Genomic DNA, 72,089 nt, shown 5'->3' with positions numbered 1-72,089 from the left:
AATAGGCATTCCTACAAAAAATCTTCAGAAGCTATGTACTAAAGCCATACCTTTACAAATATCAACACCAATCTTGAGCTCAACTAGGGTGACAAGGGTACTTCACTATGGAGACCCTAAGCTACATGAAGAGATAGTAATACCTTCTTATGACTCAAAGACTATCACCATTGAGTAGATTACAGAGATGCAAGATGCATTAAATAGGAGGAGAAGATAAGAAATACTTAGAAAAGAGTATAAACATAAGAAAGCACTACATGAGATTAAGGACATCTTTATGGATGCCTTTAGCTTGTAGTCACCAGATGAGTCAAAGCATATAATGGAACAATTATTAGATAGAGTTGACTAGGTGACAAGTGAAGACCAGGATACCAACGTCAAACTTATGGAGTGGTCTAAGAACAAGTTTCAAGGAAAGTTAAACAAGAAGATATCAAGTGATAGAGCACTTACACAAGTAGAGTTGGCAAAGAAAAGTGAAAAGGTAAAAATTGTACTTGAGAATATCTTCTCATTGTACAACAAGTTGTGTGATTTCACATTTTTCACATAGCAGCCCAGCCAATGGATATTGAGCTTGGAGAGAAATCTTAAGATTTCTAACTTGTAGCTACCCACTAATCTAGCTCAAAGTGAGAAGCATTTTTCTCAATCGCTTCACACTAAAAGAGAATTAGCTACACTAGCAAGAGTAGAGGCCAATATAAAGGCCAAATTGATGTAGATATAGTCCTCCATTACCCCACATCTAGAGGTCCTCCACAAAGAGTGAGCCTATGCAGATAATGTTCTAAAGAAATATCCTAATATTTCTACACTTGATGGGCTTGTACATCTTGCTGGAGAGACTACCATCTAGCATAAGTCACTAAAAATTGCTTTGGAGAATTGGTATGCAGCTCTCAAGATGATAATGGAGGTAAACAACACATTTTTGGCGAAATATGGTATTACTCCTTAGTACCCTTTGACATAAGTATCAAAAAGGAGGAGATAGATATAATGTTTAGGGGGAGAAAGAAAATAAAGAGGGAAATATAACTAATGGGGAGAATACTAAGTATTCTAGTTATTACATTCTTTCATTCATTCTTTTGGATAATTAAAGGGAAAAGATTGCAGATAGCCAAAAAGGGGGAGATAAGACATAATGTGTAAATAGTGTGAGGGAGAAATAATTTTTTGGGGGAGATATGAATAAAACCTACAAGTGTAGATAGAGCAAACAGAACAAATAGAAAAACATAGCAAACAGGCATAGGAAACAAAAACAAGGCAAAGACAAAGAGTATTAGATACATCAGCACAAGAATTTTGGTTACAAGAATGAAATGGCACAATCAGCTCAGGGGAAGTTATAAGTTTGGATAGGGTACTCATAAGGTTAGATAAATAATGTCTAGTTAAGTGGTTTTGACACTCATGTCAAAGGGGGAGATTGTTGGTCTCAGTTTGGTTTTGACATTTGAGTGTCAACACACTTGAAAATTTTCATATAGAAGCCAAGTACACTATGTATGTTGAGCTATAGTATGTGTCGAGCCAGAATTCCAACAAGTGTCGAGTGACTTCAAGTGCCAAGCATTATACAAGTGCCAAGTGATATATAGGTGCTGAGTCACAATTGATGCCAAGCAAGTCAGAATGCTTCATGTGTCGAGTGAGCCAAAACTATGCATGTGTTGAGCAAGATAGAATGTAATAGGTGCCGAGAAAATGAGGATCAAACATGTGTTGAGCACCAGTAATCTAGCATGTGTCTAGTAACACAGAATCAGCATATGAGTTTGTGCCTTCACAAACTCAGATGTAAACCATTTTTTGAGCCAACATAGAAGGATCTCGAAGGATAATAAGGATAAGAATGAATCTTTTATATTTCCTATGCAATCAACATGTAGCCAATAAGAAAATTGGAGATAACATGCAACCAATAGGCTAAATCTAAAGATTTGAGCGAGAAATTTGAGTTCATGATTTCATTACAAACCCTAAGTCTACAAAGCTGAATAGAAGCTAAGGAAGTTGCTAAGTAGATAGAAAAATTGTAGAATAGGGCAAACATTAGGGGAATCAAAGACTTAGTGAATTGAGTAGCAATTACATATCCACTTGATCAAAATTGAACAAGGGCTACAAACTGATATCAAATCAAGCAAGGATCACATCAAAATGAACAAATCAAGTGCTTGAAATCAGCAATTGAAGATTTTAAGCAATCAAGTCAAAGATTTCTAATACTCTCTAGCAATTGTATTAGATAGTGAAAATCCTATGATGATAGGTTATCTTAACTGCTATTTTGTGGATCCTTTGAAGAGGTGATTAAATCCTTTAATAGGGTGACACTTCATGTAAAGTGTTTATGAATCCTTTAACCAAGTTACTATTGACATAGTGTAAAGCCTTTAATAGGGCAAACCACAGAAGTGGTCAAACAATTATTGTTGCAGTGATTTTGTGGGTATCATCCCCACCCCAGTTTTACCTTCTTATTCCTAGAGGGTTTCTAGGTTACCAAATTCTGGTGTCATGTGTTCACTTGCATGTGTTTACTTTATGGTTATTTGATATGTTACATGCATGATGTTTATTTTTAGTTAAAAATTTTAATGGATAAAATGCATTACTTCTTATTCACACCCCCCCCCCCCCCCCGCCCCCCACCCTCAAAAGTATTCTTCCCATTTGATTATTCCAAAAATTTTCTCTCATCATCTAGTCTGATAATCTCTAAGATTTTTCCTTCACAAATTTGTATTTTTAGTGTATATAGAGATCTATTGGTTATTATTTGATGGGATTGAATTCCTTGATGTTAACTTTACATTTTACTAATAGTTTGATGTTATTACAGAATTTGAATGAGGCATCTATGCCAATTAAGTCTCAAGTTAAAGAGCCTAATTTACTAATAACCTCTATTTGCTTTAGTTCTAGAGGGATGGAATTAATAGAGATCCATGTTGGGATTAAAAAATTTAAATTTTCTTCCTTATAGTCAGTAGTCCAATCAAAAAATTTAACTGCATATCTTTTAATGAAACAATCAAAGACATAAAGGAAGTCTTTATTAACATACTTATTACAACATTGAATATAAATTAGTCTATCTAAATAATGAGAAATACTTACTTGGTAATTGCAAAAGTCCTTAATACAAAAAATGAGTTTATGCATTTCTGTTCTTGGCCCATTCCAAAAAGAAAAAATGCTAACTTCTTGACACTCTTGCCATTTATCTTCGCTATCCTGATTACTGATAATCATGACTTTTTCCTTCTAGATGGTATGTTTTGGGCTAAGAGGCAAGAGGGGTTGAGTGGCTTGAATAGAATAGGTTTTGGAATGCTGAGATCTACAATGAGGCAGAATATAGATATTGGGTGAAAGGGGATAAGCAAAGAGGTTTGAGTCTCCTAGAGCCAAATCTGTAGAGAGATCTGTTAGGAAACCTGTCTATTGGGCATATAAGGCTTGATGGTTAGGGTTCACATATTTAGTGAGGTTTAAAAAAGTGGATTTGATTATCCAAGCTAATAGTGGAATAAATTATGGGTTGGGGGAATAAGGAACTAAGGGGTTGGGGTTAACACCTTCCATAACATGTGATTTAAACTAATTGTTGACATTGTGTTTTGGCATTGATATTGTTTGCCACTTTTTATTTTCTATTTCATCCCCTTGATTCAATACTACTGTAGACCCAGGATTGAATAATTTATGTCACTTGATCAGGGGTTCCAAATCCTATGCCCCCTCTAAAACAAAGAATGCATTCGAAGTTTTAACAATGTAGTCAAAAAATTTAGCATCCTTTTTATGAGATATACACATAAATTTATCAAGTTTATCTATTGATGTAGTAGGGTTTTGTATTGGAGTGATACAATTTGTTGGTGTAAATACATATTTACTATTTGCACTTACTTAAGTTTACTTAGGTTAATGCATTATTTTATTATTTTATTTTGTGATACACTTAGGAGTTTGTTCACCTTTTTGAGTTGTCATGTTGACAAAATAGAAGTACACAACTCTATTTTAGCACATGGTGTCTACAACACTTATTTGTGTGTCACACCCTTGTAGGCTTATCCTCTCATCACTACACTTACTTCCGTGCTTAATGGAGGATAACCCATATTCGGTGGACATGTGCCTAGTTGTATGACATATCATGTAGCTAATTGTGAGACTTTCTAGATGTATCTTAGAGGCCTTTATATACAAGCACTCCTGGTGTACTTTCACATGGCATATTGAATGAATATATCATCATTCTGATCATACTCTCTCTTTCTGGTCTATAGTTGGCTTGTGTTTGAGTTCTTAGTTCCTAGGTGAATTTTTTTCTTAGGCAAATTCTTACATGGTATCAGAGCTTGGAGATTTTCTAATCACATAGTCATTCGAGACCACTATTGCTTCAATAGCTCAGCTTGAATCTGGAGTACTGTAAAAATTGGGGGTGTCTAGAGCCAGATCTGACGTCACCATTATGTCTAAAATGTTGAATTGGTGAAGATCAACTATAAACTCAGCTACCTTGGCCCAAAGTCAAATGTGAGGCAAAAAAAATTTGCAAATCGGCACCCAGAGGCCTTGATTTCTAGTTTGGGTATGGTCATTTTTTGCAGATTTAATTAATTTTTTGGATCTACAATTTTATTTCTCTGTAATTTATCATCAGAATTCTAGTAAAAAAAAATTTCCCTTCAGGCACCCAGCAAAGAATTTTTTTTAGCAAAACCAAATAGTGACACCCCGGCTCTACCATTTTTGGAGGTATATTTTATATTTTGTAGGAGAATATTTCATAGCTGTACTGGTCAATATTTGTGGTGGGCTTTATCACATTATTTCCAGCATCGCACTGTAAAATTCAGTGACTACTCAACTAACTAACAGACCAATTTTATTACCAATCGAGCAAGCACAACCAACCACCTTTTCAAATAGTGGCTCATTTCATAGTAGATTTTATGGGCTCCATCTTTTAAGTTATGACAAGGGTCATCCCACCATGCATGTGGGATAAACCCCACCAAATTAGCGATCGCTTTTGCCAAACTAGCGACAATATATTCTCGTGCCTCCCGCCCACTATCTTCATACTCTTGATGCATTGATTATCTCGACCCGTAGTGCATATTTTGACAACTGGCGACACATATTCTAGCGTCAACACTGATTCCTGGCCTGATGTTTTCGCAATCTCTGCTAACACGTGTTGACAACAGCAGTAATATGCAACAAAGTCTTATAATTCCAAATGGACAAACATTCCATGTAGGGGTACAGTCATATACCTATACACATGGACCTACCACTAACATGTCCTCCTACCCACACGGCTCTTACCCTCTGCCACACAAGAGTACAAGTGGATATGCGATTTTTTTTTTTTTAAGTTACTTTTCCAATGCAACATCAACATGCGTCTATTTGACATGTAGATCATTGCCATCATTAGTAGCCACCTCAGCTATTTCGTATAGCCAAGTAGTCCTAGTCGTAAGTGACACGTAAGCAACCGTACAACTATATAGTGATGTCAACAGTCCAGTCAGCCTAACATGTTAGCAAGGGGGCCAATTTTTGCTTGCATCAACATTTTATTATGTTAAAATTAACGACCATCTAACTATCAAAACTAGGCCATTTATAACTATTGCAATGGTTGTTTGATCATCAAACTAAATCTGGTAGTTTTCCTGCCAAACCCCTCTCTAGATTACTTTTTGATTTGGTAGCCTGACTTTGTGAGCCCATAACTTGGTCATTCAGACTCTGACTCAAGTGCAATTTTTTTAAAAATTCAATAGAATTTCCTAAATTTTCTAATGGTGGTGTTTTTTTTCTTTTTGGTGCAAGGATTTACAAAAATTGTATTTTTTGGTGACTATACCTATATAATCCTGCATTTTGAAACTTCAAACACTCTGTACAGGCACATCTAGTCACTTTTTCAGGTTCTATTTTTTTTTGAAAGTGCATATTTTTTGTCTACTTTCTAGATCTCTAGTTAGATTCTAGGGTTGTGTGGAAAAAATTCTCACTTTCAAAACTAGGGCTTTTTCTACATTGTAAAGCTTTGATTACTTTTCAAAATTGTTGTTTATCTGAGCTATAGTGCTTAGCGATAGATTTTGGCCTCATAAGGTAGTTGTACAAGCAAAATCAAAAAGTCCACTTTGTTCATTTTGACAAGTGGCCCATTGTACATACACTACTTATAAAGTGCCAAAAGCATCATTTTTGGGGGGGTCTTTTGATTGAGTGAAAAGGGGGGCTATGTACTGCATTTTTATGTCTCTCTATTGTGCTATTTTCATTTCTACATCATGGGTTTTAAATGTCCACCTCTAATTTCATGCAATTATTCTACATGGAAAGATATTGCATGGAGTAGATTAATAGAAAAAGGATATTGTCTTTATGTTTATGGTACAATTACCAAACCTGTTGATGTTAAAGAACTCATTAATTAGCAAGCTCAAGACCAACAGGCTTTAGGAGTTATCAGGAATTATGATCATAGAAACCAGCTTGGGATAAACTTGAATCATTGTATCGTAAGGTGGATGAAGAAAAGGGATTTTAGATTAAGGATGATCTACTTCTCTTGGATCCTAAGAACATTGACACAATTTAGGATTATATCAACAAAGCCAATGAGTATAGGGTACTTCTTAAAGATTGTGGAAATCCCATGAAAGATGAAAAGTTGATTCATCACATCCTAAAGAGGCTACCTTATGAGTATTGAGTTTTAATACTCACAAGTTGACCATGGGATCTACTTACTAGAAGCCTTCATTTGATGCATTTGCAGAAATGTTGATTGTTGAACAATCTCACTTGATGGATTTAGGACTTCTCAAGTCATCAAAGACCAAAGCCTTGGTGGCTAGTGATGAGCACTAATCAATTCAAGGAGGGAAAAGAAACAACAACAACAATCAATGGAATCAAAAATCACAATCTCAGACACAATAGTCCTCCTCATAGCAAGGCAGTTCTTCTTCCAACAAGAAGGAAGTAATGAAAAGAAGGACAAACTCTTTTGTGCATATTGTAGAAAGCCAAATCATGATGAGCATCATTATAAGACTAAAAGAATCGATGAGTTGGAAAATCTACTCAAGAAGAACAAGATTCAATTGCCTGGTACTTCCAAGGATTCTACTCCAACCTCTTCAAAGGGTAAAGGTCAAGCACTTATGGCAAACACAAGTTCTTATTTAGAATGGATACTTGACTCAGGTGCCTCCTATCATATGGGTTCTTCAAAAGGAGATTTTTCTTCATGTAAGTAGTCAAAGGTGCCACACATCTTCATGGGAGATGATACTAAAATGGAAGTTAAAGGGAAAGGAAATGTGGAAATGGAAAATGGAGAATTCAAAGATATTCTCTATGTTCCAAACCTTAGCTCCAATCTCCTCTTAGTTTACCAAATCACTCACCGTGGAGATGGTCATAAAGTTGAGTTCCTTCCAGATTTAGTGATGGTGCATAGTCTTAGAGATGATTCATTGGTTGCATTGGGGAAAGTCAATGAAGACAAGAGGCTTTATTCCTTCTCTGACTTTGTACCTAAGTCTCCTTCTCAACCCTTATTGACTCACTCTACTTGACAAACCACATTATGGCATGAGCAATTTGGTCACCTTGCCTTCTGCCATCTTCAACAACTTTTCTCAAAACACATGGTCAAAGGTCTACCTAACATCAAATTTTTTAAGGGAGACTGTTCATCATGTTTAGTGGATATGAATCTCAAGGAGAAGTATGATAAAGGGAAGTCTTTACGAGCTCCAATTGTTCTTTAGTTGGTTCACATGGTTTTATCAGGACCCTTGTTAGGAACCTGTGTGTTCCTTCTGTTTATTTTGTTAGAGTAGTGTTGTTGGACGCATATGCTTTGTAAGTCATCCCGTGAGTATATTTTATTATCCCACATGCATAGGTAGTATTACTTTTCTAGATCGTACTCAGTATATAAGAATAGGTTGAGGCCCTTGATGGGCACGGACGAATTTATTGTATTGAGCTTGCTCAAAGGAGGTTACCCCCTCGAAGTGGCCTGTGATCAGTAGATTCATTCTGAGTTCTGCTATCACTTTGTATTCTGTTATTTTGAGCATTCTCACGATATTGCTATAAGGAGGTTCATCACAACCCTTTATAGTGACTTCAGTCAACCAAGGCTGCTACATCCTCACATTTGTTGATGACTTTTCAAGACTCACTTGGGTCTACTTCCTTCATCATAAGAGTGAATTGTTTCATAAGCTTCAAGACTTCAAGACTCATGTTGAACACAAATCTAGGAAAGCCATCAAGGTACTAAGGGTGGACAATGAGAACAAATATGTAGACAGAAGACTTAGGGACTTTTGCAGACTTGAGGGAATTGATCTTCAAAATTCACTAGCATTCAGTCTGCAAAAGATAGATGTTTTAGCTATGAGGATTAGGACTCTTAAAACCATGGCAAGTTACATGATAAAGGCCAAGTATCTTGATCCTACACTTGAAGTTGAAGCCATTAGCCATGCTACTCACATACTTAATAGGTCTCCTCATAATGCCTTGAATGGGAAGACACCTTTTGAGGCATGGGGTGGCAGAAAACTAGTTGTGAGTCACTTTAGATTCTTTGGTTGTCCAGCATGGGCAAACGTATCTTCCAGGGGATGCAAGGCAATGGCACCTAGGCCTTGTACTTTCATCGATTATGAAGATAATGTGAAGGCATACAGACTTATGGATCTAGAGAATCATGAGATCTTTGTGGAGAAGGATGTTCACCTTGAGGAAATTTCACCAAGATTATCCTCTAATCCTCTCCACACTTCATAAATAGTGGAAACTAATAGTGACACCAGCGATAGTGCTTCAACAGATTCAAACATGTGGGGTTCTATTGACAATTGCAGTGAGAGGTCACATCATCAGTCCAATCCACATGCTTATATTGCCACAGTGAAAGGTCCAGCATAGCATGGTACATCTTGTCTTCTAGATCCAACTGTAGTTGACTTGGGAGATAGCCTTGAGGATTTGCATCTTTTCTTTGATAATGATGATCCTTCTATAGTTGTTGCAAGGGCTCACTCTGACCCTCCTGTCCATCCTCTGCATGATCAATCTTCACAAGTTGGCATGATTGTGGATACTTATGTATAGCAATTGTTGGAGGTCTCTTTGTCAGTTGAGGAGACAGATGGTTCATTGGAATAGGTTCAACAGACATCCTTGCTAGTTATGCATTCATTCTTTTCAGCACACTTGGAAGGGGCAACCATCAGTATCAGCATAGGTTTTTGGACCACCATACATCTTTAGGATTGTACCTTTTCCCTTATTTCGTCGTAGGGGGAGGAACATCATCTAGCACTCTTGAACTAGCTTCTTCCTTGGAGCGGATTTCACTTTTCAGCATTCTTTTTTTGGGGTGGGGGTGGGGGACTACCTTGTCTCTCTTCCTCGTCTTTCTTATGGGGGGACTTTTTCCTCTTATGAGGGTTAGTTCTTCTCATTCTTCACTAAATTATATATTAGATGTATGTCACGGGGGGGTGGGGGTCTTGATTACTCCATCCATCCATGCATCCCTATTTATCTCTCTTTTTGGGGGAGGGTTTTTCCCATGAGGTTTTTCCTCTTTCTCTACTTTATGAGAGATTGCATTTCATTATGTACATGGGTACCTAACATGGCCTAGTAGTCAGGAGCCATTATGCATTTTCATCCTAGTTTTTGTAAGCTTAAGGGCATTCCCCTAAGTTGCACTTGGGGGGGGCGGGGGGGGGGGGTGTTGGTGTAAATACATATTTACTATTTACACTTACTTAAATTTACTTAGGTTAATGTATTATTTTATTATTTTTCATTATTTTATTATTTTATTTTGTGAGACTCTTAGGAGTTTGTGCACCTTTTTGAGTTTTCATGTTGACAACATAGGAGTACACAACTCTATTTTAGCACATGGTGTCTACAACACTGATTTTCATGTCACACCCTTATAGGCTTATCCTCTCATCACCGCACTTACTTCCGTGTTTAATGGAGGATAACCCATATCTGGTGGACATGTGCCTAGTTGTATGACATATCATGTAGCTAATTACGAGGCATTCTAGATGTATATCAAAGGCCTTTATATATAGGCACTTCTAGTGTACTTCCACATAGCATATTGAATGAATATATCATCATTCTGATCATACTCTCTCTTTCTAGTCTATAGTTGTGCTTGTGTTTGAGTTCTCAGTTCTTGGGTGAATTTTTCCTTTAGGCAAGTTCTTACACAATTCATGGGAAGCCTATGTGATCAAGTGGCTACAAGATTTAGTATTTCATAAAGTTCATCATATTCACATTATCATCATTTAACTTAATTAGTTATTATTAATTTGATGTCATGCTATTGAATATTGTTATGTGATTATAATGATCAATGTGTTTACTAATTATTGATGAATGTTTATAAGTATTAATGAATTATATGTCATGTTAATAGATGTAATGTGAATATAATGATTGAAGTGTTGACAAACTATTGATGAATGTTTATACATATTAATTAATTTTACGTCATGTTAATGAATGTTGATTATTAATGAATTTTATGTAATGCTATTGAATATTGTTATGTGATTATAATGATTGATGTGTTCCCAAATTATTGATGAATTTTTATAGGTATTACTAAATTATATGTCATGTTAATGAATTTTATGTGAGTATAATGATTGATGTGTTCACAAATTACTGATGAATGTTTATATGTATTAAGTAATTGTATGTCATGTTAATGAATGTTATGTGATTATAATGATTCACTGATATACTTATAAAATTAATCAGAAATATTTACGTAGTTGTTAATGGGGAATTTAGAGTGATTATGGGGGGGAGAGGCCAAATGAGCTTGCCTTGTTAAGTAGAGAATATGAAAGGATTCTCAAAACCAACTGAAGCTCAAACAAAACCTATCGAGTTAGGAGAAAACAAGACTTTTAGATTGGAGGCAAGTGGCATCCTATAGTAGACTAGGTTGAAATTGAACTAGACACTTTTTCCTTGTGTTAACTTTTATCTTCATTGATTTTTCTATAAATCACCACATTGTGACTTAGGGATTCCACCACCAATCCATTGTGTCAGAAAAAAATAGGGATCACAATAGAAAGTGGGAGTTGCAATGTGGTCATAATGTTCTTGGTTCTTTCTATCACAATAGAGGCCAACTATTACAATAATATGTGTTGTGTAGATGCAAGGCTAGGCTCTTATTTGTCTCATAACTATAGATATGCTCTCACTAAATCTCTTCTTTTCTTTGAAGGCCAACATTTTGGAAAACTTCCAGCTAATTAGAGAATGAGATGGCGAGGAGATTCTAGCCTTTCTGATGGGTCTACTAAAATGGTACATTCAAATTCTTTGAAAGCTTAAGTATACAAAGTTTTGATAGTTTTTATTCAATAATAATGAAGTAGGTAAGCCTTTTAAGTGATAGTGGTCTAATAATATGCCCAATACCTTGTCTCTTTAGCTCGAGGTGCTCTATTCTATTAAAAATTATTGATATCTGATTGAAAACATCATTTGAGTAGAAAGATTATTGAAGAAGATTGTGTGTTTTAATCATTATTTTGACACTAACGTCAAACCTACTACATGTTGGTAAGACAATTTCTTATATGTTTCAAGTACTATCACTTAGTTGATTGATGACAAGGATCTGATCAATAAGATGTAACAAAAGTACCTAGAGGAAAGGTTGAGTTATGATTATGTATTGAAGTGCAAGAATCAGTTAAGATAGTGATAACATAATGTATTGATGATCTACTTGAGGTTACAAAATGACTAGCTACACTTAGAATGCTCAAAAGAATAAAGTTAAACAAAGTTCATTTGCCAAGCTTGACCAAGTGGATAGTAGGTGCCAAGAAAAGTTAGTGCAAGCCAAGAAAAAAGTCAGTTGGAGCTAAGTGAAAGCAAATTCTAGTAGATGTCAAGAAATTTAGTAGATGTTGAAAAATTTAGTAGATGCCAAGTAATTTTTAGTTGATGTCGAGTGCCATTAAAATACAATTGATGCCGAGTAATGTAATATGTGTCAAGCATCAAAAGATTGATAATGCCGAGTTGCTACATTATGAAAAGGTCAAAGATTTTCCAAATAAAAGCTAACAAGTTTGTTTTCTTGAATCTTATCTAAACCATTTTGGAGATGAATTCAAATGGATTCTAAGAGAAGTTTATAGAAAAGAGAAGATATGGGGTAGATACATTATATCCTACCTAATCCATCAAAAACCCTAATTTCGGTGATGAATAATGAGCAGAAAAAGTGTTCTAATTTCCTATATCTAGGAATGTATGGTCATGAAGCAAAGAGTTAGAGAGTTTTGATATGAAAATCTGATCAGGAGAAGGAAAGGTGTTTTTCTTCATCAAGTGACTCAAGTAAAGAAGTCTACAATGGCATACTAAGCAAGAAGGCTTAAAGAAAATGCTTTAAGGGTGAACAAGTTGTCAAAGCTGCAAAGATTGGAAGCTAGGTAGAATTGAGGACTGAATAGTGATCTATAATTTGCAAGTAAGGTTCTAAGTTTTATCAGATCAAAGCTCTATTGTTACTTTCTAACAATTATATTAGCCTAGGGTAAATCCTTTGGAGTAAGGTTGACTTAATAGCCATTCGAAAATCCTTTAATAGGGTGGCATTCCAAGTGAATGGCCTAAAGTCCTCTAACAAGGCTCACTTTTGATAGGATGACTAAAATCCCTTAACCAGGTCACATTTAATAGTGTGTATTGTAACTTTTAATAGGGTTTCCCTTTAATAGGGCATCACTTCAAAAGAGTGAAAAAAGAGTAGCATGTTACTAGTGATTTTTCCCAAATTGGGTTTCCACATTAAATCATTGTGTCAAATGTGTTGATGGATATGTTGTGTTTCATGCTTTACATTTTTGCAAGTTGATTTGATAGTAACACATTAGTTTTAGTTAATACACAATGAATCCATGCATGGTTAAGAATGTTTTATGGGTTCACTAAATTGTGAAAAGTTTTATTTGTACATCTAGACCTTGAATAACTGATTCCGCCCCCCCCCCCCAATTATTCTAAAATAATTCCAACAATTGGTATTGGAGCCATCTACTTAAGAGGATTAGTGTTAAGGTACTAGAAGTGCAAAGATCAAGATTTAAAAAAGAGAGGTACCCAAGTCAACAAAGATAACTTTCCTGCATGGCAAATTTTTATGAAGCTACACCTTGGAGGACTTCGAGGTTATATACAATCTTGCATTGTAGTAGATCATGTTGATCCAACAAGGGCCCTAAATACTAAAGATTTGAAGAAAAAGAAAGAACACAATCAGGCGATGTTGGAGATTGCCTCTGCCCTAAGTTATGCTAAATTTTATGATATCAAAGGTCTTAATAGTAAAAAGAAGACGTGGGATGCCTTGGACACCATTTATGGAGGAGACAAAAATGTTCAAAGAGCCAAGTCAGAGAGCCTCAAAGGTAAGTTTGATGACATGAGAATGGAAGAACATGAAAATATTGCTCAATATGTTGCTAGAATAAAAGAAGTTAGTGCAATAAAAGGTGCTACTGGTAAAATAGATGATGATACTATGCTAAATAAAGTCTTGAAAACATTGTTGCCTATGTATGCCATTAGAGTATCTAGAATCCAAGAGTTAAGATGTATACTAGGAAATGATCTAACCCTTGAAGGTCTAGTAGGAAGACTCACTTCTTTTGACCTATCTAATTTTGATAGCTACAAACCAGAGAGTATTGAATCATCTTTCAAAGTAAAATTGTTACTGAAGGATTTTGAGGAGGTAAATCAGAAGAAGAAGAAGAAGAAGAAAAGAAAGATAAAGTATTCATCTAGTGATAGTAACATAGATGAGGAAGACATTAAACAATTGGAAGCATTATTGGCTAGAAGATTTCATAGAGGAAAAGGCAAGTTCAAATGTAAGTTACCTATCATTTGTTTCATTTGTAATGAAGTTGGTCATATTGTTGCAAGATGTACATAGAAGAAGAACTATAGAGAATGAAACAAGCACAAAAATAGAAGAGAATATAATGGAAGAGACTATAGAGACAAAGGAAAGAAGTCATGCTACATTGTTGATGAACATGACTCTGATGAAAATGATAATGAAGTGGTATATGTTGCAATGAAGGACAAATCTAATGAGGATGAGGCAACTAAACTTATGACTTGCATGAACAACAATGATAAATGGATCATTGATAGTAGATGCTCATATCACATGAGTGGAGATAAAAGTAAGTTAATTACCTTAACCTGTTATGATGAAAATAGTGTAAGATTTAGTAATGATGCACCATGTTTGATAAAAAGAAAAGGGTCTATTAAACTTGCAAACAAGATTTCAAGTGACAATGCTTATTATGTTGAAGGATTGAATTATAACTTGTTAAGTGTGTCACAATTGAATAATTTGGGATGCAAAGTTGAGTTTGAAAATAAATCAACCAAGATATATGATACAAATGGAAACTTGATTGGAAAAGGTGATCAAACTAGGAGTAATATGTTCTATCTAGATATAGAAGATGCTACTTTTCTTATTAAAAAATTTGATAATGTATGGCTTTGGCACAAGAGATTATGTCATGTTAATTTTAATAAATTGATTGGTATAGTATATAATGTTGTTTGTTAATGATTACTCTAGGATGATGACAGTCATGTTTCTAAAACAAAAATTAGATGTTGTTCAAATGTTTAAATGGTACTTGGCAAGAGTGGAAAAAGAAATAGGCAAGAGTCTAAAATGCTTAAGATTAGATAGAGGAGGAGAATTCACTTCAAATGAGTTTAAGATGTTCTATAATGACAAAGGAATCAAGAGACAAACATCTATACTTAGGACCCCTCCACTAAATGGAATTGTTGAAAGAAGAAATGGGTATATAATGGACTATGCCAGAACACTCATGATGGAGAAGAATGTTGCTTCAAAATACTTGAGAGAAGATATAAGTATTGTTGTATACACCTTGAACCATGTGCAAGTCAAGAAAGGTACTCATTCAACACCTTTTGAACAATGGTATGGATATCCACCCAATGTGAAATACTTTAAGGCATTTGGAAGAAAATGCTATATTCTTAAAGATGTTAGGAGTGGAAAGTTTGATGCAAAGAGAAAAGAAGGTATATTCCTTGGTTACTCCACAATAAGTAAATCTGATGCAGGAGCATCCAGAGGGATAAGGGCAATCCTGTGTCACCCAAAAAAAAATGTACTTAGACTTAGTTTATGTTTCATGTCTTTACATTTTTGGATACCCATTTGGCTCAAATAAAGATTCCGACTCTCATAGTTCAACTATCAGTGCGTTTGAAAATCCCAAAAAAATAGGAGCATGTATTTGGGCCATCATTTTGGTAAACTAGAAGGTGTGAATTGGCCAAATGAATGTAATCATGATTTAGAGCATTCTGGAAAAAGAATCAAGTCAATAGGCCCCATGGTTTGGAGACCTCCTAAGAATGCTTCAAAGTTAGGTTTGGGGCATTAAATGACCTCAAAAAGGGTCAAAAAATGGGGGACAAGAAAAGCTTGTCCATAGGGCTATAGAGCGCTTCAAGAGCTTTCCAAAAATGTAAACAGTTCATCAATCGGAGCTACGGTTCAAAAGCTATGCCTCCTGGAAGTTTGGCTACCGTTTCTGGATTCTTCTAGATTTGCACCGACTTCTAACGTAGCTTCTAGAGCCTTCTATTTTGTCAGTGGCTGCCTACTAGCACTTTCTAGAATGTACCCCTAGTCCTTAACCCTTCGGGGTCTATTTAAGGAGATTTCTGGCATTGTAAAAGGTAGTTCGGAGTAGAGTTTGAGAGGAGGTGCTAAAAGGAGAAATATTCTCCAGATTTATGCTATTGTAAGCCCTTAGGGCATGTTCTGAAGCTTATTTTCTCTGTACTATTTGTACTAGCTTATTTTCTCAGTTAATATAATTTCACTTTTCTGTTGTGTCCATTCTTTTCTTGGGTTGTGTCCCCATCAAGTGGTATCAAAGCGGGTTTTCCTGAGTGTGTAGACAAAACGCCGACTGTGAGGCAGTTTGCACCAGGACTATGTGGTTGTGGGTTCGAGTTAGAAGATGCCTCCAAGAAGAGATCGTGGTGGAAGGGCTAGAGCTATTGATCCTGAGGAGGTTAGAGCCCTCCAGAGGCAGGTACAAGCATTGCAAGAGGAGCTTCGTAGAGGAGCAAATGTTGCCGCAGGTGACAATAGTGAGGATGACAATGAAGAGGAAGTAATGGGACCAGAAGAGGAAGTTGATGGGGAAGTTCTGAATCCTATAGAGGAAAGGCTTTTTAGGGCCATTACTAAGTTTGGGAAAAGACCTACAATTGAAGTGGGTATATTTTCAGGAAATCTGAAACCAGATGAGTTGATCGATTGGATCAATGAACTGGAAGAATACTTTGAGTATGAGCATATAAGGGACCCAGATAGGGTTAAGTTTGTAAAGGCCAAACTGAAAGGCCATGCCAAAATCTGGTGGCAAGAGGTTCAACTGGAAAGACTTAGAAGAGGAAAGGAGAAGATCACAAGATGGGATCGCATGGTGGACAAATTGAAGAAGCAGTTCATTCCTGTGGATTACGAGCTTGATCTGTTTAAGAAGATGCATGGGTTAAAGCAAGCAAGAAGATCAGTCCAAGAATATACAGAGAGTTTTACCAACTCTTGATTAGAGCGGGGCATGCAGAAGCAAATAAGGAGAAGGTTGCTCGTTATATCAGTGGGTTGCGACCTAGCATCCAGGAGGAATTAAGTCTGGTAAGAATGACCAGCATTGAAGAAGCATACTAGTTTTCCCTACGAGTTGAAGAGAAGATGAGTAAAAGGTTTGAAGGAAGACAAAGAGGGCGTGGTCAAGGAGGAAGGGGAAGAGGTAGATCATCTGGAGGCCGCAATGAAACCCAAAAAAAAAATGAAGATGTGGGTACTAGCAGAAACCAGAGGAATGAGGGTTTCAACCGCTCCCATGATCAAGACTTTGGAAATCAAAGAGAAAGAGGTAGAGGAAATGGACAAGGAAGAGGAGGCTTCCATGGTACCTCTTTCCATTGCAATGAAGAAGGTCATTGTGCCTTTGAATGCCCTCAACGACAAGGAAGGATAGATAGGAGAGCTGAGGGCCAAGCTAGGGTTGCTCATGTGGATGAGGATGCACAATCATCACATTCAGAGGATGCAGAAAGAGGAGAGACCTTGGTAAATTAAAGAGTCCTACTAAGTGGTGAGAATGAACTAGGAAAACGAAGGAGTTTGTTTCATACGAGATGCAAGTATGAGGATAAATGTTGTGATGTGATCATTGATGGTGGTAGCACTGATAACCTGGTATCAGAAGAGATGGTCTCTAAGCTAAAGCTCAAGAGGGAGAAACATCCCCAACCCTATCGGATTTCTTGGGTAAAAGATGATCATAAGGTCTTGGTAAGTGAATAATGTTTAGTAAAATTCAAAATTGGGAGTTACCATGATGAAGTTCTCTATGATGTTATTTCGATGGATGTTTGTCATCTATTGTTGGGTAGACCATGGCAGTTTGATAGACATGCAATACATGATGGACATGCAAACACATACTCTCTAACAAAGGATGGAGTTCGCCACAAATTGAAGCCCATGAAAAAGGAAGGTGAAAAGGTATGTAGCAGTGCTAGGATTTGTCTTGTTGATGGAAGGAAGTTTTTAGATGGCATGAAACATCAGCATATGTGCTATGCTTTCATTCCTAGGAAAGATAAAGAAGGTAGTAGTGAAATACCATTTGAAGTTTTAGATTTACTAGGGGAATTTGGAGATATTATGTTTGATAATGTTCCATGTGGATTGCCACCGGTAAGGCAAATCAGTCATCAGATAGATCTAATTCTAGGAGCTAGTTTGCCTAACAAGGCTGCTCACAGGATGACTCCTACTGAAACAGAGGAGCCAAATAGACAGGTTCAGGAGTTGTTGAGGAAGGGCTTGATTTGAGAGAGCCTGAGTCCATGTGCAGTACCTGCAGTACTTGCACCAAAGAAGGATGGAGAGTGGAGGATGTGTACAGATTCTCGAGCTATAAATAGTATAACCATCAAGTACTGATTTCCTTTACCAAGGATGGATGATCTTATGGACTGCTTGAGTGGAGCTTAGTACTTCACAAAGATAGATCTAAAGAGTGGCTATCATCAGATATGGATTCAAGAAGGAGATGAGTGGAAAATAGCCTTCAAGACCAAGGAGGGTCTTTATGAGTGGTTGTCATGCCCTTTGGATTGATGAACGCCCCAAGCACCTTCATGCGGCTCATGAATGAGGTACTTAAGAAGTTCTTGGGAAAATTTGTTATTGTCTATTTGGATGATATTTTAATTTTCAGCAAGACTTTGGAAGAACATTTACTGCATATTCGTAGTGTCCTTGAAAGGATAAGGGAAGATAAACTGTTAATTACTCTAAAGAAGTGTGTCTTTGCAAAAAGGGAGTTAGTCTATTTGGGATTTGTTATATCACTTGAAGGTCTCAAAATGGATCCAGAGAAGGTAAAAGCCATCTTGGAATGGCCTACTCCAAGGTCTGCTACTGAGGTAAGATCATTTCATGGTCTGGTTAGTTTTTACAAGAAGTTTATTAAGAATTTCAGTGGCATATGTGCACCCCTAACTGATACAATAAGAGGGGATAGAAAAGAGTTCAAATGGACTGCAGCAACTGCGAGAAGTTTTGAATTGCTGAAGAAGAAGGTGACTGAACAACCTGTGTTGGCACTTCCAAATTTTAGAAAAGTATTCCAGGTGGATTATGATGCTAGTGGTAGCACTATTGGGGTTGTATTAAGCCAAGAAGGTAAGCCTATTGCATATCTTAGTGAAAAATTGAATGATGCAAAGAAGAAGTATTATGTTTATGATCAAGAGTTCTATGCAATAGTTCAGGCCTTAAAGAAATGGAGGCATTATTTATTGCCAAAGGAATTTGTTTTGTATATTGATCATCAGGCATTACATAGCCAAGGTAAATTGAATCAGAGGCATATGAAGTGGGTAGAATTCTTGCAGAGTTATATATTTGTGTTGAAGCATAGAAGTGGAAAATCTAACAGGGTTACAAATGCACTAAGTAGGAGACAGTTGTTGCTTACAACAATGCAGGTTGAAGTAGTTGGGTTTGATGAACTCAAGAATTTGTACCCTGAGGATCCTAATTTTGTTGAAGCATGGAAAGCTTGTAAAGAACCTGTTGTTGTAGATAGAACCAAGTGGTTAGACTATTTGATTCAGGATGGCATGTTGTTCAAAGGTAGTCAATTGTGCATTCCAAGGATTTCCATGAGGAAAAATCTAATTAAGGAGAAACATAGTGGAGGGATGGCAGGACATTTTGGTCGAGATAAGACCATTTCCATTCTTAGAGAACATTATTTCTGGTCTCAAATTACACAAGATGTGAAGAAGTTTGTACAGAGTTGCCAGGTTTTTCAAGTTGCCAAGGGGTTTAGTCACAATACTGGCCTATATCAGCCATTGCCTATTCCATCAAGGCCATGGGAGGACATAAGTATGGATTTTGTTCTTGGATTACCAAGGACACAAAGGGGTAATGACTCAGTATTTGTGGTGGTTGATAGGTTCTCCAAAATGGCACATTTCATTCCATGCCACAAAACTCATGATGTTGTTCATATTGCAGACTTGTTTTTCAAAGAGGTGGTAAGACTACATGGTCTTCCAAGGAGTATAGTTTCTGATAGAGATACTAAATTTGTGGCGTATTTCTGGAGAAAATTGTGGAAAAAGTTGAGAACGGACTTGAAATTCAGTACCACGCATCACCCACAAACTGACGGCCAAACAGAAGTCTGGGCAATTTGCTAAGATGTTTAGTTGAGGATAAGCCCAAGGGATGGGATTTGATTCTACCACAAGCAGAGTTTACTTGCAATAACTCTATAAATAGGAGTACTGGAAAATCACCATTCCAAATTGTATATGGGAATAGCCCAAGGACTGCACCAGAGCTGAGGAAGATAGAACAAGGGGAGAGGACAAGTGCTGAAGCTGAGGAATTTGCTGAACATATCAAGCGTCTGCATGAGGAGGTTCAAGCACACATTACCAAGATGAATCAAGAGTATAAAGCTAGGGCTGATCAAAGGAGAAGACATAAGAAATTCCAAGTAGGGGATCTAGTCATGGTGCACTTACGAAAAGAAAGATTTCCAGCCGGTACTTACAACAAGCTGAAAATGAAGAAATTTGGCCCTACAAAATTATGAAGAAACATGACTCAGGACATGCATATGAAGTGGAGCTGCCAGATGGTATTCACATTTCTCCCATTTTCAACATTGCAGATTTAACAGAGTATCATGATGATGGTGCAAATGAGGAGTTGGTGTTAGAGCCATGTCCAATTCTTGCTTCTAAGAAGGAGGAGATAGAAGACATTCTAGATCATCGTGTAGGTAGGAGTACCAGAAACAAGCAGTATGAAGAGCATTTGGTCAAATCGAAAGGACGATCAATCGAGGACTCAACTTGGATTTCAGCAGCTGAGGTTTTCCATTTGGGATTTTCTCTACCATTCATAAAGTGACAGGGTCACTTTTCAATCTACCCTGGGTGTTTGATGCAGGAGCATCCAGAGGTATAAGGGCAATCCTGTGTCACCCAAAAAAAAATGTACTTAGACTTAGTTTCTGTTTCATGTATTTACATTTTTGGATACCTATTTGGCTCAAATAAAGGTTCCAACTCTCATAGTTCAACTATCAGTGCGTTTGAAAATCTTGAAAAAAATAGGAGCATATATTTGGGCCATCATTTTGGTAAACTAGAAGGTGTGAATTGGCCAGATGAATGTAATCATGATTTAGAGCATTCCGAAAAAAGAATCAGGTCAATAGGCCCCACGGTTTGAAAGTTATTGCATTTTTTGGGTTTTGGAGACCTCCTAAGAATGCTTCAAAGTCAGGTTTGGGCCATTAAATGACCTTGAAAAGGGTCAAAAAAATGGGGGATGAGTGAAGCTTGTAAATTGGGCTATAGAGCGCTTCGAGAGCTTTCCGAAAATGTAAACAGTTCGTCAATTGGAGCTACGATTCAAAAGTTATGCCTCTCGAAAGTTCGGCTACTGTTTCTGGATTCTTCTAGATTTGCACCGACTTCTAATGCAGCTTCTTGAACCTTCTATTTTGTCGGTGGATGCCTACTAGCACTTTCTATAATGTACCCCTAGTCCTTAACCCTCCGGAGTCTATTTAAGGAGATTTCTGGCATTGTAAAAGGCAGTTCGGAGTGGAGTTTGAGAGGAGGTGCTAAAAGGAGAAATATTCTCCAGATTTATGCTATTGTAAGCCCTTAGGGCATGTTCTGAAGTTTATTTTCTCTGTACTATTTGTACTAGCTTATTTTCTCAGTTAATATAATTTCCATTTTCTGTTGTGTCCATTCTATTCTTGGGTTGTGTCCCCATCATAATCTTACAAGTGTTTAAATACTAACACTAAAAAAATTTTGGAAAGTGCAAATGTGAATTTTGATGAGTTTACAGAAGTACATGAGGTTGAACCTACAAAAGAACCAGAAGAATACAAATCATTAATATACTATTATGAAGGAATGCCTACTAAAGAAGATGCTACAAATCATGTTGCAAACCAATAGCAAGTCTCAACAACTACTAGGTCACAACCTGTGAATGCCAAGTTTCATTTAGATGCACAGTTGCAGAATGAGGAAAATGTACAATCTAACTCTAAGATTAGCACACATGAAAAAGATGTTGAAACACCCGACGAAGATGTACACAGTGATACTAAAGCTAAAAAATAGAATGTAGCTGCAAGAACTGAGCCTAGACTGTCCAAATATGTCAAAAGACACCACCCTACATATCAAATCATTGGAAACAAAGATGCAAGGCCAATGATAAGAAATAGATTGAGAAGTGAATCATGTTTGTCAAACATGAAGGAACCTAAGATAGTGAAAGATGCATTGGAAGATGATGATTGGTACAAGGCTATGGAAGAAAAAATTTAGCAGATAGAAAAGAACAAGACTTGGAGTCTAGTTCCTAGACTAGAAGACAAGAATGTGATTGGCACAAAATGGGTATTCGGAAACAAGTTAGATGAGACTGGGAAAGTGGCAAGAAATAAAGCAAGACTAGTTTGCAAAGGGTATGCACAAGAAGAAGGAATTGACTATGGTGAAACATTTTCCCCTATTGCAAGAATGGAAGGAGTGAGAATGTTGCTTGCTTATGCTACATACAAAGGTTTCAAAGTTTTTCAAATGGATGTCAAGTCTACATTTCTGAATGGCATATAAGAAGAAGAAGTCTACGTAGAATAGCCTGAAGGTTTTGTTGATAAAAATAATAAGAACATGGTATGTAGACTGCACAAAGCCCTATATGGATTGAAACAAGCACCAGGAGCATGGTATGAGAGAGTTCATACTTATCTTGTTAAAACTAGATTTGAAAGGACAAATGATAATAGCAATTTGTACATGAAAATAGATAAAGAAAAGGGTATACTATTATCTAAAATATTTGTTTATCATATCATATTTGGAGGAAAAGATTCTTTGTGTAAAGATTTTGCAAATCAAATAAAGAAAGAATTTGAAATGTCAATGTTTGGTGAGATCAAATTCTTTGTGGGATTACAAGTATATTAGATGAAATATGGTGTACTTATCACTCAGTCAAAATATGTCAAAGAGATATTGTAGACATTTGGACTAGAGGATTCAAAACTAGTAAGTACACTTATGGTGACAACACTCAAGCTATTAAAGAATGATGATTCAACTAAGGTAAATCAAATAGATCCATGGTTGGAAAATTATAATATGTAGTACACAATAGACCTAATATTGCATTAGCTATGGAGATAGTTGCAAGATTCTCTACTAATGCCAAAGAGAATCACTTGAGATACTTGAAAGGAATAGAAGAGTTTGGTTTATACTATAAGAAGAATGAAAAGTTTGATTTGAAAGCCTACACTAATGTTCAATTGGGCTTGAAATATTGATGACAGAAAGAGCACCAGTCAAGGAGCATTCTTCTTAGGAAAAATACTTGTTACATGGAATAGCAAGAAGCGGAGTTGTACTTTCCAATCTACTACTGAAGAAAAGTATGTTGTTGCTGCTATTAATTGCACAAACAACTACTTAAGGGAATGAAGGAAGAAATAGCAGAACCAGTGACACTTTATTGTGATAATACAAGTGCTATCAATATATCAAAGAATCATGTAATGCATACAAAGACAAGCACATTACAATCAAGTATCATTATGTAAGGGAATTGGTTCAAGATAAAGAGGTGAAAATGGAATATATTAACACAAAGAAGAAAATTGTTAATATCTTCACAAAAGCCTTACCTAAGTATGCTTATGAGTATCTGAGAGGTAAACTAGGGGTGATACCCCTATCAAAGGCTATGTAAAAGATAGAGGGAGTGCCCTACATCAAACAAGCTGACATTCATTTTATACAAATTGATGCAGTGGATCTTACTTTAGGAATTACCTAAAGTAATCACAGAACTATAATTACAAATTAGTCACAAGCAAGGTGACAGAGGGAGGAAATTGAAGAACCTGCAAAAGTCTATATCTGCATATATTAAAGATGTCAAGTGTTGAGTATACATTTTTGGCATTGTTGTCAAAGAGGGAGAAAGTACATTAAACTGATCAAGTGCAAGAGGAACAATGGAGAGAGTACACCATCAAAAGATCAGGAGACTAAAAGAAAGAAAGAAAGAGGGAGATAGCATAAAGAAATTAGAGGAAGGATCAAAACAAAAAGAGGGATATATTCTGATATTTTGCTGATCCATGAAAGAAGAGAAACAAATAAACAAGGAACTTAGAGGAAGTTATATTTTGTAAACTAATCAGAAGAGGGAGCTGCTGATAGAGGGAGAAATTTCAAATACAAGTTCTCTTTTTGGTATTGTCTTGCTATTTTAAACTAGTTAGTTTGATGGAACAAGATGTTCATCATTTGTTTGACTAGTTGATCAATTTGGTTTGCCATCAATGCCAAAGAGGGAGATTGTTGATATCTAATTGAAAAGATCATTTGAATAGAAATATTGTTGAAGAAGACTACATGTTTCAACCATTATTTTGTCATTGACGTCAAACCTACTACATGTTGGTAAGACAATTGCTTATATGTGTCAAGTACTATCACTTATTTGATTGATGAGGAGGATTTGATCAACAAGATGTAACAAAAGTACCTAGAGGAAAGGTTGAGTTATGATTATGCATTGAAGTACAAGAATTAGTTAAGACAATGATAATTTAATATATTGATGATCTACTTGAGGTTACAAAATGACTGGCTACACTTAGAAAGTTTAGAAGAATAAAGTTAAACAAAGTTCATTTACCAAGCTTGACCAAATGGATAGTAGGTGTCAAGAAAAGCTAGTGCAAGCCAAGAAAAAAGTCAGTTGGAGTTGAGTGAAAGAAAATTCTAGTGGATGTTGAGAAAGTTAGTAGATGCCAAGTATTTTTTAGTTGATGCAGAGTGCCAATAAAATCCAATTGATGCCAACTGATTTTATAGTAGATGTCGAGTAACATAGTATGTGTTGAGCATCAGAAGATTGATAATGCCGAGTTTTTGCATTATGAAAAAGATCAAAGATTCGCCAGATAAAAGCTGACAAGTTTATTTTCTTGAAACTTGTGAATTAGGAGGAAGATAAGATTGATGAGCTAGTGGCACAAAATCTTATGTAAACCATTTTGCAAATGAATTCAAATGGATTCTAAGAGAAGTTTCTAGAAAAGACAAGATATTGGGTAGATACATTGTATCCTACCTAATCCATCAAAAACCCTAATTTTGGTGATGAATAATGAGCAAGAAAAGTGTTCCAATTTCCTATATCTAGGAATGTTTGGTCATGAAGCAAAGAGTTAGAGAGTTTTGATGCAAAAATTTGATAAGGAGAAGGAAAGGGGTTTTGCTTCATCAAGTGACCCAAGTAAAGAAGTCTACAATGGTGTATTAAGAAAGAAGGCTTAAAGAGGATGAATGCTTGAAGGGTGAACAAGCTATAAGAGCTACAAAGATTAGAAGCCAAGAAGAATTGAGAACTAAATAGTGATCTATAATCTGCAAGTAAGGTTGTAAGTTGTATCAGATCAAAGCTCTACTGTTACTTTCTAATAATTGTACCAGCCTAGGGTAAATCTTTTGGAGTAAGGTTGACTTAACAGTCATTGGAAAATCCTTTAATAGGGTGGCATTCCAAGTGAATGGCCTAAAATCCTCTAAAAAGGCTCACTTTTGATAGGGTGACTGAAATCACTTAACCAGGTCACATTTAACAGTGTGTATTGTAACCATTAATAGGGTTGGTCGTTAATAGGGCATCACTTCAAAAGAGTGAAAAAGGAGTAGCATGTTACTGGTGGTTTTTCCCAAATTGGGTTTCCACATTAAATCATTGTGTCAAATGTGTTGATGGATATTTTGTGTTTCATACTTTACATTTCTGCAAGTTGATTTGATAGTAACACATCAGTTTTAGTTAATACACAATGAATGCATGCATGGTTAAGAATGTTTTATGGGTTCATTACATTGTGAAAAGATTTATTTGTACATCTGGACCTTGAATAACTGATTCACACCCCCCCCCCCCCCCCCCCCCCGCAACACTTCTCAGTTATTCTAAAAGAATTCCCACAAAAATAATTTTTTAAATATATTTTTGTATTGTTTATTGTCATTATTGTTGTGACAAGTGGATTTGATAGGAGAATATTACAATGTAGGAGACAATGTGAAATTTGGGCTGCTAATGGTGTTTGCCACCATAATGTTGTCATGGAGTGTTTTGGAGTTTGGAGGATGAATGAGCAATTATCTCCCACATGTGAGGAATGTCATTCATTAGGCGACTTATTACTTGAGCCACTGCTCACCCAAAGACTATTTAAGTACAAGTATTCTTGTGTTAAGTTTTAAGTTTTGAATATTTGTTTTTCTTAGATTTCAGTGATAATGTTGTTACTTACTTATAATGGGTTTTAGTTTGGGGACCCTGTTGGTGTAAATATGTATTTACTATTTACACTTACTTGAGTTTACTTAGGTTACTGCATTATTTTATTATTTTATTTTGTGAGACACTTAGGAGTTTGCACACCTTTTTTATTTTTCATGTTGTCTATAACACTAGAGTTTGCATCATTCACTGAGTTGTCATGTAGACAACACAGTTATTCACACTCTTTTTTTAGCACATGTTGTTTACATTACTACTTTGCGTGCTACACCCTTGTAGGCTTATCCTCTCATCATCACACTTACTTTCGTGCTTAATGGAGGATAACCCATACTTGGTGGACATGTGCCTGGTTGTATGACTTATCATGGTGTTGATTTTGAGGCATTCTAGATGTATCTTAGAGGCCTTTATATACAAACACTCCTAGTGTACTCTTCTTAACACATATTCAATGAATATATCATCATTCTGATCATACTCTCTCTTTCTGGCCTATAGTTGTGCTTGTGTTTGAGTTCTTAATTCCTAGGTGAATTTTTTCCTAAGGCAAATTCTTACAAACCCAAAATTGGATCACAAATAATGGGAGAGACTGAAGGACATGGACACCCCTTGTAGTGTGTATAAAGTGGATGCTCAGAATTTGGGCTCTAATGTTTCTTTTGAAACTGTTCCGGCTCTTGCCATGGCCTCCATGGTTTTCAAGTTGACAAATGACCCTTATTCTCAACTCCTCCTCCAAACTTCGATTCAAGTAGAGAAGTTATAAGTCTTCATATTTTTAGCTTTCTCATTCTAATGATGTATCATTGAGTATGATAGAAAATGTTAAAAATCACACACAATCTTACCCATAAACATAAATTAAAAATCATAATTGTATACATTGTTATCTATAGATTGTATGCTTTCAACATATATTCATACAATGTATGTGTGTGATGATGAAGTCCAACTAGCTATTCTTTATAACCTTTTGTGTTGTTATTCAAGAGAATATTTTTTAAATCAATCACATGTTTCATGTCTTTTGATCAAGTTTTCAATCAATATTTTACATGTTGGCCACTTTCTAATGAATATATTGAGTGCAATAGGAAACACCCGTAATACTAGTATCATTTTTATTAAGAAGAATTTTTGTATGGTGATAGATATAATTATCAAAGTGACTTTTCTTTATACTCCAGGATTTTTTTTATATAGGTTTTCTTTATATTTTGTTACAACAACCATAATATAGAATACTTTTCCACGTAAAAATTTCCTATAATAAATTATATACAATTGATTTTTAAAGGAACCATCTCAATACTAATTTATTTTCTTAGTTCTTATTGGGACAATGTAATGGTCTATGTGGGTGGCCAAGTTTTAGAGTTTGCTGACAAATACAAAGGCACATATAGTGATTCATTATAGTCTAATTTTTTCCCATTTTATTGCTCTTATTATGGATATCATGTAATTATATCCTACCACAAATATTCTAAATTAACTAATAGAAAAAAAAAAATTGGAATATGCTTGATATATATAAATTAAATTTATGTAGGATGAATTGCTTCGAGAGCAACATTGTTTTAGAGAGCCACTGCAAATGAATCCTACCTAAACTACATTCAAGTAAATGGCCATAAGTTGGGTGCCAAGGAAAATGTGAATATTATTATTTGGGACAATAAACATACAAGAACTCAGGTCCTTCTAGAAAAGGTAATGAAACTCAACAAATCTTCCATATTTTTGTAAGCCTTTTCTTCTAAATGGTTCATTGTTGAATGGGTATCATCTATTTTGAAACAAGAACTTGATAAAGCAATCAAAGAACTTGATGGAAAACTATTGATGGTCTTGATGAAGGTCCTAAGTTCAATATACAAATTATTTTTAAAATTTCCATTCAAATAATTTTGTTCTTGTGCACCCTTCCATTGAATATCACTTTTATTGTTTGTATATGATAGTTTTGTTTCTATTTTAAAGCTCTTATGTTTGTAGCATTGATCTAATATCAAAATGTAGATTATAAATTCCATTAGAGTTCTCATTAGCTTTATTCACTGATATAGTTATGTGGTTGTTCAACCATTATTTGGGAGATACTTACTGCTTCGTTAATTTTCTCAATTAGGTAATGGTTGCAAATCTAGCAGAGAAGGATAAGAAATGAAATCACAAAATTAAAAGAAAACATAATAAGCCAGATTTGGAAATGAGAGAGAATGGAACCTAGATATGAAATTTGGAGTTGAAATTGTTTAATTTGACTAATGTGTTTGGTGTCCTAGTCTGAGGTGCCTATGAATGAAAAAAGGAGGAACAACTATAGTTAGGAGGTCTTGTAGGCCTGTCTCTTGAAAATATACCCAAAATACTTGGTCATGTATGTTAGGTTCCCTAGTCCACGTTTATTTTGCATTTTTAGAAGTCCTTGTTACATTTGATAGTTTGCTCTATGCAACTTTAACTCTTTCACTCTCAAATCTGAACTCACACACACGAAGAAAGAGGAAGAAGGGATGTGTTCAGTAGGGGTTGGCTTGCCTATTTCAAACTCTATGTTGGTATTTCAACATCTACAATATCTAATCATGATGTAAAATAGACCTTGTCACAAAGAGGGTTAGAGGCTAAACAATAGTGGAAATATTGAATATTACCTCAAGTATGAAACCCCAGGCATGAAGACTCACACAAGTCTTGATGTTATATGATTTTATGACACAAAAACACAATATAATTGATCATGAGTGTTGTAATAGAATTGTATGTTTGAATTGATTGCTTCTTGATTGTAGATTTTTGCTCAATTGATTTGAATATACATAATTGGATTTACTTGTAAGAACCAGTAGTAGATAGGACTTTAAAATGATATGGGGAGTTATATTTATATGTGACTTACACCTTTGGAACATTTTTTTTTTAGGGAAGTTTGATACTAGAGGAAAATTCTTGCAATTAGCAAAGCCAACATTCATATTTATATATTTAGGGCCAAACTAACCGAATAGGGACACCCAATGCCCTAGTTGTAGTAGATTGAACCATGAAAAGGTTATGAATAAGGGATGTAGACTATTTGATTTTCTTTTTAAACTATGATTGTCATCAATATTTCAACGAAGCTTGTCGTCAAGGGCTTGAGAAGACCTTTGAATCATCTTTCGGCATCATCAATATTTCAATGCGGCTTGCCATCGATGGTATGAAAAACCTATGGAATATTATCTCACACAAGTCAATATTTTGACGAGGACCATCGTTGACAATATGACAAACCCATTAAATCATCTATGGATGTCGTCAATATTTTGACATTTTGAACTAGTAGTCTAACGTTGCCATGTTGTATAGATGGGGATGATTTTTGATAGAATATCCCATTGATAAATCGATAGTCGTGGAGTGCGTCAAACTTTCAAAGAAATTCTAGCAATGTTATTTTTCAACATGGAAGCATTGAACTTTCAAACACAAAGTGTCAAAAAATGGGTATATGTATATGTGTATATGTGTATATACATACAAACATATATGTATATGTGTGTGTATGTATATGTATATGTATGTATATATACATAGATACAATACATACATACATATAGGCATACATGTAACATAAATTATAATATTAAAAATTATATTAGCTATATTTGTAAATATACAAAAATATATTTAGAGACCTTTTTAAACATATGATCTACATTGTAATAGTATTAAGTTATTCAAATAATCTTATTTTTTATTAATAAATTGGTACCAAAGGGATGTTGTGCAATATATATATTATTGAATACTAAAATGTTCTCCAATGAGAATACATCTTCTAGGTGATCTACAAACTTTGTTGAATAACATGTTTAGTTGAGGAAAAGTAATAGGGTTATGACATCCCATGCTCCATGAAAACAATGAATGCACAAGAGGAGGCTTAAAGGAAGACAAAATAATTGAAGATTAAATGATTTTTTGAAGCAAGTAATAAGGATTTAAGAAAAGAAGGTATATAATGGATAGTGTGAGTAATAGTTTGAGGGAAGAAGGGTATGTGTAGGATCATGGTGTGCCAAAAAGTGGCAATGTGAAAAAAGTGGAATTTGAAATGTCTAAAAACATTTCAAAATCCACTCTGACTTTTGTCTACCCATCCTAATACCAAGGCTAAAAAGTTTGGGCCAAGCCTTTTTGGGTATCTAATTGGTTATTGGGTATCTGATATCATATCAGGTATCTAATATGAAATTGGTTACTCGAAACCTATGTCATAGATTTTTTTTTAAAAAACTCAAGAGTGATTTTTGCATTGCATTTTTCGGTTTGTTTGTTTGTGCTCCATTTCGGGTATCGGATTTTAGAATGAGTATCGGATACAGGTAAACTATTTGTTTTGTATTTTTTTATGATTTCAATTAATATTAATAAAAATTAGTTATTTTAAATAGAATTTGTTAAAAATTAGGCTTTTTTTAATAAAAATTGTTGAAATTTAGGTTTTTTTAATAGAAATTAAATGTTTTGCAAATTAATAGGTATGGCTAATCGAAATGATGATACTAAGCCAGGAAACAATATTTCTCATAACCCTCTACCAAACAATCAAGTACCCCTTCAAAATCATCCAGCAAATGATTCCCTACCCCCTCATAACCCTCCTCAAATTGAAGATTTGGTATTTGAAAATCTTGCCCAAATGAGGGTTTTGCAAACCACATATAACAATATAACTACATTGGCTCCCATTTTATCCATGTTAAACACCATAGTGGATAATATTAAAACACTTACCAATGAACAAAATGCTACTCTTCATAGGCGTGAGCAAATGCATGCCATGCTCAATGATGGGTTGGACTATGATGAGGTTGCGGCCCTAAATATAACTAAAGATGATATAGTTAGCCTTTTTGTAGACCCAAAAATTGGTAAATGAGTACAACACACAAAGCCCAAATCATCAATTAAATAGTGTACAAATGAGGCTATGCATGTGAAATTTTGGGATTGTTGGTGGATGCTTTTTGACAACCCTCCACACAATAATTTAGAGGTGTCATTCTATTTCATTAAAAAATTGTATGCCAAATTTGTGTTGCACCTTAAGGAGGAGATTAGATAGTTGATAATGTCACGCTCTCAGCTATTTCATTTGATATTGAAGCATATATGGTTTCTAATCTTTCTTTTCTCTTCCAAGTATCACCTATCAATGGGGGGTAGAGTGTGAGGGGTGAGGCACAACCCATTGACAAGGGGGAGGTAATTAGATGCTTTTAAAGTGATTAAATATTGATGCATTATTGTAAAATATATGTGGTAATGAAATTTAATTATATTCTTTATTGTACAGGGTGTGGCTACTAGTGATGATTCCAAGCAAATTCAGCATCACAGACCCTCTAGTGTTTCCATTCATAGCAAGAGCCCCATTGTATGTATAAGTATCATTTATTTTTTATTTTCCTTACTTTTATAAAAAAAATTCAAAACTAATTTTTTTGATATTAAAAACTAGTCTTTTGTATCTCATAGGAAACATCTAGTGCACAAGAGGCTAGACATCAAACTTTTGTATCTTTGCTCACACAACCACTATATCTAGAGGAGGAGTCGATAGAGGTAAGTTGTAGTTTTAATTCTTGATTATATGTTATACATTTAGTATACTATGAATTATAATGTTATAGTTTAAGTTGTAGATTCATCTGATAAACATACTTGAACATATAAAGGCCACAATCAATGAGGTTCAAGCATTGCCAAGGACATATGAGAGGACTCTTGACTGACACAAGAGGTTGACAAGAGAGGCATTTATGATGAAAGTTTAATACTATAAATATTCATTAAAAAAATTATCATTATGCATTTGATTAAATCAATGTTAGATACATAGAATCATATAAATTTAGTAGTCCAACTTTAGGATTTCCTTTTTTGTTTATGTAGGAGGAATTTAATCCACCTAGTGTAGCAAAGAGGTTGCATTTTGATCATCCACCAACAGCATAGGATAGTATATTTTTCATAGGATGCGTCGTGTGACATTTTGAGATGGCATATGCCACATTTTATATAGAAATATTGATATTATACACATTTTGATGGCATGATCGACCACATTTTGTATATGGATCTATGTATTTTGATATATATTTGTGTAATTTGTCTATGGATACATGAACTTTGATTTCTATTTGTGTAATTTTTCTATGAATACATGTATTTAAATATATATTTTTATCATTTATGTGCACAATGATATACATATTAATTTAGTATAGTATTGTTCAATTTATCATGGATCATGTGTATTGTTCATGTTTATGGAATATCATTCATTTTGATTTTGTTTGTTATATTTGATTCAAATGCAATAATTTGTGAAGAACATTTTAACAAACTTTATTATTAAATTTTGATGCAATATTTAATTTGAAATGATATCATATATTTTTAATTTGAAATGATCTCTACAATCCTTTAAGATGTCACTATGGTTCACCAACCCAAACACACTTAGAGAACCTTGGAGACTCTTCGGTATGGGGTGGCCGCAAATGATGGAGGCTCTCCACAACTTGAACAAGGGTGTCACTAGGGTTCACCTGCCCCTCCAAAGCTAATGGAACTGATAATTCGATGCCAAGGTTAGTGGTTTCAAAGTTACATAGTGATGCACCTATAAATTGAGACACACTACGAGTTTTGGCATTGAGTGAGATCATGTGCCAAATCCAAATGGAATGTGATGTATTAGAAATGAGATAGGTTATTGTAACCTTCCACATGACCATCTTTTAAAATTTGACATTTCACTAATAGCCCTCATGAGCTCTAAGTTATGACCCCCAGAAGATCGACCTTGAAATGCACTTAGAGCACCTTGGAGACTCTTTAGTACAAGGTGGCCGCAAGCATTGGAGACTCTCCATAATCAAAAAAGGATATTAATAGGGTTCATGTTACCATATAAAGCTAATGACACTAACAATTCAATGCCAAGATCAACGGTTTCAAAGTTATGCAGTGATGCACCTATGAACTGAGGCACACTATGAATCTTGGCATTGAGCGAGATCATTGTGCCAAATCAAAATGGAATGTGATCTCTCAAAAATGAGATAGGATATTGTAGGCCATGGAATGACCTTCATATAGCATTCAATGTTGCACCAATAGCCCCACGAGCTCTAAGTTATGACCCTTGGAAGATCGACCTCGAAACACACTTTGAGCACCTTGGAGACTCTTCAGTATAGGGTAGCCACAAACATTGGAGGCTCTCTGTGGCTAGAAAAAAGGTGTTACTAGGGTTCATCCACCCATCCAAAGCTAATGGCACTAATGATTTGATGCCAAGATCAGCAATTTCAAAGTTACACAATGATGCACCTATGAACTAAGGCACACTACAAGTTTTGGCATTGAGCAAGATCATTGTGCTGAATCGAAATGGAATCTGATCTCTCAAAAATGAGATAGGATATTTTAGGCCTTAGCATGAGCTTCCTATAGCATTCAAAATTTCACTAATATCCCCAATGAGCTCCGAGTTAAGACCCTCAAAAGATTAACCTTGAAACGCACTTAGAGCACCTTGGAGACTCTTTGATACAAGGTGGCCGCAAACATTGCAAGCTCTTTGTGGCCAGAACAAGGGTGTTACTAGGGTTCACCTACCCATTTAGATCTAATGGCATTGACTATTTGATGCCAAGATCAATGGTTTCAAAGTTATGCAGTGATGCACCAATGAACTGAGGCACACTATGAGTTTTGGCATCGAGCAAGACTATTGTACCCAATCAAAATGGAATGTGATCTCTTAGAAAAGAGATAGGTTATTATAGGCCTTGGTGTGACCTCCCTACAGCATTTGACATTTCACTAATATCCCCCATGAGATTTGAGTTATAACCCTTAGAAAATTGACCTCAAAACGTACTTAGAGCACCTTGGAGACTCTTCAGTATGAGGTGGTTGTGAACAATGAAGACTCTTTGTGGTTAAAACAAGGGTGTTACTAGGGTTCACCCACCCATCTGGATCTAATGGCATTGATGATTTGATTCCAAGATCATTGGTTTCAAAGTTATGCAATGATGCACCTATGAACTAAGGCACACTATGAGTTTTGGCATCGAGCAAGATTGTTGTGCCAAATCCAAACAGAATGTGATCTCTCTTGAAATCTAAAATAAAACAAGCCAAACTAATTTCTTTTGCAACCAATTCACATCTAGAGCCCTCACCTCCACTCTTCAATGTGTATTTCACCATTTCATATACCAATTTTTTTTACTATTATCCTCCCAAGATCTTGTTCGCACCCCTCATGAAAACATGTGTCAAACTTGGATAAGCCACCGCATTCTAAACACTTCTCATTTAAGTAGGCATTTCTGTAAAAGAAAAAATCATCAACTCTATGACATAAAAACTGATCTAGCAAGTCTCTTGATGATTTTAGAAGTCCACTAGCACCATAATTCTCCAACATTTCTTTACTATGCAAATTAGAATTTATGGAACATAATAGTTCATGGTGCATAAAAAAATCCACGTGATATTTGCAACAACAAGTATTTCAAATTTTAAGTAGCACACAATAAAATGGCTTCAAAGATGCAAAATCCCTTTATAATATATTACAATCTTGGATGACTCTCTCTAAATTATTTGAACAACATAGTTTTACTTACCTCCAGATAATGTTTAGGATGACATGTGCGGTCTCTGATTCCAATGCACAACTTCAACACATGTTTAGCATTGAGTGATACTCTTGAGCTAGAGTGCCAAAACTATGTAATTTCTTTCTTCATGTCATTGGATAGCTTTTCATCGAAACGTAGAAGTCTCCCACCAAAAGCGCATGTTTCATTTTGAAGAGGATCATCAATTCTCTCTCATCTACTAAGTGTTCTTCTCAAAGTAGTACAATTTAGGTTCAATTCAATACAAGTTTGTCTCGTATATCTACCCCTTCTCAAATGATGACTTATCAAAGAGGTTGTAACAACCCTTCAAGCTGCTCTCTTATCCTTCTCCCTGCTATTGAGAGCACTAAAAAGTTCTTCACAATAATGGCATTTCTTTCCAATTTTTTATTGACATGATCTTCAAATTGGAAAGCATAGGTCTCATCTTTTGCATCTTTAATAAGTGCATAAAAAGTTGACATTTCTCTACCACTATCTTCTTAATGAAAAACATCTTATATAGTCTTGAAGCCCATTACCGAATGGTTCTTTGTGAATTTTTTTCCTTCCAAATTGGTAATAATCATTTCATCAATTTTAGTTATCCATTTTGGTGTTCTAGGACCTTTATGTCAATTATAATTAGGAGATATAAAACGTTCTTTTGCATTTTCATTTTCAACATGGTCAATCATGGCATTTACATTATGAACTGGTAAATTTTCATCCTCAATATTTTTAATCCCAACATTATCACTATCAATTGATACATTTTCATTCCCCAACTATACATATTCATTATTTGAATCTATGATTTCACCTTTGATCAATACATTGTCAACTTGATTCACATTTAACATACCTTGTCTCTTCCTTCGATGATTTACCTTGTCCCTTTCCCTATATGTTGCAATTTCTTCATTCGATACTGTCCTTTTCATTTAGCCTTTCAATGACTACTACTCCCCATTTAGATAAAAATATCGAACACCTAATCATACATAATAACAACTTTTTTGATCATATGGGCCCCAAACAATCAATTTTCTCCAAACCTATAAAAATGGCCCCAAAAAATGTGATTGTCAATTCTGTAGTGATAGAATATTTTGGAAAAAGTATGGCATATTTTGGGTACCCAATCTCATATTGAATCGGATACCCAAAATGGTCACCCAAATGTTGTAGGGAAGTCAAAATGTGGCAAGTGTGGGCAATGTGACAAAATTGTATATTATTATATATTAGTAATTTATTAAATATAATATAGTAATATATATGACTATTACTATTATTATGCTTATTATATAGTCATATATTATATTTATTATTATATTTAATACTCATATGCTATAATTATTATTATATTTAATATATAGTCATATATTATAGTTATTATATAAATATGGTAATGTATTGTTATTATTGTTGTTGTTATTTTTGTTATTATTATAAAGTTATGGGGTTGTAGGCTAGGGTAATCTATCTATAATTGAAAAAGTTACCATTAAAAATATAGAACAATGAATCATCTTGTTTATAATAAAAATATTATTTAATAAGCCCATAACGGTTATGTACGGTGAGACACCCACCAAAATTCTCAGATTTTCCAGTGCTTCTCTTATGCAACGAAATAAAGGAAAAGATGAATGACGGTAAAGTTTTCTAATGGGTTGAATGGATTGAAAAGGGTTGTAGGATAACCTATGACCCCTTTCAATGTATTTCATGACAACATATGTCTGGACCTATTTGGTTTGTTTGAATGGGTCTACAAGGGTCGTATGATAACCTATGATCATTTTCGATGCATTTCATGACTACATGTGTCCTAGGACACCTAGAGACCTATTTGACTTGCTTTAATGGATTGAAAGGGGTCATATGTTAACCTATGACCCCTTTCAATGCATTTCATGACAACATACCTATTTGGTTTGCTCAAATGGGTTGAAAGGGGTCGTAGGATAACCTATGACCTCTTTTGATGCATTTCATCACAACATATGTCCTTAAGAGTTGTAGGACCCCTAGGGACCTATTTGTTTTGCTCAAATGGGTTGAAATGGGTCATAGGATAACCTATGACCCCTTTCAATGCATTTCATGACAACATATGTCCCTATGGGTCCTAGGACCCCTAGGGACATATTTTATTTGCTCAAATGGGTCAAAAAGGGTTCTAGCATAACCTATGACCCCTTCTGCATTTCATGACAACATATTTCTGTAGGGGTCCCAAGAGCCCTAGGGACTTATTTTATTTGATTAAATGGGTTGAAAGTGGTCATATGATAACCTATGACCCCTTTCGATGCATTTCATGACAACATATGTCCATATAGGTCATAGGACCCCTAGTGACATATTTGGTTTGATCAAATGGGTCGAAAGGGATCATAGGATGACTTATGACCCCTTTCGATGTATTTGATGACAACATATGTCACTTGGGGTCCTAGAACCCCTATGGACCTATTTAATTTGTTTGAATGGGTGGATCCTATGACCCCTTTCGATGCATTTCATGACAACATAGGTCCCTAGGGGTCCTATGACCCCTGTGGACCTATTTGGTTTGATCAAATGGGTCAAAAGGGGTCATAGGATAACCCATGACCCCGTTTAACATATTTCATGATAAAATATGTCCCTATGGATCGTAGGACCCCTAGTGACATATTTGATTTGATCAAATGGGTTGAAAGGGATCATAGGATGACCTATGACCCCTTTCAACGTATTTCATAACAACATATATCAGTTGGGGTCCTAGAATCCCTATGGACCTATTTGAAATGTTTGAATGGGTGGAAAGGGGTCATAGGTTATCCTATGACCCCTTTCGATGCATTTCATGACAACATATATCCCTAGGGTTCCTAGGACCCCTATAGACCTATTTTATTTGTTTAAATGGGTCAAAAGGGGTCATAAGATAACCTATGACCCCTATCAATGCATTTCATGACAACATATATCCCTAGGGGTCCTAGGATCCCTAGGTGCCTATTTGGATTGATCGAATGGGTTGAAAGGGGTCATAGGATAACCTACAACCCCTCTTGATGCATTTCATGACGACATATGTCCTATTTGGTTTGATCGAATGGTTCAAAATGGGTCATAGGATAAACTATGACCCTTCTCAACGCATTTCATGAAAACATATGTTCCTAGGGGTCCTAAGACCCCTAGGGACCTATTTGATTTGATTGAATGATCGAAAGGGGTCATAGGATAACTTATGACCCCTTTCAATGCATTTCATGACAACATATGTCCCTTGGGGTCCTAGGACCCCTAGGGACCTATTTGGATTGTTTGAATGGGTTGAAAGGGGTCATAGAATAACCTATGACCCCTTTCAATGCATTTCATCACAATATATGTGTCTAAGGGTCCTAAGACCTCTAGGAACCTATTTGATTTGTTCAAATGGGTCGAAAGGGGTCACAGGATAACCTATGAACCCTTTCAACACATTTCATGATAACATATTATGGGTTGAAATGAGTCATAGGATAACCCATGATCCATTTTGATGCATTTCATGACAACATATGTCCCTAGCAGACCTAGGACCACTAGGGACCTATTTGATTTTCTCGACTACGTCAAAAGGGGTTGAAGGATAACCTATGACCACTTTTGAAGTATTTCATGACAACATATGTCAATATGGGTCTTAGGACCCCTAAGGACATATTTGATTTGATCGACTTGGTCTAAAGGGGTCATAGGATAACCTAAGAACCCTTTCGACACATCTTGTGACAACATATGTCCCTTGGGGTCCTAGGACCCCTAGGGACCTATTTGATTTGACCAAATGGGTCAAAAGGGATCATAAGATAACCTTTGACCCCTTCCGATGCATTTCATGACAACATATGGACCTATTTAATTTGATCAAATGGGTATCCTATGACCCCTTTCAACACATTTCATTATAACATATGTCCCTAGGGGTCCTAGAACCCTAAGGACCTATTTGGTTTGATCGAATGGGTGGAAAAGGGTCATAGGATAACATATGACCCCTTTTGATGCATTTCATGACAACATATGTCCCTATTTGGTTTGATCGAATGGGTCAAAAGGAGTTATAGGATAACCTATCACCCCTAATGATGTATTTCATAACAACTTATGTCCCTAGTGGTCCTAGGACCCCTATAGTTCTATTCGATTTGATCTAATGGAACAAAAGGGGTCATATGATAATACATGATCCCTTTCTATGCATTTCATGATAAAATATGTCCCTAAGGGTCCTAGGACCCCTAGGGACCTATTTGGTTTGATCAAATGGGTCAAAAGGGGTTGTAGAATAACGTATGACCCCTTTCAATGCATTTCATGACAACATATGTCCTTAGGGGTCCTAAAAATGCTATGGACTTTTTTTATTTGATCAAATGGATCAAAAGGGGTCAATGCATTTCATGACAACATATGTTCCTAGGGACCTATTTGGTTTGATCAAATGGGTCAATAACCTATGACCCCCTTTCAATGAATTTCATGATAACATATCCCTTAGGGTCCTATGACCCTAGGGACCGATTTGGTTTGATTGAATGGGATGAAAAGTGTCATAAGATAACCTATGACCACTCTCGATGCATTTCATGAAAACATATGTCCCAGGGTCCTAGAACCCCTAGGGACCTATTTAGTTTGATTGAATGGGTCAAAAGGGGTCATAAAATAACCTATAACCCCTCTCAATGCATTTCATGACAACATATGTTCTTAGAGATTTTAGGACCCCTAGAGACCTATTTGATTGGATTGAATGGTTTGAAAATGATCACTGGATAACCTATGACTCCTTTCAATATATTTCATGATAACATATGTCCCTTGGGGTCCTAGGACCCCTAACATCTATTTGGATTGTTTGAATGGGTCGAAAGGGGTCATAAGATAACCTATGAACCCTTTCATTGCATTTCATTACAACATATGTACCTTGGGGACCTAGGACCCTTAGGGACTTATTTGGTTTGTTTGAATGAGTTGTAAGGGGTCATAGAATAACCTACAATCCCTTTCGACTCATTTCATGATAACATATGTCTTTAGGGGTACTAGGACCCCTAGGGACCTATTTGGTTTGATTGAATGGGTCAAAAGGGGTCATATTATAACCTTTGACCCCTCTCAATGCATTTCATGACAACATATGTTCCTAAGGGTCTTAAGACCCCTAGGGACCTATTTGGTTTGATCGAATGGGTCAAAGGTTATCGACCCCTTTTGACAAATTTCATGACATGTCCCTTGTAGTCCTAGGACCACTATGGACCTATTTGGTTTGATCAAATGGGTCAAAAGGGGTTATAGGATAACCATCTCAATGCATTTCATGACAACATATGTCCCTATGGGTCCTAGGACCCCTAGGGAACTATTTGATTTGATCGAATGGGTCAAAATGGGTTATCGGATAACTTATAACCCATCTCGATGCATTTTATGACAACATATGTTCCTAGAACCTATTTGGTTTGATAGAATGGGTCAAAAGGGGTCATAGGATAACCTATGACTTTTTTAAGTCATTTCATGACAACATATGTCTATTGGGGTCCTAGGACCCCTAGGGACCTCTTTCAATTATTCAAATGGGTCAAAAGGGTTCATAGGATAACCTATGACCCCTTCGACACATTTCATGATAACATATGTCCCTAGGGGTCCTAGGATCCCTATGGACGTATTTGGTTTGATCGAATGGATCAAAAGGGGTCATAGGATAACCTATAACCCCTTTTGATGCATTTCATGATAACGTATGTCTCTAGGGGCCCTAGGTACCCATTTGATTTATTATATTTTATCAAATGGTTCAAAAGGGGTCATAAGATAACATATGACCCCTTTTGATGCATTTAATGACAACATATGTCCCTAGGGGTTGTAGGAACCCTAGGGATCTATTTGGTTTGATTGAATGGGTGCATTTCATGGCAACATATGTTATTGAATGGGTTGAAAGGTGTAATAGGATAACCTATCACCCCTAATGATGCATTTCATGACAACGTATATCCCTAGGGTTCCTAGGATCCCTAAGGACCTATTTGATTTGTCCTAATAGGTCAAAAGGGGTCATAGGATAACATATGACCCCTTTCGATGTATTTCATCACAACATGTGTCCCTAGGGGTCCTATTTTCTTTGATCAAATTGGTTGAAAGGGGTCATATGATAACCTATAACCCCTTTCAAGGCATTTCATGACAACATATATCTCTTGGGATTCTAGGACTCCTAGAGACCTTTTTGGTTTGTTTGAATGGGTTGAAAGGGGTCATAGGTTATCCTGTGACCCTTTTCAATGCAGTTCATGACAACATATGTCCTTAAGGCTACTAGGATCCCTAAGGACCTATTTGGTTTGATCAAATGGGTCACAAGGGGTCATAGGATAACCTATGACCCCTTTTAGTGCATTTCATGACAACATATGCTTATTCGATTTGATTGAATGGATCAAAAATGGTCATAGGATAACCTATGACCCTTTTCAATGCATTTCATAACAACATATGTCCTTAGGGGTTCTAGGACCACCAGGGGCCCATTTGGTTTGATCGAATGGGATGAAAGTGGTCATAGATTATCCTATGACCCCTTTCAATCCATTTCATGACAACATATGTCCCTAGGAGCCATAGGACCACTAGGGACCTATTTGATTTGATCGAATAGGTCAAAAAGGGTCATATGATAACCTATGACCCCTTTCAATGCATTTCATGACAACATATTTCCCTAGGGGCCCTAGGACCACTTGAGACCTATTTGGCTTGGTCAAATTGGTTGGAAGGAGTCATAGGATAGCCTCTAAAACCTTTCAACACATTTCATAACAAAATATGTCTCTAGGGGTCCTATGACCACTAGGGAACTATTTGGTTTAATCGAGTGGGTCGAAAGGGGTCAGCGGATAACCTAGTACCCCTTTCGACACATTTCATGATAACATTTTTCTGTAAGGGTCTTAGGACCCCTAGGGACCTATTTGGTTTAATCAAATGGATCAAAAAGGGTCATTGGATAACCTATTGTGTTGCATAAAAATGTAACTAAGGAAATAACACTAAGAAACTAATGCACATTCCTACATTATCATGCAAAACCTCAAAATATGAAAGAAGACATGTAAATGAACAAAAAAATAGCACTATGCAAACCTCATGAAACTATCAAGTGTAGATGATTTCATTGCTCATGGGATGTGGTTGCTCACAAATCCAGCAACATAACAATGAGGTAGAAGGTGCCTTTGAAAATGAGGAGAGGGCTCTCCTTTTATAGGAAAATGGATGCAATGGATGGCTAAGATTGAATGCAAGATGGATGGCTAGGATCTCTCAGGATCAATGAGGTGTCAATGAGGTGGAGGACAAGTAGACTCCGTGTGGATTAGGGTTTCGACCATTCAAAGGGGGCAAGATGCTCACACATGTGTGAGCAACCTTTGATGTGACATGTCAATGACCGGTGTAAGAGGTGTGTAAGATCATGTTTCCTCACACATGTGTGAGACACCTTTGAAAGTGATGGGTCAATGACATGTGTTAGAGGGTTGGAGGCTCAAGGTTGTAAGTGTGTAAGAATCACATGTCACATGTGACTAGGGTTTGCTAATCCTTTGATTAGGATTGTACAAATGATTAGTGATGTGATTAGAAGGGAAACTAGGATTAATTAGTGGAAAAGTAGATTGACCTAGGTTAGAAGGATGGGTTAGGTTAGGTGAGGGTTAAAGGTAGGAGCCATGTGCTCAAATAGGATTAAATTTAATATTTAATTTCAAGAGGGATTAGGAAAGGATTAATTAAATAAACAAAGTACTTAATTAAAGGGGATGGGTTAGGATTTAAATAAACCTTAGTTTGTTTAAATCAAGAAAATGTGAACATAATTAAATAAATGTAAAATTTATTTAATTAAAGGTAAGGGAATTAAATAAATAATAAATATTTATTTAATTGGTCAAGATACGTGATTTGGAAAATTTTCGGTGTCTACATTTTGCCCCTCTTTGATAAAGCATTAGTAATGTTATATCAAAGAAGAATAAAATATAGTGGCTAGAACGATAAGACTAGTAGTATGATGCCCCAGTCATGAAAGGATGAGGAAGGATGACGAGGGTGGAAGGGTATGCCCCCTTGAGAGGACATGCAGGTTAGGAGAACACGAATGTTCTCTCGAAATGGAATGGAGGAGAAAATGAAAAGAGTGATAAAGCTATGCTGCAATGGTGTGAACAACCTAAGTTTGATATTATATTTAACACGATGCACCAAGGTATGAGGAACCAAGATGACAATGTGTCAAGTACATGAAAATAGGGGTCTAATACAACTATATGCCTTATGAAACCATGATATAGAAGACCATGATTCCTGGTGCAAAGACCATGATAAATGCAAAAAGTACTAATGCAGACAAGTAACAATCAATCGTGCATGAAAAACCAAAAGCAAAAATTTTGCCCCTAGTCAAGCTGAAAATCCATTAATGGATTGATTGATGATGATTGATTAAGGATGGCAAAGCTAATGCTAAGCGTAATGCACATCCAAGGATTGGGAAGGATTCATCCCATGATAATGATGTTTGAATATGATTAATGGATTATCAGTTGATTAGGTCAAATGGATGAACTGATTAAGGATTGATATACAAGATTGCAAGATTAGATTGATTGAATTAGTATTGATTGCATAGTTGATATTTTTTTTTGATTTTTTGATTTTATGGCAGATAGAAGAATGATCGTGGATGAGATTGGAAGAATGATGTTGATAGGATGAAAAATGATGAGAGTAGAATTGATTTGATGTGAAAGAATTAGAAGAATAGAAATTTGATTGAATTGAGTGGAAGAACTAGATTGAATGTGATATAGAATGAATAGAATGGATAGAAATGAATTGATTAGACGAATGTGAGAGAATGGATAAAATGAATGGATTGAATGAATGTGAGATAGAATGAATAGAATGGAACCAATGACAATGGAGGGTCGAGGTATGGTAATTGGAGGAAAAGCAACGTGATGTTGGTGGATGCAAGGAATAGTGAAAGGATATGAGGGGCCAAATGATATGGTGTTGGAAAGTGTGAAACCAAGGACCGTGTTTCGAAGGAGTCCAAATGCCCCATTCCAAGGATAGGAAAATGGTGGGAAAGGATGTGCAAAAATGGAAAGATAGAATGAAGGCGAGCGTATGGAGGAAGAGAAGGCATGTGTTCTTCCAAAGCATGTATAAACATTTATTGATGTTGTGCCTCTAGTAGTGATCAAGAGCCTGGGTATGAAAGCAAAATGAAGAGGGGATATGTGAGGGAGGGTATGAAAAAGGGATAATGGTATAAAAGATATGGATGGAATGTGGGATATGAAATGGAGGAAATGTAGGGGATAATCAAGATCAAGGATATATGAACGACGGATGGAAGTATGTAGGAGTATGGATGGAAATGGATGAACGTGACAAGGACTATGGGATGCAAGAGAGGGATAGCATGTCAAGATCAAATGCATGAAAGGATGATGGAAGCATGTAGGAAAATGTGTGGATAATGCACAAGGGATATGGAAAGCGCATATGGATGGATGAAGGGAAAGTGAAAGTCAAGATCAAAGATAGAAAAGGATAATGAATGGTGGATGGAAGCATGGAAGGTATGTATGTAAGAGTTGTATGGCTAGAGCTTGCCCCTAGTGTAGATTGCAAGCGGAAGAGGAAACGTGAATGGATGGATAAGTGGAAGTGGAAGGCTATGGATACATGATAGGAAAACGAAGGGAGGACTCAAGAATCTATTTACATGGATGGTATCCCTTGATATTGTTCTTTTTTAATTTTCAAGGAATTTTTACTATTTGCTCATAGATGTTGGTAGGATGGTGAATGGAGGAAAATGACTTATGAATGGGTGAGAGGAAGATATGGTTGATGGATGCGAGGTTGAAAGACTTGTGAAGGAAGTGGAAAGATCTTCATTGGAAAACACCTTGAAGGGTGATAGAAAGGAGGAAATTGTGGGGGATAGGCAGGAGAAAGTTTGAATTTTGGGATAAAGGGACCCAAAATGGATGAAGGAGATGACGGATTTGGAAAGGTGGATTTGGGTACATAAGGACCCAAAATGGAGATGGAAGATGGAAGCATGGATGGATTATGAATGCGTGAAGCCTTTGGATTAGCAGAATTGGATGTCAATGGGAATCTTTCTTTGAGATTCATTGCTACATTAAGTAGCTTTGGTATCCACAAAATTTTTGCATTTTTTATTTTCAGTCATTGTGGCCGTTTGATTGTGCTTTGGATCAAATTTTTCTTGTCTTGAACATGTCTTTTAGAGGGGACATGTTGATCCTTGGGCTTTTGTGGATTTTTAGCTTTATTTTCTTTTTCTTTAGCATCCAGCGTGCTTCCATTGGCTATGGTATGGGTCCATGAAGGTAAGTTGGATGGAGAGTGTATGGATGGTGAACATTGGAAGGAAGTCAAGGATGTGTGCCTTTGTTGATCCTTAGTAGGGCCATGAGGGGATGAAGGGGAAAACATGGATATGGTGGATGGATGTATGTAAGGACCTAAAATGGAAGGAAGGGAGGAAGGATTTGATGATGGAACATAAGGACCTAGAATGGATGGAAGATAAGGACCTAGAATGGACTTGGAAGATGAATGATGGGAAGCTATAGGTTGGGAAGGAGGAATTTTGGATTGTGTACCAACATCTTGAGATATTATTCCTTCAATGGGATACTTATTATTTTTAATATAATATGTGAGACCATGTGGATGGGGTACATGAGTGGTAGGATCATGTGGAGGATTTGGATCACAAGAGGGATCATGAGGGATAAAAGGATCTTGTGATGGAATGGGATCATGAAAGGAAAATGAAGGGGTACTTTGATCTTGACGTAGAAGGGGATCATGAAGCAGAATGCATGGATCATGAGATGGAATAGGATCACATAATGGAGGGGAGGGAATGAGATTATGAGGTGGAACATTTTGATCTTGACGTGGAGGAGTATTAATGGATGGAGTGGAAGGAACTTCTGCATGAAGGGGAAGATCTAAGGAGGCTAACTCTTGAGATGGAATGGAATTTATCGTACATGGGATGCCTTGATCTTGATTAGGAAGGGAATCATGAGATGGACGAGGAGGGATAAATGAATCTTGAGGGATAGGGGAAGGATGGGATGGAGAAATGCTCGGATCTAGAGGAGAAGAGGCATCTACAATGTCATGCTTTGGATGAAGAACTTTGGGTGATTGGCTCTCTTTATCTTGTTCTTTACACTTAGCCAAGAGTGTTGTGAAAAACCCCTTATGAGGTGGGGATGATGTGGATTTTGGAGGACTATGATTGTGTGAAGGTTGAACTATGGATAGGGGATTGCATGGAGGGTTGGGGTTGGATTGGACATGAGGACTAGGATCTTCGAAACATGGAGGAAGAGGACACATGGCATGGAAGGTGGCCTCTTTCTGTTGACTTGCTAAAAGATAATTCTTTAGTTGTTCCATTTCCTTAGCAAGGTCATTTGTGTTTGAGGAAGTGTGTGGGCTAGAAATGGAATTGTATGGAGTGGAAGGGTAATGAAGTGGATTTCCCTTGTCAAAGGTAGAGGAATAATGAACATGAGATGGATTAGATTTGGATATGAAGTGTTGGGGATGGATTTGAGATGTAGGTTGAACGGGAGGTATAACTCCATATTGTCTTTGAAGATTGTCAACCATTTGATTAAGCAAATTCAAATCGATGGATGTTAGAGGAAGAGTGATGAAAGATTTGATGATGAAGGAAATATGAACTTGGGACTAGGAGCGAATGTTGGACTTTGACTTGATTTGATTTGAATTGAATTGCACTTGATATTGATTTGATTGAATTTGATTGGATTTGATTTGATATGATTGGATGAGGGTTTGATTTGATTTGATAAAAACCCTATCAGATTGTGAACAAGTGAATGTGAGATTTGAATTGAAGTCCAATGTTTATGAAAATGTTCCTATGACCAAAGTAGAATATTTGATGAAAAGTTGAATTAGAAGAAGACGAATGAAATTAGGAAGATGGATTATGGAGGAATATGTAGATGAATCGAATTAGAAATTGATTAGAAATGACTAAATTTGACAAGGGATTGGATTAGAAGGATGATGATGTGGAGGATTGAATTAAGAATGCATGATGGGATTGACAGAGGAAATTGAATCTAGATGATGATGAATCATGACTAGGATGAAGAATATGAATTAGATTGAATGACAAGGAAATGATGTGGACAAATGGAGATGATTAAGACGTCAAGCAATGATGTGAATGATGAAGACAAGATGTATGAAGGTGATGAATGTGATGGAAAGAAGAAGTGATGTGGAAGTGATGTGGACAACTTGACTAAGAGGACCTAAACCAAGACTTGTTTTTGTTGTTTTTGTGAGATTTTTGATTTTTTTGGATTTTTGAAGTTTTATGATTTTTATGGGTTTTTATGTGTTATGATGTTTTTGGGTTTTTAGGTTTTAAGATGCAAAAGAAAACAAGAAAATATGTACAAGGCAAGTTTAGATGGTGTTTGTCCCCTTCGAATGGGGAGGTTTTTTGAACATTCAAGCACGTAGAACACACCAACAAACTTATAAGGTTGCAACTAGGATATACAAGGTTCAACTAGAGGGCGTCCTCGATATACGCAAGGTATGTGAGGCCCAAATCTGTAGATGAAAGAAAATACTGCCACACAGCTGGGGGGAGACAGTAACCCAAATCTCCTCCTTCACTTCCCAAAAGTATAAAGTTCTTTGGGGCTTAGCCAAGAGTGACAATATTTTGCTTCCAAGAGAGGTGTCTTTCGATTCACCTCCCGATTTTTATACTCCACCAGAACATGGGAGTTGAGGTCGTCCCAAGGGGTGATGAAATCCCCAAGCAGGCCTCCTAAAAAAAAAAAAACAAGACCACTTATTTCTTGTGCACCCAAGATCACCCAAAGGTGCGAGGGGAGAGAATACGTAAATGGCCTTGGGGTTCAAAAAGACACGCGTTCTTTCCCAATGAAATTTTAGGTTTTGTAATCTACTTGAAGACACACATGTTTAAAGCATACAATGTTCTTTCCAATTTGAAATAGTGCCAACATAAATGAAAATGCGAATTCGTCAACAAGAAAGTAAATCGAGCGTGTATATAAGCAAAATTACTGAAAATGAAATCAATTTCCCTTAAGGCATTCAAGATTGTGTGAGTTCATTTTAAGCACCAAGCCCAAATGTGATCTAGCCTAGGCATACATGTCCATTTCCTTAAGGCATTCAAGATTGCATTCGATTGTTTTAGCGTTTAACCATGCATTCAAAGATGAGTGTTTAGGCATACAAGTTCATTTCCAAAAATATTGACACAAAAATCTGCAAGCAATATGGTTAATGAGAAAATATCCCTGTAAAAACACAAGTTAGGGCAGCGAAAATGTAGGACAAACGTTAAACAACCCTGCAATGAAAAGGTTAGCACAAATTTTGGACTTTGACAGAAAAAATAGAGATCTAAACTGCATCAAAATATCATAAAACTAGAACCATGACAACAGGCTCAGAATCAGCTTTCCGGCAATATTTTGTTTTTTGAAAACAGAGTTCGTATGCTCAAGTTATGAGCAAAAAAGTGAAGGCTGCTCTTTATGGTCTAAAAGGGCATGTGGACTGCTGATCCAGTGCTGATGTCAGCGACCTGCGATGTTAAATTTGACGGTTAGGTGCACATCAAGCCATTTTTTTTTTGTTTTTTGATGTTTTTGAAAATAAAAATAAATAAAATAAAATAAATCCTAATAGTTGTTTTAAAAAGATAAAGGTTATTTTATTACCAATAATTAAAATTTTAAAAAAAAGTAATATTTACATTGTTAATCTAAATATTAAAAATAAATTTTATTTAAAAAAAAAAAAAAAAGGTAAAAAAATAAAAATGAAGGGTTTCTTTTGTTTTAAAATGGGTTGCAGGTGAGGGTTGGGCGTTGGCTGAGCGGAGGGGTCGGTAGTGGAGCGGAGGCGGTGTTGGAGCAGGTGGGAAGGAGCAAAGAGAGGAAGGGGAGCCGGGCGGTGGGTTTTGTAGGGAGTTGGTCGTGGAGCGGAGGCACTCGACTACGGGTTGCAGGGTCGACAGGGAGCGCGCGGGGAGGTTGACACAGAGTGCACACGAAAGAGGGGAGAGCCGTCGTGGGAGGTGGAAGGAGGCGGCGAGGGCAAAGCAGTCGCCACAGGTGGCGGAGAAATATAAGCGGAGGAGCGGCAATGAGGTTGTCGGCTGCAACGAGGGTTTCGGCGGACTGCGGCGAGGCAGAGAGGGCAGAGTGGTCGCGGCAGAGCAAGTAGAGGAGGTGGCGGTTGTGGGTGCCGCAGGAAGAGGCAGCGGAAACAGCGACCGTGGGGGGGAGAAGGGTTGGGCGGAGTTGGGATCTCAGCCGCGGCGAAGGAGCTAGTTAGCCATGCGAAAAATAGCGGTGGCGGCGCATCTTGGCGAAGCGGCGGGGGTCAAGCGCGAGGTCACAGGCGGCTGCGAAAGGTGGCACCACGAAGGAGATGGTGTTGGGATGAGTGGGAGCGGTCTGTAGAGTGGGGAGAATGGCGGCCGAGGTTCAGCCGAGGGTGGGCCACGGTCACAAGGGCAGCACTCGCGGGCGCCGCTGATAGTGGCGCCTGCGGGTGCTTGTGGCCAAGGAAAAAAGAAAGTAGTGTTAGATTTTATTATTTTTTAATTTTTTTTTTTTGTTTTTGTTTTATATTTTTATTTTTATTTTTTATTTTTTTGTTTTTTTTGGCTTTAAATTTGATTTTTGATTTTTAATTAAGCTAACCCCCTATTTTTTTTATTTTGATTTTTTGATTTTTGAAACATAAAACAAATAAAGTAACCCCCGCCCTTTTTTTTTTTGTTTTTTAATAATTTATAAGTAAAGCAAAAAATGTTTTTAAACATAAAAAGAATCACACAAAAATAAAGGAAACCCCCCCATTATTATTTTTTAGCCTATTTATTTACCAACAAAGGAGTAATTTATTTTTTCTTTTTAAAATTTTCCTAATAATGATTAGGATATTCAATGCATATGTACCTTAGAACTTGGAAATAAAGCCATAAAAAATGAAACATAGAGTGTTATATGTCAAAAAACTTTCCTTAGGTCCTCCAAATGCAACGATGGGCTTGATGGTTCGATTAGAGGCTCTTTATGAAACTTGATCTCCAATTGCAAGCCTTTAACCTACAAGCTTGAAAACTCACAAAACACTCAAAAACACATTAGATCGTTAGTTTGAACCCGTGAAGTGGGTCCCACTGGACGTGCCAAAAATGTGTTGCATAAAAATGTAACTAAGGAAATAACACTAAGCAACTAATGCACATTCCTACATTATCATGCAAAACCTCAAAATATGAAAGAAGACATGTAAATGAACAACAAAATAGCACTATGCAAACCTCATGAAACCATCAAGTGTAGATGATTTCATTGCTCATGGGATGTGGTTGCTCACAAATCCAGCAGCATAACAATGAGGTAGAAAGTTCCTTTGAAAATGACGAGAGGGCTCTCCTTTTATAGGAAAATGGATGCAATGGATGGCTAAGATTGAATGCAAGATGGATGGCTAGGATCTCTCAGGATCAATGAGGTGTCAATGAGGTGGAGGACAAGTAGACTCCATGTGGATTAGAGTTTTGACCATTCAAAGGGGGCAAGATGCTCACACATGTGTGAGCAACCTTTGATGTGACATGTCAATGACAGGTGTAAGAGGTTTGTAAGATCATGTTTCCTCACACATGTGTGAGACACCTTTGAAAGTGATGGGTCAATGACATGTGTAAGAGGGTTGGAGGCTCAAGTTTTCTCACACATGTGTGAGACACCTTGGTTCACATGTGAAGGGGGACAAGGTTGTAAGTGTGTAAGAGTCACATGTCACATGTGACTAGGGTTTGCTAATCCTTTGATTAGGATTTTGCAAATGATTAGTGATGTGATTAGAAGGGAAATTAGGATCAATTAGTGGAAAAGTAGATTGACCTAGGTTAGAAGGATAGGTTAGGTTAGGGAAGTGAGGTTAGGTGAGGGTTAAAGGTAGGAGCCATGTGCTCAAATAGGATTAAATTTAATATTTAATTCCAAGAGGGATTAGGCAAGGATTAATAAAATAAACAAAGTACTTAATTAAAGGGGATGGGTTAGAATTTAAACAAACCTGAGTTTGTTTAAATCAAGAAAATGTGAACATAATTAAATAAATGTAAAATTTATTTAATTAAAGGTAAGGGAATTAAATAAATAATAAATATTTATTTAATTGGTCAAGATACGTGATTTGGACAATTTTAGGTGTCTACACCTATTACCCCTCTCGATGCATTTCATGTCAACATATGTCCCTTGGGGTCCTATGACCCTTGGGGACCTATTTGGTTTGTTTGAATGGGTTAAAAGGGGTTGCAGGATAACCTATGACCCCTTTAATCACATTTCATAACAACATCTGACCTAATTGATTTGATCTAATTGGTTGGAAGGGGTCATAGGTTATCCTATGACCCCTTTTGACATAAATGGGTCGAAAGTGATGTAGGATAACCTATAACCCCTTTCAACACATTTCATATCAACATATGTCCCTTAGGGTCCTATGATCCATAGGGACCTATTTGGTTTGTTCGAATGGGTCGAAAGGGGACATAGCATAACTTATTACCCCTTTTGACGCATTTGATGGATTTATTTAGTATTTTTGAATGGGTCGAAAGAGGTCATAGGATAACTTATGACCCCTTTCGATGCATTTCATGATAACATATGTCCCTATGGGTCCTAGAAACCCTAGGGACTTATTTGATTTGATCAAATGGGTCGAAAGGGGTCATAGGATAACCTATTACCCCTCTCAATGCATTTCACGATAAGATATGTTCCTATGGGTCTTATGACCCTTAGGGACCTATTTGGTTTGATCGAATGGATCAGAAGATGTCATCAAATAACCTATAACCCATTTCGATACATTTCATGAAAACGTGTCCCTTAGGGTCAAAGGACTCCTATGGACCTATTTGGTTTGATTGAATGGGTTTAAAGGGGTCACAGGATAACCTATGACCTCTTTCAACACATTTCATGACAACATATTTCCTTAAGGTTCCCTAAAGACCTATTTGGTTTAATCGAATAGGTCAAAAGGGTCATAGGATAACCTATCATCCTTTTCAACGCATTTAATGACAACATATGTCCCTAGGGGTCATAGGACCCCTAAGGACCTATTTTATTTGATCTAATGGGTCATAAGGGGTCATAGGATAACCTATGATACCTTTCGATGCATTTCAAAACAACTTATATCCATAGGGGTCCTAAGACCTCTAGGGAACTATTTGGTTTGATCGAATGGGTCGAAAGGGGTCATAGAATAACCTATGACCCATTTTGATACATTTCATGACAACATGTGTCCCTTGGGGTCCTCAAATACCTAGGGACCTATTTGGTTTGATCGAATTGTTGGAAAAGGGTCATAGGATAACTCATGACCCCTTTCAATGCATTTCATGACAGCATATGTTATCGAAAGGGTCGAAAGGGGTCATAGGATAACTTATCACCCCTACTGACACATTTCATGACAACATATGTCCCTAGGGGTCCTAGGACCTCTAAGGACCTATTTGATTTCATTGAATGGGTCAAAATGGGTTGTAAGATAACTTATGACTCCTTTCAGAGCATTTAATGAAAATATATGTCCCTAGAACCCCTAAGGACCTATTTGGTTTGATTGAATGGGTCAAAAGAGGTCATAAGATAACCAATGACCCCTTTCAACACATTTCATGACAACATATGTCCCTTGGGTTCCTAGGACCCCCTATTTGGTTTATTTGAATGGGTCGAAAAGGGTCATAGGTTATTCTATGACTACTTTCGATGCATTTCATGACAACATATGTCCCTAGGGGTCCTAGGATCCATAGGGACCCATTTGGTTTGATTGAATTGGTTGAAAGGAGTCATAAGATAACTTATGACTCCTTTCGACGCATTTCATGACAACATATGCCTACTTGGTTTGTTTAAATGGGTTGAAAGGGGTCGTAGGATAACCTATGAACCTTTTGATTCATTTCATAATAACATATGTTTGTAAAGGTCGTAGGACCAATATGGACTTATTAGGTTTGATTGAATGGGTTGGGGGTCATAGGTTAGTCTATGACCCTTTTCGATGTATTTCATGACAACATATGTCCCTAGGGGTCCTAGGACCCCTAGGGAACTATTCGATTTGATTGAATGGGTCAAAAGGGGTCATACAATAACCTATGACCCCTTTTGATGCATTTCATGACAACATACGTCCCTAGGGGTCCTAAAATCACTAGAAATTTATTTGAATTTTTTGAATGAGTCAAAAGGGGTCATAGGTTACCCCTTTCGACTCATTTTATGAAAATATATGTGCTTAGGGGTCCTAAAAACCCTAGGGACTTATTTGATTTTATCAAACATGTTGAATAGGGTCATAGGATAACCTATGACCTCTCTCAATGCATTTCATTTCAACATATGTTCTTAGGGGTCTTAAGACCCCTAGGGACCTATTTGGTTTGATTGAATGTGTCGAAAGGGGTCATAGGATAACCTAAGACCCGTACTAATGCATTTCATGACAACATGTCCCTTGGGGTCCTAGGACCACTAGTGACCTATTTGGATTGATTGAATGAATTGAAAGTAGACATAGGATAACCTATGACCCATTTCGATGCATTTCATGACAACATATGTCCCTAGGGGTTCTATGATCCCTAGGAACCTATTTGGTTTGATTGAATGGGTTGAAAGGGGTCATAGCATAACCTATCACCCCTTTCAACATATTTCATGATAACAGATGTTCCTATGGGTCGTAAGACCCCTTGGGATCTATTTGGTTTGATCAAATGGATGGAAAGGGGTCATAGATTAACCTATGATCCCTTATGATGCATTTCATGACAACATATATCCCTGTGGGTCCTAGAATCCCTAGGGACCTATTTGGTTTGATCAAATGGGTCGAAAGGGGTCATAGGATAACCTATGACCTCTTTCAATGCATTTCATGGCAACATATGACCCTAGGGGTCTTAGGACCCCTAGGGACCTATCATATTTGATCTAATGGGTCAAAAGGGGTCATAGGATAACATATGACCCCTTTTGATGCATTTCATGACAACATATCTCTCTAGGGGTCCTAAGACCCATAAGAACCTATTTGGTATGATCAAATGGGTTGAAAGGAGTCATAAGATAACCTATGAACCCTTTCAATGTATTTCATGACAACATGTGTGCCTAGGACCCCTAGGGAACTATTTAATTTGATCAAATGGGTTGAATGGAGTCATAGGATAACTTATCACCTATTTCGACAAATTTCATGACAACATATGTCTCTAGGGGTCTTGAGACCCCTAGGGACCTATTTGATTTTATCTAATGGGGTCAAAGGTGTCATAGGATAACCTATGACCCCTTTCTATGCATTTCATGATAACATATGTCTCTAGGGGTCCTAGGACCACTAGGGACCTATTGGTTTGATAGAATGGGTTGAAAGGGGTTATAGGATAACTTATGACCACTTTCAATGCATTTTCATGACAACATATGTCCCTTCGGGTCCTATGACCCTTACGAACCTATTTGGTTTGTTCAAATTGGTTGAAAGGGGTCATAAGATAACCTATTATCCCTTTCGATGCATTTGATGACAACATATGTCTCTAGGGGTCCTAAGACCCCTAGGGACCTATTTGATTTGTTTGAATGGTTCAAAAGGGGTCATAAGATAACCTATGACCCCTCTCGACACATTTCATGACAACATATGTTCCTAGAGGTCTTCAGTCCCATAGGGACCTATTTGGTTTGATCGAATGGGTCAAAAGGGGTCGTAAGTCCTTTTAATGCATTTCATGACATGTCCCTTATGGTTCTAGAACCCCTATGGAACTATTTAGCTTGATCAAATGGGTCAACAATGGTGATATAATAACATATGACCCCTCTCAACACATTTGATGAAAACATATGTCCCTAGGGTGCCAACCTATTTTGTTTGATTGAATGGGTCAAAATGGATCATAAGATAACCTATGACTCTCTCGATGCATTTAATTACAACATACGTTCCTAAGGGTCCCCTAGGGACCTATTTAGTTTGTTCAAATGGCTTGAAAGGGGTCATAAAATAACCTATGACCCCTTTCAATGAATTTAATGACAACATATGTCCCTTCGATTCCTAGCACTCCTAGGGACCTAATTGGATTGTTCAAATGGGTTGAAAGGATTCATAGGATAATTTATGACCCCTTTCGATGCATTTCATGACAATATATGTCCCTAGGGGTTCTAAAACCCCTAGGAACCTATTTGATTTGTTTGAATGTGTCGATAGGGTTCATAGGATAACCTATGACCCATTTCGACACATTTCATGATAAAATATGATAGATCGAAAGGGGTCTTAGGATAACCTATGAACTATTTTGACATATTTCATGACAACATATGTCCCTAGTAGTCCTAGGACCACTAGGGAAATATTTTATTTGCTTGAATGGGTTGAGAGGGGTCGTAGGATAACCTAGGACCCCTTTTAACACATTTCATGACAACATATGTCCCTAGGGGACCCCTAGGAACCTATTTTATTTGATCGAATGGGTTGAAAGGGGTCATACAATAACCTATGACCCCTTTTGATGCATTTCATGACAATATGTCCCTAGGGGTCCTATTAACCCTAGGGGCCTATTTGGTTTCATTGAATGGGTCAAAAGGGGTCATAGGATAACCTATGACCTCTTTTGATGTATTTCATGATAACATATGTCCTTAGGACCTATTTGATTTGATCCAATGGGTCGAAAGGGGTCATAGGATAACCTTTGACACATTTTATGACAACATATGTCCCTAAGGGTCCTAGGATCCCTAGGGACCTATTTGGTTTCATAGAATGGGTGGAAAGGGATCATAAGGTAACCTATGACCCCTTTTGACACATTTCATGACAACACATGTCCCCAGGGGTCCAAGGATGCCTCAAGACCTATTTGGTTTAATCGAATGGGTCAAAAGGGGTCATAGGATAATCTATCACCACTAACAATGCAATTCATGACAACATATGTCCTTAGGGTTCCTGGGACCCCTAGGGACCTATTTGATTTGATCTAATGGGTTGAAAGGGGTCATAGGATAGCATATGACCCCTTTTGATGCATTTCATGACAACATATGGCTTTAGGGGTCTTAGGATCCCTAGGAACCTATTTGGTTTGATTGAATGGGATGAAAGGGGTCATAGTATAACCTATGACCCCTTTCAACTCATTTCATGATAGTATATGTCCCTTGGGGTCCTAGGACTACTATGGACCTATTTGATTTGTTAAAATGGGTCGAAGTGGTCATTGGATAACCTATGACTCCTTTCAATGCATTTCATGACAACACATGTCCCTAGTTGTCCTATGACCCCTAAAGACCTATTTGGTTTGATGGAATGGGTTGAAAGTGGATAGATTATAACTTATGATCCCTTTTGATGTATTTTGTGACAACATATGTTCATAGGGGTCTTAGGACCCCTAGGGACCTATTTGGTTTGATCAAATGAGTTGAAAGGGGTTCGACTCATTTCATGACAACATATATTCCTTGGGGTCCTAGGGATGTATTTAGTTTGATCAAATGCACCAAAAGGGGTCATAGGATAACCTATGACCCTTGTCAATGCATTTTTTGACAACATATGTCCCTTGGGGTCCTAGGTCTTCTAGGGACTTATTTGGATTGTTTGAATGAGTTGAAAATGGTTATAGAATAACCTATGATCCCTTTCAATGCATTTCATGACAATATATGTCCTTAGGGGTCCTAGGACCCCTAGGAACCTATTTGATTTGTTTGAATGGGTCGAAAGGAGTCATAGGTTTTGACGCATTTCATGACAACTTATGATGGATTGAAAGGGATCATAAGATAACCTATGACCTCTTTTGAAGCATTTCATGACAACATATGTCCCTAAGGGTCCTAGGAGCCCTAAGAACCTATTGATTTGCTCGAATGGGTTGAAAGGTGTATTAGGATAAGCTATGACCCCTTTAGATGTATTTGATGACAACATATGTCCCTAGGGGTCCTAGGACCCCTAGGTACCTATTTGGTTTGATCGAATGGGTCAAAGGGGGTCGTAGGATAACCTATGACACCTTTTAATGCATTTCATGACAACACATGTCCCTATGGGTCCTAGGACCCTTAGGGACCTATTTGGTTTGATCGAATGGGTTAAAAGGGGTCATATTATAACCTATGACCCCTTTCAATGCATTTCATAACAACATATGTCTGTTGGGGTCCTAGTACCCCTAGGGACCTATTTAGATTGTTCAAATGGGTCAAAAGGGGTTATCCTATGACCCCTTTCAACATATTTCATGATAATAAATGTCCCTAGGGGTCTTAGAATCCTTAAGAACCTATTTGATTTGTTCAAAAGGGTCAAAAGTGGTCATAAGATAACCTATGACCCCCTTTGAAATATTTCATGACAATATATGATGGTTCAAAAGGGGTCATAGGGTAAAATATGACCCATTTTGATGCATTTCATGACAACATATGTCTATAGCGGTTCTAGACCACCATAGACCTATTTGATTTACTCAGATGAGTCGAAAGGGGTTGTAGGATAACCTATAATCCTATTTAATGCATTTCATAACAACATATGTCCTTAGGGATCCTAGGACCCCTAGGGACCTATTTGATTTGATTGAATAGGTTGAAAGAGGTCATAGGATAACCTATGATCCCTTTCAACACATTTCATGATAATATATGTCCCTAGGTGTCCTTTGGTTTGATTGAATGGGTCGAAAGGGATCATAGTATAACCTATGACCCCTTATGATGCATTTCATGATAACATGTACCTAAGGGTCCTATTTGATTTGATGAAATGGGTTGAAACATATGGCCCCTTTCAATGCATTTCATAATGACATAGGTCCCTAAGGGTTCTAGAACCCTTAGGGACCTATTTGGTTTGATAAAATGAGTGTAAATTTTGACACATTTCATGACAACATATGTCCTAAGGGGACCTAGGACCCTTAGGGACCTATTTGGTTTAATCAAATGGGTCAAAAGGAGTCATATGATAACCTATCACCTCTAATGATGCATTTCATGACAACATATGTCCTTGGGGGTCCTAGGACTCCTAGGGACCTACTTGATTTGATCTAATGGGTCGAAATGGGTCATGAGATAACATATTGACCCTTTCGCTGGATTTCATGACAACATATGTCCCTGGGGTCCTAGGACCCCTGGGAACCTATTTGGTTTGATTGAATAGGTTGAAAGGGGTCATAGGATAACCTATGAACCCTTTTGACTCATTTCATGACAAAATATGTCCCTTGGGGTCCTAGGACCCCTAGGGACCTATTAGGTTTGTTAGAATGGGTCAAAACTTATGACCCCTTTCGATGCATTTCATGACAACATATGTCCCTACGGGTCCTAAGACTCCTAGGGACCTATTTGATTTGATCGAATGGGTCAAAATCGGTCAAATTATAACCTATGACCCTTCTTGATGCATTTCATGACAACATATGTTCAGAGTGGTCTTAGGACCCCTAGGGACTTTTTTTTTTGATCAAATGGTTTGAAAGGGGTCATAGGTTATGTATGATAAGCTATGACCCCTTTCAATGCATTTCGTGACAACATATGTACCTTGGGGCCCTAGGACACATAGGGATTTGGTTTGATCGAATGGGTTGAAAGGGGTCATAGGATAACTTATGACCCCTTTTGATGCATTTCTCAACAACATATGTCCCTTGGGGTCCTAGGTCCCCTAGGGACCTATTTGGATTGTTCGAATGGGTCAAAAAGGGTTATAGGCTAACCTATGACCCCTTTCGACGCATTTCATGACAATATATGTCTCTAGGGGTCCTAGTACCCCTAAGAACCTATTTGATTTAATCGAACGAGTCAAACGAGGTCATAGGATAACCTATGACCCTTCTCGACGTATTTCATGATAACATATGTTCCTAGGGACCTATTTGGTTTAATCGAATGGGTTGAAAGGGGTCAAAAGATAACCTATGACCCCTTTCAATGCATTTCATGACAACATATGTACCTTGGGGTCCTAGGACCCCTAGGGACCTATTTGGTTTGTTCGAATGGGTCAAAAAGGGTCATAGGATAACATATGACCCCTTTTGACGTATTTCATGACCTAGGACCCCTAGGGACTTATTTAATTTGATTGAATGGGTTGAAATGGGTCATAGGATAACCTATGACCCTTTTCGACGCATTTCATGACAACTTATGTCCCTAGGGGTCTTATAACCCCTAGGGATCTATTTGATTTGTCTATGACCCCTTTCAACACATTCGACTACATTATGTTTAATAATAATAATAACAATAATACATTACTATATTATATAATAGTAATAATATATGAATATATATTTTAATATAATAATAATATATTACTAGATTATATAATAATAACAATACTAATTTGTATTTAATTATAATCATATATATTACTAATAATAATAATAATAATAACAATGATTATTGATTGCCCACATTTCCCAAATTTTGATTTCCCTAAAATTAATTTTGTAAAATTTTCAATTAGTTAAGATGGCCAAACATGGGAGTTATTATTTTATTCTAGAAAAGTTATAGTAGAAATTTATTTGGTTGACCATGATTGTGCTCTAATTATGATTAAACATTTAGGGCTCATAGTTTAATGATAAGATATTATAATTTTGGTTGTTTGAACATTTTAATGTTATCATCCTATTAATTTGAAAAAGTTTGTGACTATTTTAATTTCATAATAACTTAAACTTATAAGCTTAGGGCTTTACTAATTTTCTATATATTTAATGTAATAAATGAAAAATAAATATTACAAAATAAAATAATAAATAAGAATAAAAATTCATAAAGACTTTAGTTTTTTCAAATACAAGAATTTATTGGAGATTGGAGACTTGATGAGAACCTCCTCTTAAAAAGTGGAGAACATATTCTATTGGATGAATAAAAATAAAAGATAATTTTTCAAACAAGAGTGCAAAATAATTTATAAAGAAAAAAAAATTATGCTAAAATTTCTCCATTTTGAAAGTACAAGGATTTATAAAGGGAACCTTCTCATAAAAAGTTAAGAACCTACTTTATTAAATTATTTAAAAATAAAAGATAACTTTTTAAACAAGAATGTTAAAAAATGGTTGAAAGAAAATATTATTACTACAAGTCTCCTCAATTGAAAGGAACATTCTTTCAAAAGAGAAAAAGCCTATTTAATGGGATGCATAAAAATAAAAGATTAACTTTTTGCAATTGCTTTTAGAAATTTCATCTACTTTGGAGTTGTTAAAATTATTTAATTTACTTTTTTTTAGATTGAGCTTGTCCTTTTCCTTTCTTCTTTTCTTCTATGAGGAAACTATATCACTCTTCTTATAGATTTGGAGAAATATTTGTGATTTCTTTATATCTAATTATTATACAGATTTGGTAACATAATATTGTTAGAGGATTGGTAGTCTTTAACATTCAATTGAAAAAACAAAATCATGTGTGCCCTTTAATTTAGAGATAATATGGAATTCTGAATTTGACTTTGACAATAGATTCAATGATAAAGCAGAGGATGGGATATGGACTATCAATATTAGAGGGAAAACACGAGTGAGATTTCACTAATTAAAAATACACTAAAATTTCATAGTGGGTCAATATCCTCTCATTTCCTCCAAAAGATTATGGGAACATTTGCGTACAAGTGTTTTATCAGTTGAAAATATGTTTTAGATGTTAAAATAACTACTTTTTGACCCTAATACACATAATTCCACATCATTTATCTTTACTATTTAGAAGCAAAAACAATAGCTATAAACAATAGCACTACATACGAAGACAAACCTAAAATAAAGTCAATAGCTTAGGATGGACTAGATATAAAGTCTATTAGATGTACAATGAATAACTAACCAAGCTTGTTAATCTTTTGACATTTGCTTCGTTGGAAAGAACCCAAAAAGAATTTCTCTTTCATAGATTTATTAAATGTACAAAAAAATTCACGTAACTTCCTGTCGACATATTTAAGAATACCCAAAAGAGCTATTGGTTTTAGTTTGAGGCAGAAAGTTGGAGCATGGTGGCGGTGAAACATTTGCAGAAAACCCCTCAACATATTCACAATGCCAATTTCTTCCTTGTGGTATTCCTTCCAAATGAATGTTTGAGAGGACAATATCTACAAAAGGAGCCTTCTTCAGGCCTTTGAAGCTCGGTGCTTTATGTATGTTTTTACCCACAACATCTTTTATCTTGATTCCCTTGATGAGTGGAAGAGCATTGATGTCCCACTTATCATCAGGATGATCATTGGAATCAGATGTAAATTTGATGGGCACTTTGACATTTTCCATTTGGAAGTTGGAGATGGTGATATTGGTAATATAGCCACCTCTTCCAGTATCAGTCTTTACCCTGATTCCTGCAGATGCATTGTAAAGAATAAAGTCCTTCACTACCACATCAGATATCCCCCCTGACATTTCACTACCAATTCTGATGCCTGAACACGTTGGTGTTGTTCCTATCACCCTCTGAATAACTATGTTTGAGCTGGGTTGACCCACATTTATCCCATACTCATCCCAACCGCTCTTTACAGCTACAAGATCGTCACCACTGCGAATATAGCAATCTTCTATACATACATTTGAGCTGGAGTCTGCCAATTACAAGCTTCCCATTATGTTAGAAACTGGGACACCATAGAAAGGACATAAAAATATTGACCTGCAATATTATTTAATTACAGCGCTATAAAGAAAACAGCTCTTAACTACTTGAATCTTTTGCCTGTAACTCTCAATATGTACTGCCTATATTTAAAGACATCTTGTAGAAAGCATGACAATTGAGCATAGTTACACCGTCCTGCAGGACAGGGGGACGGCAGAACAGGGGGACAAGTTTCTTAGAAGGGAGGACAGAGGGGTCTTAACTTGGGAACAGTGGCGGGGGACAGGGAGGTTTGTATACACTATACATTTGGTACTTAAAATCAAAGAAACGTGAATCGGAATCGGATCGGAATCGGCAAGGTCGAATCGAATCGTGAATCGGCAATGAATCGGCAATGAATCGGCGATGAATCGGCAAATTTGAAAAAACCCGTTAAATTTAAAGATTTTAACAATTTAAAACTTATTTTATGCACCCTTTATTGAATATAACTTAAGCACACTATAACATCATCAAATAGAAGTTAAAACTTAACATACATAAACATGAAACATAAAATCCATCACATACGTAACTATGTTATCTAAGATTCTAAAATGTAAATTGTAGGCTAGCTGAAGTAAATAGAAATCAAATGATCATAATGATTTAAATCATAGAATGTATGTAAGATGATCCATAAGACATCAAATCATAAATTTATGTAAGAATCTAAGATGAAGATCCATGAAAGTTTGAAACTTTGAAACATATGTCTATCAATGATTCAGTATCAATATCTGTAAACAAAATATAAAAGCAAGGCTCCAGCTCAAGCCTCAAGCTCATAGTCATCATCATCCTCAACATCATCCTCAAGCTCGGCTACAGCCTCAGCCTCAGCCTCTGAGTATCCAGTCTGCCTAGTAGCAAGGAGTCTAATGTAGGTCCTAGAGGACTGTCGAGCCATATCTCCCGCATATAAGATGGGCTCACGAATGTCGCTAGGGCCTGTGTCTGTGCATGCACGTGTGCGTCTACCAATGCCTGAAGAACGTGCTCTAGCTGCCTCAGCCTCTATATCCACCTGGTCAATCCACGCACGGTCTTCCTCAGTGAAGACTGGATCTACAACCTCTGTGAGCCACTCTGATTCTGGATCAATCTCCTCCAGAATGATCGGAGAGGAGTCAGTGCCCAAAATCTGTCTGATCCTAAGACGGAGGTTGTAATGAACGAAGACAAGATCATTCAACCTCTGCACTGTCAACCTGTTTCTCCTCTTCGAGTGGATGTGCTCGAACATGGACCAACTGCGCTCACATCCAGAAGCGCTGCTTGGCTGACTCAGAATACGAATGACAATTTTTTGAAGTTTTGGGGTTGTGGCCCCAAACATTTGCCACCATCTATCTGAAATAAGGGAAAATAAAAATAATTAGTCTCATTTACAAATTACAAATTACAAGTTAACTCTAAAATTACATAATCAACTTTAAGTTTAGAATCTAGATTCATGAACATTGAATATATTATTTAGTTTTTACCTGGCTGTATTGTTTCCCGAGCATCTATGGCTACCCTGCTAGAGAAAAGTGGCCCTTCTTTATTATTGAACTTATCAAGCTCAATAATTGCAGCACTGCTATCCTCATCAGTACTCAACCTCTGGATCACTGTATATAATCCGGTGAGAACCTCCTCATCCGCCTTGAAGTCAGGACGGAAACGAAATGCCGAATTCAAAAAGTAAGCTGCTGCATGGATGGGTCTGTGGAGCTGATTCTGCCATCTTCTATCAATGATGTCCCAAATAGGGGCATACTTCTCCTGCACTCCTGCATACTGAGCTTTAATGGCCTCCTTGGCCCTATCCATGCCCTCATATATGTAGCCCATAGAGGGCTTCTCCCCATCAGCAGTTCGTAGGAGAGATACAAGAGGCTCAGTGGCCTACATATAAAGTAAAACAAAAATTTGAGTCAAAACTTAAACATAGAATAATTCAATAATATAAGGTAAAACTAAATCATTAAACAATTAGCATAGTAAACTGTAAAATATTAAATGTTAAATTGCAATAAAATTACCTTAAGTATTTCTCTAGCAGGTTTCCAAAAACCATCATCATCAAATATGCAATCCACCACATCTATCCCTGCAGTGGTCGTAGCATAGGAAGATGAAATCCACTCCCGCCCAACAAACATGCTCCTCAAATCATCCCTTGATGTCAACAAGGACTGCAAGGTGATGAAATTCGAGGCAAACCTCGTGATCCCTGGACGAGCTAACTCTTTGTCTCCTGTGTACTTCCTCATTGTGCTAAGGACAAATGAATGATTATAAATAAACTTACATATGTTTTTTGCCCTTTCCACACATGACTTGACCCACTCAAGTTTGTCAATTTCCTCCAACATGAGGTCAAGGCAGTGTGTTGCACAAGGGGACCAAAATATGGTGGGGTGCCTCTCCATCAAAAGTTTGCCTACAACAATTTTAAGATAATTAGAAATTCAAATTTCAAACATGTTAGAACTTAGAACTTAGGAAACTTAGAAATTCTAAGTTAGAATTAGAAAAAGTTCAAAATTCAAATAAATTTATTTTCAAAACTTAAAAAGTTAAAAGTTTACCTGCAGCAACATAACTTGCTGCATTATCCGTCACCACTTGCACCACATGTTGTTCCCCCACCTCTGCTATAACTTCCTCAATAACCTCACATAAGTATGTGGCGTTTTTTACATGAGCAGAAGCATCAATGGATTTGAGGAACATGGTATATCCTACAAGTAACAAAACAACGAATTATAATTACTATTAGTCTATTAGCAATCAACAAATCAAAATTTGAAATAGTCAATCACGATTCAAAATTATGTATGTAGGAAAGTAGAATGATCAATCACCTCCACAGGATACAAGAAAATTGAGGAGTGTTCTTCCCCTCCTATCTGTCCAACCATCAGTCATGATGGTGCAACCCTTTTCGATCCACTCCTTTCGGTTGTCCTCAAGCTCATGCCTCATATCCTCAACCATTTCCTCCAGGAGGTATCCACTCAACTCAGCCTCAGTTGGGGCTTTAAACCCCGGACCACAAATGGCAACTACATCTATCATGTTCTGCCAATAAGGAGTCCTGTCACAAATAGATAATGATATTGATTAGAAATTTAGATGTCAAAAACTAAATCATAAAACAAGTAGATATAATTAAAGTTTTACTTTTACTTTTAACTTTAACTTTGAAGATAACAAAGAAAAAAGAATCAATTACCTGGCTGCAATAAATGGAATGTTGCAAAAGTACCAGAATTTGCAAATCTCTTTTCTGGCAGCATCATGAATCTCCTTGTTCAAACCCATGCCCTCAAGCGTGGGTTGGGAGCCAGGAGTAGTGCGGGGCACAAAGTAACTATCCATTCTGCTTTTCCGCACTCTAGGCCGCAATAGGTTGGTGTTGGACTCTGTCTCAGTATGAGACCGACTACCACTAACACTCACATGAGCACTAGCACTAGGATGAAAAGGAGGCCTAGAAGAACCCTCCCCAACACAACCTACGGATGCGGAAGCTGATGCAGATGCACTTGCAGATGTAGATGCGGTTGCGGATGTGGGAGCACGGGAGCCAATACCTCTTAACCCTTCAAGTTGCATTTTCTTAGTCAACTTGTCTTGTTCAATTTTTTCTAATGCCACTAAACAAGAGCGTTTTGCCTCAGCGGTTTGTTGAGTGCAAACTGTGACATCATGGCCAGGTATGCCAGCAATGTGGTATTTCAATCTATAGATACCTCCCGAATTTATTTTTTCTTTGCAAAATATACATTTTGTTTGATATTTGGTTCTCCCATGAAACTCTTCATTATATTTCCAGCATTCATCTTTTTTACCCATTGTGGAAATTGGAAAATGAAAGCAAAGGGCTGCTGCAATAAAAAAATTCATGTAAAAAATCAAAGTTTGCAACTAATAAACAAAAACTACAAAACAACAAACCCTAGTTTGCAATTTAGTAAAACTAAAAATAAAAAACATTCAAGATTTGCAAATGAACACTAAAAAAATTTAACAAAAAATGCATACTACACTAACATGCAAAAAAAAAACCAACACTTACCTCTTGCAAATGAGTTGAGGAGTGTTGATATTGACTCCTTAATGCTCCCAATGCAATTTATGGCCTCCCCAAATGGACTTCTGATCTCTTTGGTGCTCTTCCTTCTTGTCGGTTGGAAACCTATGGATTCTCTTTTCTCTTCTTCTCTCTCACTCTTCCTCTCTTCTACTCATACTAAGCAAATAGAAGGCTCTTTAGGATTATAACAAAGAGGAAAGTCAAATTAGAAAGCAAATAAAATATGTGTTTTTTTTTAAAAATTGAACTTTCTATCCTTGCTGCCGCGGCCGATTTCTGGCGATACCCGATGGCGATTCTGGCGATTTTTTCCATGAATCGCCGATTTTGGCGATTCAGGCGATTCATGCGAAAAAATCGCCACCAGCGATTTCCGATTCCAAAAAAATCGGGAGCCATGAATCTTATCGCGATTTCGGCGATTTCGGCGATTTCATGGCGATTTTTGGAACTATGCTTAAAATGCTAATTATGAAAAGATGTACTGCAATATAAGACATAAAGATGTAAAAGAGTAAATACTTGAACATTGCTTTGAATTGAAACATCGAACATTGAACATAAATAGCCGAATCAGCAAATAGTCAACACCGGGACATCCCCATCCTTGATAGAGGTGGCAGAATTTGGTGGTGCCCTTGTAAAGAGGGGATGGACTCACCAAGTCCTCCGTGCGTCCCCGTCTCCACGTGGGTTCAAAAGCAGGGGATGCATCTCCATCTCCATGTTACTATACAATTGAGGCATTAGAAAGGCATTGGTCTCCCTTAGGAAGTAGCATCTGAGTGTTTCATAAGAAGAGATCGTTGAAAATTATAGGACCATACCAATTGAAAATCTTAGTTAATCTACTGTCCCATCACTGGTTTGTTAGTTACTAGCTCTCAATGTCCCAAGTTATGCTGTTTTAAATTGAACATTCACTATCATTGAACAACAGTGAGTCGTTGAAGTGCGGTATGTTCCAGGGGACTTCACCCTCCTTCCTCAATCCCCAATTTCCCCTCACCCTTACCCTGTGATATATTCCAAATCAAATATTATTTCCTTTCCAGGATTTTGAGTATTTCTAAGTTCTTGGCATTCCTTTTTCAGGTTCCCTTGCCTCCCTGTTCACAAATGAGTTCTTGATAAGGCATAAAGTTCTTTAAGCTGAAAAGATAGGTTCGGATCTTTGATTAAGGTAAACACCTTTGACAGAGCGCTATGAATTGGAAATTAGTTTTGAAAGACCCTTCGAACTTTTTACATCAACATTGATAAGAAACACAAGACAACCACCACCAAGAAAGAACCTTTGCAGGTAAGATAATAGATGTATTAGCATTTAGCATGGTTTCTATTTACAATCATGTGGATTATGCCATTTGGCAGTATACTTGGAGCCTTTATTATTCCTTAGGATATGATGTTTATATTCTTTTATTTGTTGCATCTTCATCTTGGTATATTCTTTCCATTTTTAACTCAACTGACATGTTGAATGAGACAAGTTCTTGCTCGTATTTAATTTTATTGTTGATAATTCTACAGAGCACGAGAGCATATTACAGATTCATCTAGTTTCCTAATGGCTATAATGTTATGTTTCATTATGTGACCATTGTGCATATGAAAAGGACAGCTGTTTGCATGTATTATGCATATTTGATATTTGTGCGTATAAACGAAAGACAGTAAAACTCTAATATGGTGTTTACTTTTTATGTGTTATTTTACTCTATATTGACAGGCTCTAGAATGAGTCACTATTATACACACTAATTCCGTAAATTTACAATGTTTTCCAATAAGGCTGGCTGCGAAAAATCAGGGATTCGACGTGATCAGTTAAAAGGCTAGATCAAAAGCACTCCAACATCTGATGCAGGAAATTCCTAAGCAAATTTGCAATCAATATCAATCAAAAAGATTTACATTTTAATATTTCATGTTTGTTATAATTTTGACATTTGTTAAATTTTTGATAGTTAATAAGTCAGATATTTTCTTAAAATATTTTAGCATGACTTTAAATTGAAATTCTTGAGGTTGCATTGTATGACAAACAATCTCCTAAAAATAGTAGACATTTATAAGAGCATTTATTGGTTTTTAAGTTTGGGAGTGAAGAGGGAGTGGTCTATAATGGACACCTATTTTTTACATGCTGTAAGAAGTGTTGTAAGGATTCCTAATATACATTCTAAAGTTAAATTCAAATAAATTGAGTGAGAATTTAATTTGGGTATACCATTTCTAGGTCTCCAAATGAAATGAAATGCAAGAGTTGATATATACTAGTAAAATTTTAATTTCAGCATTGAAATTTTCAGATACCATTGAGTTTTTCAGATGTAATATTAGAGGGAGAAGAGAAAAAATGAAATTTTTAGGACATTGCTGCTCTAATCTGCCATTGTTTGCAGGTCTATATCAGATTATAATGTGGAGATGAGAAGTCAATGGATGCGGCTCATTGTTTTGTGAACTTGTTTCCTATTTTCAATAACAATCCCTCTAGTTTGTTGTATCAATTGATGTTCATATAATCTTTGTTTGCTGATTTTAATTAGATTTGCAATAATATTTGAAGTATCTTTCCGACGTTGTTGAGGGGTAGGACGGGTAGGACTCCCCTCTTGCATCAACATCTAAACTGATTTCATATAAAATAAGCATTCTAGTTATGAAATTGGGCTAATTGCGAAATTGGGCTTGCCAAAAGGAGATTATCACCAAATTACAGTCTGAGAAATTTATTTCTATGTAAAACAGAGGAAACCATTTTGAAAAATCAGTACACCAGTGACAACCACTAATTTAAGAAAAAATTTCAACCAATGTTCAACTATCATTTAAGAAGATTAAACCAACTTAGGAGTGAGTTCATTGAAGTATATTGGCAGAAACTAAAAGACATTACAAGGAAACAGCATTACCTGGATCAATACCATCTGTATTAGGGGCATCAAGAGGAGCAAGTATTGTAACTTGTTTTATAACCACATTCCTGTGAAACATATACCCAGAAGGCTTATATAAGGAGGGCATCCATCTCAATGTATGAATACCCAACAAAGCTCACAGAAACAACAAACTTTCTGACCACACATAAAGATACTAACCTGCAATAAATGGGATGTATATTCCAAAATGGCGAGTTAAGGAATGTGACATTTGAAATTATTATATTTGTTGAGTTAAGAAATTCAACAAGGTGACCCCTTGTATGCTGTAGGGACTTGTTGCGCCACATATCCCACCACATCTGTCCTTGTCCATCAATAGTTCCATTCTCACCTGTATAAGAAAACCAGAAAGTACAATTGAGACCTAAAAAGTCATAAACTAAGATTTAAGATAACCTAAGATTTAAGATGAAGTCTTGAAAAGCCATAATATCTAACCTGTAATCACAACATTCTCCAGATTCTCTCCATGGATTAGGCTAATATGTCTTCCTCCAGGCCGTTCCCGACCATGACCATATGAAGGGAGTGCATTTATTAAAGGCCACTCACCCGGGTCCTACAGCACAAGGGCAAAAATGACCTTCAGTTCCATTGAGGAAATTAGTGATGATTAATTGTTGTTTCCATGCCAAAACAAAAAAGGCAAGCAACAGGGTTTATGAAGTTTTAACTGATTGGAAGAGATTACTTGATTTGATAACTATGCATGGGAAAGATGAATATTTTTATGTTTTACATGGGGTGTCCCTGCGACCTAGCCCAGCAATGACCAGTATCAGATGTGAGCTAGGGCGAGACTAGTCCTCCATGGGTGAGATCAGCCACCTGCAAGATGTCTCATCTCTTAATTCCAAGAGAGATTTAAACCCAAGATCATGGGGAACTACTCACAACTTCAAGGCAACTGCCTGTGCAGGCTTAATTTAAGCTAAGGATGTATACCCTAGCTGGAATCAAACACCCCACTCCACATCCTACAGGTAAATCAAGATACAAGACCTCTAAAGGCCTCTCAATTGTTGATGCGGTAGAGTATAAGCATGTGAGGTTTGAACCTTGATTGTTGGAGAAAAAAACAACTGACAAAGCGGTTGGTGTTGTCTCCAATTTGGGATTGGGTTGAAGTTCCCATTAGTCTAATTTCTTCTAATGACTAAGCTTCATATTCCATAAAATTAAAGAAGAGTTTACTCATATATAATTGACTGGAAATTCATTTATTGTGAAAAGGCTAAGTTTCCACAGTGGAGGTCTGTGAATTTAACTATCTTTGTGAATCAGCATTTTCAATCATATTCCATATTCTATGATGCATGATAAGAATATAAATTAGAAAATAAAATCATTATGATGATTTTTGATTATGGAATAATGATAAATCCAGAAGCCCTCGGGTTAATTTTTTTTTTCTTCTAACATTTTGAGCTTGTGGGACTCAGAGTTAAAAAGATGACACAATACCCTAACGAAAACTAGGCAGATTACTAAATCATAAATAATGAACTCTCACCTGAGATCCTAAGATGATCGCATCCTTTTCCAGGTACAGAGTGAACCTGCTTGTGAGATTAAAACTGCCAGTCACCCATCTCCCTGATGGAACCGTAAGCTGTGTTCCTATGTCGCCACCGTTTCCTGCAGAAAAATTCTCCAAATAATCGACAGCCTTCTGAAAGGCCTTCGTGTTCAAAGTTTTCCCATCGCCCACACCTCCAAAGTCTTTAATGGACACAACTTTCTTCCTTCTTGTATTCGTTCTCACAAACTGTGAACAGCTCTGAATTTCTTGTGGTCTAAAAATCATGTCATCCCGCATCTGTATCTCGTCAGGCTTCGCCCACAAGGTTAGAATATTGCCAGCCTTGATCTGAACAAGAATAACAACAAGCAAAGTGACTACAAGGAAGAGAAAAGCCCAAGATCTCTTTGTAGCCCATTTAAATTGTTTCATAGCATTCTGTGTATGATCACACACAGAATCTTGTGAAACCATCTTTACCCAGGAGGAATTTCTATTTCTGCCCCAACTAATCCCTCATGCCAAAAAATCCCACATAACATCTACATAAGTCGGAAGAATTTATGGGCAGTTTCAGAGCCTTACGATCTTCAGGGTCATGAAATGTTATGACCAGGATTGTTTTAAATGGGGATTAAGATAACATCTTTTTTTGTAATTTGACATACAACAGAGTGGAGAATTCGACGGAATCGGGTCAAACAAACTTTCTTTTTTATAAGTAGTTAAATCCTGGGTGACTTCATTGGTTACGGTGACGAATCATCATTGTTCAGATGTAAGTCGAATGATGAATGTTGAAACGGTAAAAACGGTTATATTCCTCCGTTGTGAACGCATGACCAATGAGCGTAAAGCAAGGCGAGGTTTACGGGGATGAGAGGCAAAATGTACTGTTCACATTCTTGTTTTCAAATGCTTCGAAAATTCGAATGAACCAACCATGAAAATGCGTTATTTATCGTTTTCTGTATTTTTCAAGCGATTTTCTGCTTGGAACTAAGCTATTTGGATCAACCAAATTCTATTATTTATTATTTCAAATTCCATTTGGGTTGGAACTGGGCAGTCTTAACATCATTCGATATTAAATAATTATATTTTTAAAAAGACTATAAAATTATGTTTTGCATATTCTGCTACGCGCTCTCAGTAGATTGCTTGCTTAAGAAGAATGGCCAGACAATAAAATGTCAATGCAGAACCCGGGATTTAATTCAAACATTGAGTACAATTCGATCTTAAAAGCATGCTTTTAATGTCTGACAATGAGAAGAGGAAAGCGATGTGGAAGTTCATAAAGGATTCAAGGACATACAGGGAAGAAGGGTGGATGGTTTCTTTGCTTCTGTGAAGAATCTGTATAATATTTAATATCTGTAGACGGTATTCTGATGGTCTGTGAAGGATCTGGATATATTTAATATTTCGTGTGTGATGAATCTGTATAAATATAGAATATTTGGAGGTTGTAGTTACTTCATGTTTACACGTACTGTTTAATCTAATTTTAAATGGGCACATTTCAAATAGGATACATCTGGTGAAACAATCTCCTATAGTGTATTTTAAGGTTGTTAAAAATTCCTAGTTCA

At 36.6% G+C, this 72,089-nt stretch overlaps 2 protein-coding genes across 2 annotated transcripts; both read right to left on the bottom strand.

The window, feature by feature from the left end:
* Positions 1 to 61,162: 61,162 nt before the first annotated feature.
* Positions 61,163 to 71,256, bottom strand: LOC149531828 (Pectin lyase-like superfamily protein). Its single transcript, XM_089809776.1, has 5 exons — positions 70,486 to 71,256; positions 69,411 to 69,531; positions 69,129 to 69,303; positions 68,943 to 69,013; positions 61,163 to 61,875 (listed from the first exon to the last, which is right to left on the bottom strand). The coding sequence occupies exons 1-5, from the start codon at positions 70,966 to 70,968 to the stop codon at positions 61,238 to 61,240; spliced, it is 1,488 nt and encodes a 495-aa protein (XP_089665902.1). The 5' UTR covers positions 70,969 to 71,256; the 3' UTR covers positions 61,163 to 61,237.
* Positions 62,508 to 66,196, bottom strand: LOC149531829 (uncharacterized). The gene is made up of 7 exons (XM_089809775.1): positions 66,004 to 66,196; positions 65,158 to 65,812; positions 64,787 to 65,019; positions 64,511 to 64,663; positions 63,962 to 64,362; positions 63,419 to 63,824; positions 62,508 to 63,284 (listed from the first exon to the last, which is right to left on the bottom strand). Exons 2-7 carry the CDS (start codon positions 65,778 to 65,780, stop codon positions 62,704 to 62,706), a joined length of 2,397 nt encoding a protein of 798 aa, XP_089665901.1. The 5' UTR covers positions 65,781 to 65,812; positions 66,004 to 66,196; the 3' UTR covers positions 62,508 to 62,703.
* Positions 71,257 to 72,089: the final 833 nt, after the last annotated feature.

The sequence above is a fragment of the Cupressus sempervirens genome, chromosome 11, assembly GCF_028749045.1.
Source record: "Cupressus sempervirens isolate cs-2001-9-10 chromosome 11, ASM2874904v1, whole genome shotgun sequence".
NCBI lineage: Eukaryota > Viridiplantae > Streptophyta > Pinopsida > Cupressales > Cupressaceae > Cupressus > Cupressus sempervirens.
Note: the sequence above shows the minus strand (reverse complement) of the source record. Positions and strands in the feature narration are given on the sequence as shown.

Bases quoted from the DNA above. Each gene is read 5' to 3' on its own strand.
- LOC149531828 (XM_089809776.1), bottom strand. From the start codon at position 70,968: ATGGTTTCACAAGATTCTGTGTGTGATCATACACAGAATGCTATGAAA. The intron at 69,532-70,485 runs GTGAGAGTTCAT...CTTGTGCTGTAG, and splicing joins CGATCATCTTAGGATCTCAG to GACCCGGGTGAGTGGCCTTT. The intron at 69,014-69,128 runs GTTAGTATCTTT...TATGTTTCACAG, and splicing joins ATACATCCCATTTATTGCAG to GAATGTGGTTATAAAACAAG.
- LOC149531829 (XM_089809775.1), bottom strand. From the start codon at position 65,780: ATGGGTAAAAAAGATGAATGCTGGAAATATAATGAAGAGTTTCATGGG. The intron at 64,664-64,786 runs GTGATTGATCAT...TGTTACTTGTAG, and splicing joins TTTTCTTGTATCCTGTGGAG to GATATACCATGTTCCTCAAA. The intron at 63,285-63,418 runs GTAAAAACTAAA...CCCTTATTTCAG, and splicing joins TCGGGAAACAATACAGCCAG to ATAGATGGTGGCAAATGTTT.